The sequence below is a fragment of the Humulus lupulus genome, chromosome 8 (genome assembly GCF_963169125.1).
Source record: "Humulus lupulus chromosome 8, drHumLupu1.1, whole genome shotgun sequence".
NCBI lineage: Eukaryota > Viridiplantae > Streptophyta > Magnoliopsida > Rosales > Cannabaceae > Humulus > Humulus lupulus.
Window position 1 is genome coordinate 85,578,169 of NC_084800.1, and position 72,089 is coordinate 85,650,257.

The 72,089-nt window shown below is 37.3% G+C and overlaps 3 protein-coding genes, 1 long non-coding RNA gene and 1 pseudogene across 15 annotated transcripts; 2 read left to right on the forward strand and 3 right to left on the reverse strand.

Moving 5' to 3' along the window:
• Positions 1-10,307: 10,307 nt before the first annotated feature.
• On the forward strand, positions 10,308-11,265 carry LOC133795743 (L10-interacting MYB domain-containing protein-like). The gene is made up of 3 exons (XM_062233200.1): positions 10,308-10,652; positions 10,739-10,958; positions 11,075-11,265. Exons 1-3 carry the CDS (start codon positions 10,308-10,310, stop codon positions 11,263-11,265), a joined length of 756 nt encoding a protein of 251 aa, XP_062089184.1.
• Positions 11,266-13,563: 2,298 nt separating this feature from the next.
• LOC133795744 (phospholipid-transporting ATPase 2-like) lies at positions 13,564-19,260 on the reverse strand (annotated as a pseudogene).
• A 1,415-nt stretch (positions 19,261-20,675) lies between these two features.
• LOC133798008 (uncharacterized) lies at positions 20,676-26,561 on the reverse strand. 3 transcript variants are annotated; one of them, XR_009875757.1, is made up of 5 exons: positions 25,855-26,561; positions 25,375-25,416; positions 24,200-24,283; positions 21,727-21,810; positions 20,676-20,905 (listed from the first exon to the last, which is right to left on the reverse strand). It is a non-coding gene; the product is annotated as an uncharacterized LOC133798008 (long non-coding RNA). The 3 variants fall into 3 exon arrangements; XR_009875755.1 differs by lacking the exon at positions 20,676-20,905 and having other exon boundaries at positions 21,314-21,810; XR_009875756.1 differs by lacking the exon at positions 20,676-20,905 and having other exon boundaries at positions 21,314-21,814.
• A 161-nt stretch (positions 26,562-26,722) lies between these two features.
• On the reverse strand, positions 26,723-35,440 carry LOC133798009 (protein NPGR2-like). Of its 10 annotated transcripts, none has more exons than XR_009875764.1 (9): positions 34,594-35,429; positions 34,367-34,468; positions 34,140-34,287; positions 33,061-33,123; positions 32,258-32,433; positions 29,242-29,289; positions 27,523-27,767; positions 27,067-27,254; positions 26,723-26,972 (listed from the first exon to the last, which is right to left on the reverse strand). XR_009875764.1 is itself a non-coding variant. In XM_062236171.1 (8 exons), exons 2-6 carry the CDS (start codon positions 34,418-34,420, stop codon positions 27,530-27,532), a joined length of 681 nt encoding a protein of 226 aa, XP_062092155.1. In that variant the 5' UTR covers positions 34,421-34,468; positions 34,594-35,440; the 3' UTR covers positions 26,723-26,972; positions 27,067-27,215; positions 27,523-27,529. The 10 variants fall into 10 exon arrangements, 5 of the variants coding, with proteins under 5 accessions (XP_062092155.1, XP_062092154.1, XP_062092157.1 ...); XR_009875761.1 differs by having other exon boundaries at positions 34,140-34,295; positions 34,594-35,428; XR_009875762.1 differs by having other exon boundaries at positions 34,122-34,468; positions 34,594-35,432.
• A 940-nt stretch (positions 35,441-36,380) lies between these two features.
• LOC133798010 (nuclear poly(A) polymerase 1-like) lies at positions 36,381-42,805 on the forward strand. The gene is made up of 13 exons (XM_062236175.1): positions 36,381-36,660; positions 36,833-37,094; positions 37,185-37,262; positions 37,357-37,464; positions 38,009-38,071; positions 38,171-38,332; positions 39,874-39,987; positions 40,085-40,147; positions 40,226-40,558; positions 40,861-41,025; positions 41,130-41,873; positions 42,408-42,469; positions 42,572-42,805. The coding sequence occupies exons 2-13, from the start codon at positions 36,978-36,980 to the stop codon at positions 42,606-42,608; spliced, it is 2,046 nt and encodes a 681-aa protein (XP_062092159.1). The 5' UTR covers positions 36,381-36,660; positions 36,833-36,977; the 3' UTR covers positions 42,609-42,805.
• Positions 42,806-72,089: the final 29,284 nt, after the last annotated feature.

Here is a 72,089-nt window from a genome sequence, read left to right on the forward strand (position 1 = left end):
CTCCAAGAATCTGGAAAAGTACAAGAGGACGACACTCCGATGTTTCTACAACTTCTGGAAACATAATCGGGGTGCTGACTTTAGCTACCTTTCAAAGGAAGTCAGAACTGCGGAGTTGGCTCGATGTGCTGCCTAACTGGCCGAAGAGGAGGCAAGAGCTACAATCCCCGCCTCTCCAAGCGTCGCTGGTGAAGAAGAAGAAGCTGCCGAGGACGCGACCAACCAAGATACTGCTCAGGACCCTCCGGCCCCAAATGCCTCTTAAAATTTTCTCTTATATTTTTTCTTTCTTTTTGGATATACGACCCACGAGTCGTGATGTAAAGACAATAATTTCTTTTTTAAACTTTGCTGCACGGGCAGTAAATCTTTTTTCTTTTACTTGAATAGTTACATCCAAGCAGCGATGCTTGCGGCGTAAAAGCTTAAATCTTGATGCTATAATATTCTTACTTATTATAACATTTGTCCGAATGACCGAACTTAGCATAGTACTTTGGCATGATTTAACAAAACATAAATTTTGAAAAATACTCTAAGTACTGTAGCATGCTTTCACTCATTTTGTTCATGTGTTTACATACCTTGAGAGTATGTTTTGCTATCGATGTGCCTTATATGCCCCCCAAGTGATCGAGGAGCTTTAGGTCCTTGGTCACTTGCCTTGACCGTGGCTTGTTCGAACATTCCTGTTCGTGTAAAAAATGATACTTGTAATACAGCAAAACAACACACGTAATGAACAAATACTTGCAAATGTAAATTCACAATGGTTGGCAAGAATGACTGGCTGCGCACAGTCCCTTATAATCTCGTATTAAAAATGGACTAAACATGTCTTTACGAGTGATTCTATAATAGAACCTTACATATACGAGCAATTAGCCATATAACGCGGCTAATCCTCTTTGCAAAACTTGTAAAAAATTGAAAATCTTTACACAAGCCAGTCCTTTAAAAAGGATTGTTTATTGATAATACTTGCGCAGGTGTTCTCCATTCCAATAGCGTGGAACGAGATCTCCGTTTAAGCGTGCAAGTTTGTAGGTGCCTGGGTGAAGGACTTCTTCAATCTGGTAAGGTCCCTCCCAATTAGGTCCGAGTACTCCAGCAGTGGGGTCGCGGGTATTTAAGAAAACTCGTCGTAGCACTAAGTCACCGACGTTGAATTTTCTTTCTTTAACTTTGGAGCTAAAGTACCGGGCGACTTTTTGCTGGTAAGCAGCAACTCGGAGTTGAGATTTCTCTCGTATCTCGTCGATTGAGTCTAGGGAGTCCATCATTAGCTGGCTGTTCTGATCCTGGTCGTAAGTTAAGCGCCGATGTAAGGGGGGATCTAACTCGACAGGCAACATGGCCTCATATCCATAGGCTAAGGAAAATGGGGTATGGCCTGTTGCTGTTCGGTGGGACGTTCTATACGACCATAGGACTTCAGGCAGCTGCTCTGGCCACGCTCCTTTAGCTTCTTCAAGTCTTTTCTTCAGGATGTCTTTAAGAGTTTTGTTCACGGCTTCGACCTGCCCATTCGCTTGGGGGTGTGCGACTGAAGAAAAGCTTTTAATAACTCCATGCCTTTCGCAGAAATTGGTGAATAAGTCGCTGTCAAATTGGGTCCTGTTGTCTGAAACTATCTTCCTGGGCAGACCATACCGGCATACAATGTTCTTGATGACGAAGTCGAGAACTTTCTTGGTTGTGATGGTTGCGAGTGGTTCAGCTTCGGCCCATTTGGTGAAGTAATCCACTGCCACAACTGCGTACTTTCCTCCGCCTTTCCCTGTGGGCAGGGATCCAATCAAATCTATCCCCCATACTGCAAAAGGCCACAGGCTCTGCATCTGCTTTAGTTCATTTGGAGCTGCTCGTGGAATCTTGGAGAACCTTTGACATTTGTCGCCTCTTCGTACATACTCCACTGAATCCTCGTTCATTGTTGGCCAGAAGTAGCCTTGCCTTAGAATATTTTTTGCCAAACTTTGCCCCCCAGCGTGATCCCCGCAGAAGCCTTCATGCACCTCCTTCATGAGTTCCTTAGCTTTCTCTGGTGTAACGCACCTGAGTAGTGGCATTGAATATCCTCTTTGGTACATAACACCATCGACCAGTATGTACCTAGCGGCTCGCCTTTGCAGAGTTATGGCTTTGTTTCTATCTGCTGGCAGTGTACCATTCGTCAAATACTCCAAGTAAGGCGCCATCCATGTATCTTCTAGACGAATCTCCATATTGGCTTCGGCCGCTTCTATGCTCGGCTTATTCAGTCTTTCTACTGGAACTATGTTCAAGGTGTCTGCATCCTTTGCGCTCGCGAGTTTAGCCAAGGCGTCTGCATTCGAATTCTGGTCTCGCGGAATTTGCTGGAGGGTGTACTTTGTAAACTGGGCTAGCAAATCCTTCGTTTTATTCAGGTAGGCCATCATCTTTAAGCCTCGCGCTTGATATTCTCCCAGGACTTGATTCACGACTAGCTGTGAGTCACTGTAAATATCAAGCATCTTTATGCTCATATCTTTGGCCATTCTTAATCCAGTGAGGAGTGCTTCGTATTCTGCTTCATTGTTTGACGCGGTGAAGTCGAACCTGATTGCGCAGTGAAATCGATGCCCTTCCGGCGTTATCAATATCACTCTCGCTCCAGCGTGGGATTCGTTGGATGAACCATCCGTGAATAGCTTCCACGAAGGAGTTTTGTCTTGAGGCATGGGCGCTTCAGGCCGTTCACACTGCTCACTGTCTGGGAGTTCGGTGAACTCTGCAACAAGATCGACCAAGACTTGTCCCTTTATTACTGCTTGCGGTGAATAAGTTATATCGAACTGCCCTAGTTCGACCGCCCATTTTAACAATCGCCCAGCCGCCTCAGGTTTTTGGTAGATATATGTGTATAGTTGAATCAAATAAAAAGGGTAGATCATTTTCCCCTGTTAAGGATTCGGAATATAAGTTTGTTTTTTAATATTCACAGGGAAAGTAAAAATGAATCTCTTTGACACATGCCCCTTTTTTGAGAAATTATATATTTTGTGAATGTAGCAGATAACAAATAGAGAAGACACATTTTCTCTTGAAAAATGCTTATCAGAGAAAATATAGTAAAGAAATAGCAATGCTCTGTGTACAACTCGTACGTGAGAGTAAATTCTTGTTTGCTAAAAATGTTCATAAGTTGAATATATTTGCTCATTGTGCTTTTTTTCTTTTTCGAATCTTATTAGATACAAGAAAGTTGTAAAAACTATTGTTTGTGGCAGTATACTCATTGTATCTTGCTGTGTATTTCAGGAGTGGGCTCATAAGCAATACATTGCTAAGCATCAGCAGGGGCCATCTCAACAATGGGGAAATTTTTACTACTCTAGGATGCAAAATATAAGGTTTGTTGTTAATTTATCTTGCCCTTGTCTTCTCCCATTAGCTGCAGTGAACATTCTCTGCTATTGTTATGTATAAGGTTTATGGTTTTTCTTCCTAACAAGGACACTTTCTGTAATTGATTGTTCCATTTCATTAATTTGTTATGTTCATTCCCACAGGGACTTAAGCTTGAACAAGTTGACTGGCTCAATACCAAACTCATTCCAAGACTTCTCAATGTTAACTTACCTGTGAGTAGATTTTTTATATTACTTGTTTTTCTGGGCAATCTAATGCAATCTAATATGTTGCTGTTACAAAGTGCTCTGCTGAATGTGATGGCAAGTTATATTCATGTCTCTCTGTAATTCTAAACACTTAACACTTTTTCAGTATTTTTCATTCCTTTGGCTTGAAAACAGTATCTTTATGCAAAACAATATATATAGCTTATTATAAGATTGTTTTCTTTAATATGATTTTTTTTTACAATGATTTTCTTATTTTTTATTTTAAAATAATAAAGAGTGGTCACAAATTTTTTGTTTATCTTTTAGTTTAGAAAATAAAAATAAAAAAATAAATTTTTCAATATACTTGACACAGGGCTTGATCGTCATACCCTCTCTGTGCTCATTGCTCTCTATGATTTGGGTCTCAACTCTGAGGCTTTGGCTGTTGTCGGCAAGGAACTCCGAATAGGTACTATATTTGTTGTGAGAATTAGCTCATTAATGTGACATGGACAACTATCATTGGCCAATACTCTAAGTGGCTCGGTCAACATAAAAAGTCAGCTCCTAATCCAACCTTATAAATACCAACAGAAATAACAGAAACTTATCTTTGGCAAACCGAGAATAGAAGTCAAGAAGAACAAGAAGAAAGTGTAATTGAGTGAGGAGGGGTGTAAACAGAATCCATGTGTGTCTGATCATGGTATTCTCAGTGTGAGGTTTATGTAATTTTTCGACTTTGATTTGTGGAGAAGGAGCATGTAACTATATTCATTGTATAGTTACTTTGATCAATAAAGAGGCTGTCATTTTCATTATCAAGCTGAGTTCATTTTATTTTGTCATAATTCTGGTTTATGATTTTGATGATTATACTGTCTTGCTGTTGAATGTTAAGTGTTTTTGGTGATTGATTATACTTGAGGTCACTTCTTCAAGTGGTACCAGAGCACAGGTTCGGAGGAAGGCTTCTAGTTCCGCATTCAAGTCTTCAAGAAACCCCGATTGAATTTCAAGAAACAGGTTCAAGATGGCCACTACCAGATTTGAGGTGGACAAATTCAATGGTTCAAATGACTTCAGCCTATGGAGGATCAAGATGAAATCCTTTCTTGTTCATCAAGGTATATCAGAGGCTTTAGATGATGAAGAAATGAGTCTCATTGAAGACAAGAAGAAGAAGACTGAAATTGAGGCAAAGGCACACAGTGCCATTCTTCTCAGTCTTGGAGATGAAGTGTTAAGAGAGGTATCAGATGAAGAGAAAGCCCTTGGGCTCTGGAACAAGTTGGCCTCAATCTACATGAAGAAGTCTCTTACAAATAAGTTGTATTTGAAGAAGAAGCTGTACACACTTCGAATGGATGAATCCGGGGAACTGAGGAAGCATTTGGACGACTTCAACAAGATTATCTTGGATCTTAATAATCTTGGAGTCAAGATTGATGAAGAAGATCAAGCCATAATACTGTTAAGCTCACTGCCAAAGATCTATGAGCATTTTGTGGACACAATCTTGTATGGGAAGGATACACTCACGATGTCAGAAGTGAAGGCTGCATTGAACTCAAAAGAGATTCAGAAGAAAGGAGATGAAAAGGGGGACATCAATGGTGAGGGACTCCTCGTTGTTTCAAGGAAATTTCAGAAGAAAGAATATAAGGGAGGACAGAACAAATTGAGTGGATTCAAGACTACTCAATTCAAGTCAGATTCAAAGAATCAATACAGTGGTGCAGGTCTTAGAGGAAGCACTGGAAAACAATGTTTTTATTGCAAGAAAGAAGGTCACTTCAGGGATGAGTGCTTGGCACTAAAAGCAAAACTTAAGAGGGAAGGTCAGTTTAATAAGCATAAGAACTCAGGGGAGGCTGACATTGCAGATGGACAGGAGTATGTCGATGTTTTAGTAGCTGCAAGTTCAGATTCTGGAGATGAATGGATACTGGACTCAGGGTGTTCTTTTCACATGACACCTAACAAAGACTTGTTTGAGTCTTTTTCAGAAGAACATAGTGGCACAGTGATCTTGGGGAATAACAAAACGTGTGACATTAAGGGAATTGGTTCAGTTGTGATAAAGAATCATGAAAACAGTTTGAAGGCTCTGAAGGAAGTGAGATATGTGTCCGAGCTTAAGAGGAACCTACTGTCAATTGGCATGTTTGACAAGGCAGGATATTCAGTGAAGATAGATGATGGAGCAATGAGGATAAGTAGAGGAGCAGAAGTATTAATTAAAGGCCATCTCAACAATGGTCTTTACATACTAGATGGAGATTCAGTTACAGGTTGTGCAGCACCAGCAATAAATCATGAAAGTCAGAACAAGACAAAGTTATGGCATCTTAGGCTCGGACATATAAGCCAAAGAGGTCTGGAAGAACTAGATAAGCAGGGGTTGTTCAAGGACAAATTAAAGGACAAGCTGGAATTTTGTGATGAATGTGTTCTTGGGAAGGCTTGCAAGATAAAATTTGGTAAAGGTGAGCACAATACCACTGAAAAACTGGCCTATGTTCATTCAGATTTGTGGGGGCCATCAAGAGTTGCAACAATGGGAGGATCAACCTATTTCATGAGCATCATTGATGGTTTCAGCAGGAAGGTATGGGTTTATCTACTGAAAAGTAAAGATCAGGCTCTTGAAACTTTTTCAAACTGGAAGAGGTTGCTGGAAAATCAAACTGGGAACAAAGTTAAGGTACTGAGAACAGATAATGGTCTTGAGTATTGCTCAAATGAGTTCAACCAGTTTTGTGAGAAAGAAGGGATACTTAGGCATAAAACTGTGGTTAAAAATCCACAACAAAATGGGGTGGCCGAGAGGATTAATCGCACACTGATTGAGAAGGTGAGATGCCTATTACTTGGAGCTGGATTAGAGAGGCCATTTTGGGGAGAAGCACTTATGACAGCTTGTTACTTAGTTAATAGATGTCCTTCAGTAGCAAATGAGTTTAAAACTCCTCAAGAAAAGTGGTCAGGAAAGCAACCAAATCTTGATCACCTAAGAGTGTTTGGTTGCACAGCTTTTGTGCATATTAGACAAGATAAATTGCAAGCCAGGGCACTGAGATGTATGTTTTTGGGGTATCCAGATGGAGTGAAGGGATATAAAGTCTGGTGTCTTGAAGCTGGACACAAAAGGTGTATAATCAGTAGAGATGTTGTGTTCAAGGAGGAAGAAATGGCTATGAGACCAAAAGAAATCAATACTCAAGACAATCAGGAAGATAATGTAAATGTACAAATTGAGGTGGATCAGTCAGTTAACTCTCTTAACCATCCAGAAGCAGAAGAAACAACTCAAGAAGAAGAAGACAGGAGTGATCTGATGAATTATCAATTGGCCCGAGACAGACAAAGAAGGGAGACTAAGCCTCCAAGTCGATTTGGCTATGCAGAGTTCATTGCATATGCACTTATTGCAGCTGAAGAAGTAGAGAGTAGGGAACCAGCCAGTTATGAAGAAGCTGTCAATGGGAAGGAAGCTGTTGAGTGGTTAAAAGCAATAGAAGAGGAAAAACAGTCATTGATGAAGAATGACACTTGGTGTCTGGTTAGAAAACCTGCTGGCCAGAAGCTGATCACCTGCAAGTGGATATTTAAGAAGAAGGATGGTATCACAGGAGTTGAACTAGGAAAGTATAAGGCCAGGCTGGTGGCAAAAGGTTTCACTCAACAGGAAGGAGTTGATTTCAACGATATCCTCTCACCAGTAGTTAAGCAGACCTCAATAAGGATAATGATGACAAAGGCTGTAGAGCTTGGACTGATCATTGACCAAATGGATGTCAGAACAGCTTTCTTACATGGTGAATTGGAGGAGAAGGTTTATATGCATATACCTGAAGGCTTTGAGAATAAGGAACCTGACATTGTTTGTTTATTAAAGAAGTCACTGTATGGACTTAAGCAAGCTCCGAGACAATGGAACCTGAAATTTGACTCTTTCATGATGAGGATCGGGTTCAATAAGAGCAGGTATGATTCATGCATTTATTTTGATGACCATATCTATTTGTTGCTTTATGTAGATGACATCCTGATCTTTGGGAAGGAACGATAAAAAATAAATGAGGTAAAACAGAAGCTTAGTGGTGAATTTGAGATGAAGGATCTTGGAGAAGCAAAAAGGATCCTTGGTATTGATATAAAGAGACCAAAACTGAATGTAATCACTCTATCACAGAGAGATTACTTGGAGAAACTACTGTGTAAATTTGGTATGAATAATTGCAAAGGAGTATCAACTCCTCTTGCACAACACTTCAAATTATCAACATACCAATCTCCAACAACAGATGAAGAAAGAGCCATGATGAACAAGATACCCTATGATAATTGTGTAGGGAGTCTAATGTACTCTATGGTATGTACTCGACCGGATCTAGCTCATGCTATGAGTGTGGTTAGCAGATATGTTTCAGATCCTGGAAGTGAACATTGGGAGGCAGTCAAGTGGATAATGAGGTATTTAAAGGGAACTCTGAATACAGGACTAATATTCAGCAATGAAAGACAATACAAAGAAGAAGTTTCAGGATTTGTTGACTCATATTTTGCAGCAAATCTTGACACAAGAAGAAGTTGCACTGGTTATGTTTTTACTATTCTAGGAGGTTGCATCAGCTGGAAGTCAAACCTACAAAAAGTGGTAGCATTGTCCTCTACTGAAGCAGAGTATATGGCTGCAACTGAGGCCATGAAAGAAGCTTTGTGGTTAAAAGGTTAGACTAATGAACTCGGGTTTAATTCAGAAGATATTACTCTATATTGTGATAATCAAAGTGCCTGGCATCTCATGAAAAATCCAATGTTTCATGAGAGATCAAAGCACATTGATATAAAACTGCATTTTATCCGAGATATTGTACTCTCAAAGAAGGTGAAAGTTCAGAAAATCAGTACTCATGACAATCCTGCAGATATGTTTACAAAGAGTGTATGCAGAGACAAATTTTGCCACTGTCTGAATCTCCTAAACATTCAAGAATGCTAAGGACATCAGCATTAGTCACTTAATGAACTAATTCAGGTGGATATGTTGTGAGAATTAACTCATTAATGTGACATGTACAACTATCATTGGCCAATACTCTAAGTGGCTCGGTCAACATAAAAAGTCAGCTCCTAATCCAACCTTATAAATACCAACAGAAATAACAGAAACTTCTCTTTGGCAAACCGAGAATAGAAGTCAAGAAGAACAAGAAGAAATTGTAATTGAGTGAGGAGGGGTGTAAACAGAATCCATGTGTGTCTGATCATGGTATTCTCAGTGTGAGGTTTATGTAATTTTTCGACTTTGATTTGTGGAGAAGGAGCATGTAACTATATTCATTGTATAGTTACTTTGATCAATAAAGAGGCTGCCATTTTCATTATTAAGCTGAGTTCATTTTATTTTGTCATAATTCTGGTTTATGATTTTGATGATTATACTGTCTTGCTGTTGAATGTTAAGTGTTTTTGGTGATTGATTATACTCGGGATCACTTCTTCAATATTCAATATTTTTCTTAGAAAATCAGTCTCTCTCAAACCCCTAATGGTTGTACCCTTTAGTCTTACTATTTGATTCCCATGTCTGTATATGCTTATGAAAATGTGTATAATATGTCTTCAAAATATTTCTTTGTGGTTAGTTCATGGTCTTTGCTAGCATCTTTCTTTTTCACTATAATGCAAATTTTTAAATTGGGATTTTCATTTCTATTTATTCGTGACTAAGCTAGTGTTTGGTTTAACTTGCTTAATGGTGTAGATCAATGCAAGATGAGGATTTATACTCAGTATTACTCAACATTCATTATTGAAGTTTTAAAATTTTCTCTCTGCTTTGAAATCTTTTACTCTTCAATAAAATGTAGAATATGCTGCATAGTTTTTCTGAAAAAGACCAATTTAAACCAAACAATGTCTCTTCAATAAAATGTAGAATATGCTGCTTTGAATCTGCATATACTATTAGTTTTGTTCTATATTTATTATACACTTCATGAAGTTCTTAAAGGTGGATGTAGATTTGATTGTGGAACTTTGAACCCAACTTTGCATAAACCCTGTTACCTTGAATGACAATTTCTCCATATTTTTTTCATAATAGGGTAATGCTTCCTTAAGTTGTCCAGTATTCCTTTGAGTTTTGCATTATTGTTTATTTATATTTTAATGTGACGAGATTAGCTAATACTTAGATGTCTCTCTCTAAAGAGCTCTGACTAGCAGTGATTAGAGTCAATCTAGCTGTATTTTATGCAAGGAACCATTACAGCTCAGGCATGTCATTTCTAAGAAATTCTATTCATCTAACCAAACTATATATTATGTCTTTCAATCACTTGCCCACCACCCAACTAACCAGCAATACAACCAACAAAAAACAAACAAGTTTCACTGAATCAACTACACACTCCAATCACTCCACAACCTCCCATAATATGTTGACACATATAAAATAACCTTACATTTGTTATTTGATATGTTTAGGAATGTTTAGTCATTCAAATAATATACTTGGTGGTTTGGTAACTTAATATTATTGTAACAGATTCTGTTAGTGTTAATAAGGGATTAACTTAATATTATTCAGATTTTGATCTTAATAATGTTTAGTCATTCAAATAATGTTCTTGAAATGGTTGTTTCTTTAGGAATAGTCTTGTATTTGCATTTAGAATTCTTATTGAATCTTTAGGTCTTACCTAGATGGCAGGTGTTGATAATGAAGTTCTTATTATTGAGAATAATGATGAGGCTTCTATTTGGACTCAAAAGCATGAAGAAATTTTCATTGAACTTATGGAAGAAGAAGTCTTAAAGGGAAATAAGAATACCACAACCTTTACCAAGCAATCATGGAAATATATAAAGGAAGAGCTTTGTGCACGAGCAAAAAGAAAATATAGTGATATGCAACTAAGGAACAAATACAATCAATTAAAGCAAAAGCATAAGGATTTTAAGTCTTTACTGAAAGAGACTGGTATGGGATACAATGCAGTGACTGGAGAAGTTAGTGCGACAGATGAAGTTTGGGATAAACTTACTCGGGTAAAAATTATTTAAAATGGATTTTATGCTTGTTTTATTTTGATAGGTATTGGTATATTTTATCAATATAATTTCATTTCATGTAGGTTAACAAGTTTGCTAAAAGATTTAGAAAGAAAGGTTGCAAGTTTTATGAGAAATTATGCATTATCATTGGTGATACTACTGCAACTGGTTCTAATGCTCATCCTTCAACTCGAAGTCCTTCTAATGATGGAGATAACAATGATGATGATGCAACGTCGATAAGTCCTTCTACTAGGAATGAAGAAAGTGGTTTTGATGATGATGGTAGCAAAAGAAGAGGTCAATCAACAGTCACTTCGAACTCTCGATCATTAAAAGAGCAAAGTTCTCATCAGCTTTGGCAGATGCACTGGCAACATATAATGAAACTGCAAAGTGAAAGACAAAATTGATAGAGAGATCAATTGCAACATCTGCATCACATTACTTATTGGATGAGAGTGTTGAAGTTCTTAATCAAATTGATGGAATTAGTGGAGAAGTATACGCAAAAGCTATTGAGAAGTTTGAGAACGAGGTGTCCAAAGCATTGTTTCTAAAGATGCTAGAGCATAGAAGAATAGATTGGTTGCTGAATTTGAAGTGAAAAAGTTTAGACTTTGTTTAGCTATGAACAAGATGACTTTATTTAGCTATGAACTTTAGTTTTGTTAAGCTATTGACTAGATGACTTTGTTTAGCTATTGACTAGATGACTTTGTTTAGCTATTGACTGGATGACTTGTTAGCTATTAACTGTATGACTTTGTTTAGCTATTAACTGGATGACTTTGTTTAACTATTGACTGGATGACTTGTTTTTCCTATTTTGTTTTATGATTTGACTTTGACTTTGAGTGTTTATATATTTTTATATATTGAATGTAAAATTTAAAAGTTTTTTCTACTATCAGGATAAAATGTCTTTAAACGTTGCTCAGTTCAACAAGGATAATTTATGGAAGTGTTGCACGGGCATTGGAGTAGGTGTTATGATTTGTTCAGAATGAACAAAGACATCTTCAAACTATTTTGTGGTGTTCTAAAAGAAACTTTTTTATTGAAGAACTCATGATATTTTTCTGTTGAAGAACAAGTGGCTATGTTCTTATTTGAGATTGGCCATAATGAACGACATCGTGTGGTTACTGAACAATTTCAGCACTCCATCTCAACCACATCTCATTATTTTAGGAAGGTTTTGAAGGCAATACGTCGTCTATCCAAAGAACTAATTACTCCACTTTCATTTGATATAACTCCTCCACAAATTCGATTCGATCCAATATACTATCTATTTTTTAAGGTACAAAAATTTGAATTATTTTTTTTCCTTTCTTTCAATATTCAATAAAAAAAATATAATAATTTATTTTGTATTTTAGAATTGTGTTGGAGCTATAGATGGGACTCATATTTCTGCGCATGTTCCAATTGATGAACAAATACCATATCGAGGTCGAAAAGTGGATACAACTCAGAACGTTATGTGTGTATGTTCATTTGACATGAAGTTCACATACGTTGTCCCTGGATGGGAAGGATCAGCTACTGATGCACAGATTCTTCTAGAATGTGCCACAAACCATATTATGGATTTCTAATACCGCCCCAAGGTAAGTATTTATCAAACTTATTATGTTGATTGACATTATTTTATATTAAATATCTTTAAGTAAAAACTAACATTAATTTTCGTTGGATTATGAAAATATTATCTTGTTGATTCTAGCTATACAAACATGCTTGGTTTTCTTTCGCCATACCGAGGGAAAAGGTATTATTTGGGCCAGTACACAAATCTTAATCCCATAGGAGAAAAAGAGCTTTTCAATCACTACAAGAAAAAATGCTTTTAATAACACCGAAAATGTGTTATCAAAACATACGATAACACTTTCTGATGTGTTAAGACCGACTATGTTATCGTAGGTCACGGTACTTTACATAACACTTTATCAGTGTTATACAGATGTGTTATTGTACTGTCAACGATAACACAATTTCTGTGTTATTTTAATATATATACATAAGTTTTTAATTATGTTATTTATAATCGATTATATAACACATTTTTTGTGTTATACTACACTTTAGTATAACACATGTGTTATATTAGCTTAGAGAAACATAATCTTTTTTTACTTACACAAAACTAGGAAAACAAATATGAAAGTTGAAGCCAATTAAGGTAACATAAATAGATTTTTATTAATTACTCAAATGTAATTACAATATTTAGTCTACTAGTCTAGGCTTAAGAAATCATATTACAACATAATTTATGCCAAATTCAGATTCCTTTATCACTAAATACAAAACAAGAAATGTATACAAAAATTAGTGAAATACATTCTTCCATTCTAAAGGCCTCAACTACAAATGTTGTCAAGAATTGCTCCAAAGAAATCATCTCAATATACCTGCACATTGTAAAAAAAAAAGTCATTTTATTATTAAGAACAAAAGTTCTTGCCACCACAACAACAAACTTACAGTCTTTTCTTAAATGATACATTGAAAACTTCAAAAGAAGAAAATGGAAAACTAAGATAAATACTTATCTGTTTTAGTTCAATAAAATAAGAGAGCTATCAAGAAAGAGCTAGGGAATTTTCAGTTGAACAATAAAATAAGAGAGAATCAGTAGAGAATTTCTCTATGGTGATGAGTCTGATGACTCAAAACAGTCAGTTGGACTGTAGATACTATACTGCTATATATAAACTATCATATTTAATGATATTCTTTTATTCTTATATATAAATATATATAAATAACTATCATAACTAGTTTCTCTGCCAAAGCTAGCTAGCTCATGTTTAGAAATCATTTACATAAGAAACTATACATGACCCTGAAATTTTCATAGTATTAAAACAAAAGTGACCTTCCAATTTGAAATTCAAGCTATAAATGCTAACCCAAATGCTGAAAAACAAAATCATAGTTACAAATAAAATGAAGAGAAATAGATCAATGGTGCTGAGAGAAACATGTATTTTGGTGATTCAAGCTTATAGACAAAATAATGATGGCCACATACCAGTAGTATATACAGTAGAAGAAGCCAATACAACATGCCAACTCATATATACATATATTGCAAGGGAACAATACTGTGGAATCAGTAATAGAATAAATTGAAGAAACAACATGAAAGAAGAACTTCGAAAGATCATCAGAAAATCAACAAAAAAATGCAATACTTTATGTGCTATCATTTCAGTTTAAGCACAGGGGCACTATCACGGTTGATACTATCAGATGATTCATTTTGGTGTTATGTGTTGTCATTTCAGTATAATCAGTTAGTAATGCCACTGATTCAGAGACTGCAGTATAGTCTAAGGAAAAGTATAATACATCAATAACTTTTCAAATAAAGTAGTTGAAAATAATAAATAGCTTCTGTAACATATAACCCACCTATGGAGCCTTCCAAAGCAAGAGTATTAATACAGTGCCGGATAGAATCACATATGTTTGCCAAAGCCCAAGAAGCAGTTATTCGCACCTGAAACAACAAACGTACAGGAAAATATTACTCCCTTATGAACAAATTAGAGAGCAGGGTTATTATAAAAACTGAAAGTAAAAGAGAAATACAGATATTGAGGGGTCGGGGTATTAATCTCCACTGCGTGAATCAATTTGTTCAGGATCTCTGCACTATACCATTTAAGTTTCTAGTAATTCTTCTGTCTATATTTCGAGCTCAAAGAAACATGAAAGCATGAAAAAAATTTAGAATCACCTCTGGAAAACTTCAGGAAAACATGAAATGACACCAATGGCTCAACAAGAAGCTGATCTAACTGAAGGCACCTTGTCTTGTTTGGCTGCATTAATTTGCAAAGTCTCTTAGTTATAATGCATAAACTTGTCTGCAAATAATTAATTTCCAAGAGAAACAAGTCAAAAACACATAATCAATGCTTACCGCAGCAGAAAGAATGAAATCCTGTTTCTCCTTCGCAATAGAGAAGAATACAGAGGAAGTTATGCCCGCAAAACATGTTACTGATGCAGTTCTCACCTTGCAGAACACATAGAGGTGGTTCAGAAATAACTACAGACACTTAAAATTCCAAGCTAAATTAATAAACCGAAACTTCAGGGGCTTATAATCAATCTTTAAAAATCCTACCTAAATTAATAAACCTAAACTTCTGTCAATTCTTGATAATTAATATTACAAGGGTTGTTAAACAGATTAACACTTTGCAGAGAAAGAAAAAAGAATGATAATGAATTGTCTTTTCTTAGTTAATTTATACTTAATGATATCAGATCAATGTTAATCAACCATTGCAGAAGCATGTCGCAGAATCAATGGAAAATGCTTGAGCAGATACTACTCAGATCTTCTATTCACTTCTATTTTATCTTTCATAAACTGTATAACTAACTAACGAAAACACATACCCTAATACACACTCATGCCCTCACTTCACACGAGATAAATAACTACAATTCTAACAGGAAAATGTATTCAGAATTATATAATATCTATAGCAAAAAATAGCTAATTCCACCATTGAAAACCTGATACATCCACACAGGCATACAAATAGTAAATCCAAGATTCCAAATACAGAGTACTTCAAGCAATGCCTAGATTCTTGACAAGAGAATAATTTCTGACAACCATAAAGCATGGTATTTCCAAACTAACTAATAGGTTACTTGGAGAGCCTCTAAGCATACTGTGTGATTGTTTACTTTTTCCAAGTAATGAGACCTTATTAACAAAATAAAGACAAACAAAGCAATAACAAATTAAGACAAAGTTGTTACTAACAGACTTTTGGATTATCAACACTAATATAATCTAATCTAAAGGAAAATTTTGTTAATTTAAGAGATGAACTCTATCTCTAAACAGAGAGATACACCACAAAATGTAAGAAACCTATCATAACTTAAAAAAACTTTCAGAAAGATCACTCATGCAACTAAGAAGTTTATTGACAAGGAGAGGGCAGACGGAGAAGGAAACCGATTTGCAGATTATTGAGGGACACTCTAAGAGACAAATTTGTATTATATGTAAGGAAAATTGGACTGAAGAAAATTACATAGAAAAAATCAAACCACACTTCAAAACAAGATATTCACATCCATCTCAATTCGCTATGACCAGTTAATTCAGTCCAAGACACAAATTTTTCTGCTTAAATAATTAGGCTGCTTCAAACAATAAAACGAACAAAACACAAGTTAATAATCCAATTAGTTTGACTACCTGGTGAAACAAAATTGCAAGAAAGAGCAATCTATATTGCAGTATTCTGCTTGTCACCAGTAAGCATCCAGAAATTGATTCTTGCTTTTCTTAATGCCTCTATTGTTTCTGGTACCCCATCCTGACAATTACAGTTTAAAATATCACAACTATCATTATCTAGTACAATCCAAGCAATAGTATCCCTAATCTAACTATGTTTCCCCTTCTACTAAGCACTCTGCAATTAGTAGAAAATATACACACATATATATGTTAGAAAAAAGTAATAAGTGCATTATGTCACCTGTAAACGGTCTTCTATTGCGGTAATCCCAAGGATCACAAGATCATGTTCTAATCTTTGACAGACCTCAGCTAGTCTCCACTGCACAGAGTAGTGAAGTAAAGGGAGTGGATAGACAGAAAACTCATGACATGTGAATGAGTTTGTGTGCTTTAGGTGTTTACCTCTCTATCAACCATTGTACTACTGGCCTCTTTAAACATTGAAGACCATTCCTGATACTCATCTTCCTCCAAAATACGCCAAGCAAGACAAAGTGTACGAAGACCTAATTGAGCATATTGTTCCACAGCTTCAATAAATGTCCTTGTCTGCTGCCCTAAGGTACATTGGAAACCATCAAACACCAATACGACTAATATGCATTAACCATATATTTCTAGACATCTAGTAGCATATATAGCAGTAAATAATTGAGAACTAATATACATGAGCAGATAAAAAGAATCAAAACCTACTATGTGGGGGCTTATATTAAAATGAATTATAAGAAATCAATTAGTGCGAAGGTTTCAACAAGAAATATATCAATCCCCTGAGCCAAGAAACTCCAACATACTTCACCTTATAGGTGACTAAGAAAGGGAGGTCATTAAAAAGTACAATTAGATTTACCAGCACTTGCATACGGAAGAATTGCTTCATCTGCACCCTTTGATAAAAGAATAATATTCCCATTCTGGCAATCCTTCACCACAATTGACATTATTTTCCTATCCGAAGTAAACTCCAGAGTTTCCAAAACCTCATATCCAAGTGTAGAAGCATTGAACTTGATCTCTGTAATATATTGATCAATATCAAATAGCCAAACCTAAGATCAAAACAGAATATCCAAATAGCAAAGAACAAACCAGCGTACCAAGAATATTTCCACTTTTATTGAAGAAAACCATATGGAATTAAGCAGCAGCTTGGACAAGTGCATCCTCATCCTGGGACTACGCCTTGTACATGATTGCACCACTTTTGCTACAAAGAGCAAAAGAAATATGCAAAGATCAGAATCCATAAATAATTGCATTTATTTTTCTTTCATATCTCCTACATGCTATCACAATAAATGGTAGTCTTCTTAATCTATGGGAAAATCAAAATATTGTAAAACCATCAAAAACAGAAAAAAAAATACATATAGAAGCAAAATCACCTCTGTACTGGTATTATTGTATTACATATTGCCATTATTGTAAGGAACCGTATAACATCAGGAGAACCGCTTGCAATAGCATTGAGCAACCTTGCATCTTTTTATCATAAAACAAAACTAATTAGAAAATAAAGTTAAATTATAATCCAAAGCAGTCCTATAACTGTCAATGAAATCAAATCAATGACAGAAATAAATTAGCCAATCACCAAGCCCACTTAAGACAAATACTACATTTTCTTTATTATTTGTCTTTGAACCTACATATTAACACATGAGCAATTGAACTATGAACATAACCACATAGCCCAACATTCATAGGTCTTAAACAAATCATTCAGAGGGGCTGTTTGACATGGCTTTGAAACTTTTCCAGAGCCTAAATGTTACTTTTTTAAGTGTTTGGATGAATTTTGTTCCTTTTTTTTTTTTTTTTTTTTTGAGGAGTGCTTGGATGAATTTTCAAAAGTGTTTTATGAATTTTCAAACTCTACGAGGAAGTAAATGTCCATTAACTTCTTCATAAAGATCTTTTGAATAAAAAAGGGAAGCTGTTTTCAGTTTTAATTTTTGTTAAAAAAAAAACTTATATTACATATTTTATCCTTAGTCTAATTAATAAAATAAAATTAAATATAATAAAATATTTGAAAAAAAATAAAATAATATAGACTATCCAAAAACCGTAATTGAAAAAAAAAAAACTTAGGCCTTTTACTTCTCTTCTTCTACTATATAAAAGTAAAAGCAAAAGATATGTCAAATGAGCACACTATATACAATAATATATGATCTCCATTACTTTTGGTTCAGGCCAGATGCCAAATACAAGGGCATTCAGGCATGGGATGCCACAATAGATAATACCTTTCTAATTCACCAAGAATTGTTTCATCACTATTACTTTCTACAGTAACAATACTGAACATCAAGACCAAGAATCTTTGCAACAGAATAAACCGCTAGGGCATATACACAAGGGAATTATCCCCAAAATACATATTTGATGTAAGGTCAACTTAACACCAATTTACAACCCCAAATTAAGTTAATAACTACATAAGTTTAACAGAAATATTTGTTCAGAAAAACACCATACCTTTTAAGGCATCTCCTGTCTCATTTCCATAGAAAATTCCACTGATACAGCACCTTCTAAAGATCATCTTATTTTCTGTTAGAGTACCAGTTTTGTCAGTCAAAATGTACTCAACCTGGCCCAAGTCCTCGCTGATTGCTGTACTGCCACATATTATATAAACCTCATATGCATATATTCAAAAAAAAAAAAGGGGGGGGGGGGGGGGGGGGGGGGGGGAATCAATAAACTTTGCATACAAGCTCTTCACAAAGTCAAGGGACACCTGCCAAAGATATAACAGTTTACACTAGAGACTATCAACCGCTTTCAAACAGAGAAATTCTAACTTTTGTTAACAAAAGCATTGTTGTGTCTTTTATTCTTATAATGATTTATGTACCACAATTTCTCACACATTTTTATACAGAAGGATACCTTAATTGATATGGGGATCATGATTGAATAAAGTAGCTCAAAACGAAGTGGAATGACCAACATTTCATACCATGGACCTTCCTCGGGATACTCGGCATACAATTGTTGCAAATTACATTTATCTAATATTTAGCCTGTGTGCTTATAGTATATATACAGAGAGGAGGGGCGGACGGAGAAGGAAACCAATTTGCAGATTATTGAGGGACACTCTAAGAGAAAAAATTGTATTATATGTAAGGAAAATTGGACTGAAGAAAATTACATAGAAAAAATCAAACCACGCTTCAAAACAAGATATTCACATCCATCTCAATTCGCTATGACCAGTTAATTCAGTCCAAGACACAAAGAAAGAAGAGAGCTGATAGAACTTGTTGGAGGAGTCCCTTCCTGCGTCATTGCTAGTCAGAGAGAGCGAGCCGAGAGCCTGTTGGAGAAGTCGCCGTCGGTGGGTGCTCTGCTTCCTCCGCTGCTCGGCTTGTTGGATTGTCCGTTGCCGAGAAATATGGAGAGAGAGTGTGAGAGCAGAGGTCGGGGGAGGCCGGAGGTAGAGGGAAACAGAAAATCAAACAACCCATTAGATTTATTCCCAAATTAAGCTCGATTAGCATAAAAAACTAATGACCCAGATCAATAACACCTAAAACTATATATCCTTACCTGGCTTGCCAAGACCGAAGAGGAGTGAAACAACCCAACGAATGGAACCCTACTGAGAGAGAGATGGAGGAGATATGAGGGATGGAGGAGATGTGAGCTCAGATTTGAAGCAGGGATGATGAAACCGAAGATAGAGTTTGGACTTTGCTTAGCCGAAGAAGAAAATGGTGAGTCCGAAATTGGTGTGATTTTTTCAGAAAAAAAATGTATAAGTGGTGGGCTCCCAAAATATTACCGCCTTTTTATTTTGCTACATACATAACATTTCCCATAATACTTTTTCATTTCTATTATATTGATGTGTTATGGAAATGGGTATTTGGTGTAGTGAATTATCGACACTCTTCCTTGGGAAATGTCAGTGAGCGGTGTTTCGGCGTGTTGAAGGCTTGTTTTCCAATCCTAAAGCAAATGCCTTCATATGATCTAAGAATACAAAAGTACATTGTCATTGCTTGCTGTGGGATTCACAATTTTATAAGGACAAATGCAGAAGAAGATGTATATTTTGATGGAGGTGAAGGAAATTCTGAAGTACGGGCCACTACTTTACAAAGCACGAATGGAACTTTGACTGATAGTGTAGAGTTCAGTATTTCTAGAACTCATATACGTGAAATGGCTCATGTTCGTGATGAAATTTATGACCATATACTACTACAAAAAAGACTTTTTAGGACTAGCATTGCGAGTCCTAAAAAATTTTTTAGGACTCGCGGCCTGCGAGTCCTCTATTTGAGAGCCTTAAAAACTAAGGTTTTTTAAGTCTCACATTGCGAGTCCTAAAAGAATGTTTTTAGGACTCGCGTTGAGAGTCCTAAAAACTCTTGTTGAGTGCCTTTAAGTAAGTTTTTAGGACTCGTAACTCAAGTCCTAAAAGAATGATTTTAGGACTCTCAACGCGAGTCCTAAAAAATCGGGTTGAGTGCGAGTCCTAAAAGAATGTTTTTAGGACTCGCAATGCGAGTCCTAAAAGATCCCATTGAGTGTCTTTAAATTAAGATTTTAGGACTCACTTTGCATGCCCTTAGAAGTAAATTTTTTTTTTAAAAATAGAGCTACAATTTTCATTTTGATTTTAAAAAAAATATATATCCCTTTGAGAGTCCAAAATGTATTATATATGTTAGATTTCTAAAATTTTCAAAAGAAAATACAACAAAATAATTTTTTATTAATTACTCAAAAATATAATTTCAATATTTAGTCTACTCGGCTTACAAAATCATATTACATGATAGTTTATACAACAGTCAAATTTTATCATCACCAAATGTTAAACAAGAAATGTATACAAAGTTAGTGAAATATATGTTTTATTCTAAAAACTTCAACTACCAATGTTGTCTGGTATTGCGCCAAAGAAATGCATCTCAATATAGACCTGCACATTATAAAAAAATACTTTAATTATTAAGTTCATCAAACTTTTCAAAAATTTGCTTAGAATCAATCAATCCATTGCAAGCTGATAATTAATATTAGAATATTGTATTTATAAAAAAAATATACCTTTAGAAAATAAGCACGTCCAAAAAATCAAGGAATTTGGGATAAGAAATATGTTTCAAGAGAGCTAGCCACGCTTGTATTTGTTTACAAATTTCAACATTTTTTAATGATTAAATTTTAATCCTCGTGCAACTAGATATAAATTATTAAGAGAAATACAAATTCATTTGAATTAAGACTGAAAAATGATTGTTTTAAACTTAAGATATGATGTACTAATCAAAAGATCAATTACATATATCCAATATAAAAGAAATTTAAGTGCAAAACGTTAAAAATAGATGTCAATCTGCATAATGTCTAGATTTAGTATTGGAGTTTGGAGAGATATTTAGTTACTCACACATACTAATTAACCTATAGACAGTCCACATGCTATGAAGAAATAATTTCAAACCAACATTTAAATCCCAAAGAACTTTGAGTGTCACATCTCTAAAAAAAAAAATACTGCAATTTCATAAAAACTAGTGTTGAAAGTCCTTACCAAAGACAAATTCTAGCTTTTGCCACGATAGGCTATTTTCTATATCAAGCGACAAAACAAGACAGATTTCAGAGAAAGAATTCTAAACAAAAGTGGTTAGACAATTATACTAAACATTTATAGGAGAATAAAGATTATTATACAAGAGATAATCTATAAAAATGCAACACACACATTTACCAAGCTACATAGCAAAGCAAACATACATGTGCATTTGAAAGTTGTCATCTTACTCCAGATGGATATTGCTTTTCTTGCTCCAAAACAAAATGTTCCATTCTGTCAACTACCTAGCTTTATAAAGAAATAATTGTCATCAAAAAATTAATCAAAGAACAGTGGTAAGAACTTAAAGAATAATGATCACCAAAGCAAAAGAGAACAAAAAATTAAAAAATTAATAAAAAGTATCTCCACTGGAAATAAAAAATTCTTAATATGTTGACAACTAGAAATAAAAAAACAAGAGAGGTCCACACATACTTTTATTATATTAAGTTACCACATTTATTCGATGTACTCCCAAAAAATAAAATATCTCACAAGATAAAGACCAAACTTATACATGGCAAACGAAAAGAATTATAAAACTCAATATAATGCTCTCCCCTGGTTTTGTTCAAAACAAACTGAATTATAAGAGACAACAAAAACATTAGAGCAACCAAACTGAGAAGTAAGAAGTTTAAGTCATAATAAATATAAATTATATATCTTAAACTTGTTATCAACGTTACATAAAGACACTACTATATATTATATTACATTCAAAAGAATAAAATAAATATTTAACAACCAAACATATATGATAAAAAAAAAACCCCGCAAACACTTTCCTGAAGAAGCTTTTGCCTCCATTATAGATCCATAAGCAATCGATATATCTTTCAAAAAGCATACATTAAAGACTAAAAGAAATGTGCATGGTTCTTAATTAAATACATACAAAGCTAGTAGTTGTTATAATTGTTACTTGTAAATTGCATGATGCAACAATAACTTTTAAGTAATTTAGATGAAACATCTTAAACACAAGAGGAAGAAAAAGATAGGCAAGCGTGTTAGAATATCAATTTCTACAACATTGGACCGCACACAAATGATGGTGGTTACATAGTCTATTTTATATTCAAGTAATGTTTATATAAATGTCTGCCAAATAGAGAGGTGGCTTCTTTTTTTTTTTTTTTTTTTTTTTTGTGTGAATAAGATCATTGTATTGCTCAAAACCAACTCATGTAGAAACTCCAATTCATGTACAAACTACCATGTATGTTATAATTCTATATATCCCCATTCTACAATTCCCCATTATATCTTTTATACATAAGCAATCTTGTATGTACCAGTTAACTATTTTGACAAATTACATGAATCCAATCTCTATCTAAGGACTTTGTTTTGCTTGAAATTAGAGGGTATATCCTCAATCTAATATCCCTTTGTATTGCTTGGACTGTATGAGCTATAAACCAAACCTTTTGTGACCACAAAATGTCATTCCTCACTCTCCAAATGTGATAAATCAAGGAAGCAATAACAGCTATCAAGGTGCTTTTCCGAAATCTGCTCCATCTCCTAGTTTTCCCAATCCATTGCAGCAAGTTTTCATAGTCCTCTGTTTTGACTTTCCAACCCAGCCACTTTTTGGTAATAGACATTGTCTACTATATTTGCATTGAAAAAATAGGTGATGAATATCTTCATTATAGTCTCCAAAGAACAGGCAAGATGGATCAATGGATGAGTTATAATTGTGAATGAATATTCTGGTGCGTAGTCTCTGCAGCATAGCTAACCAGAGTACAAATCTGTGCTTTGGTACAGAAAATCTCTCCCAAACAAACTTTGCCCAATGCACTTTGAGAGGAGAATCGAACAACAAGTCATGACTTACTTTGATACTGAAGTTCAACACTGCAAAGGATGCCATATCAATTTTTTCTTTAAACATATCCTTAACAGCCACCATTTTCCTCCAATACCAGCTGCTAACCAAGGGAGCTTTGTAATCCCACCAATAGAGAGGTGGCCTTAATTATATGTAATATATAACCTTTCGATTGACTATATAAAACATGCTTAAAGGTGTCTTAAACCTTTAGATTTTGGAGCCTAATATTAAGATTATAGGATAAAATTTGGGACTTTCATCAAACATGTGCTATGCAAGAAAATTGTAGAACATGCATAAATTGCTATAATGATAGAATCACACAACATAATCTGACTTAGCAAAGCACAACATCAATTAACAGAAATATACTACATGAAAATTTAACAAAAAAATAGGTTACAAAAAAAAAACATACTACATGAAAATTAAAACATAGTATAATACACATCTTGTACTGAATAGAAGAAAAAGAGAAAAGTCAACATGTCACCATCTATAGAAAATCGGACAACATATTCCCTAATTTACTAGCCTAGCCATCTGTCACATTCAACACCAACATGTCAAACAAATCAAACAGCACACACTTTTTCATCCATATATCACCACATCACACAAAATTCTCAGAACCTACTTCACTAAGACATGCAAGTTCTCAATCTTTCGTTGTCACCGCAGCACACAGAATTCTCAGAACCTACTTCACTATAGATGAATATTTAAGATATTCAAACTCCTTTAACATACACATGTATAATATTAAAAAGAATAAAAAAATATACCTCTTCCAATCAATAGCAAGCTTTGAAAGATGAAGAATATTGGACCGTCTTCCACTTATGATGGAGTGCCATCTTAAAAAATGACTACAAAAACTTATTAGTGGCAATTAATTTTATATAAATTAGTTACATATACAAACATTAAATCAACTAGTTATAAATGTATCATATGTTCTTTGATATAATTTTGTTTAACCAAACCTCTCCATTCTACATCACTCTTTATGGAATTTAGCATTAGTTCTTATCGTTTACTAGTGTCTGTTTTAGCATCAATAATGTCTATGACAATTCTTGATTTTGAGGGTCTTCACAAGTTTCCCATCAATTAAAAAAAGCAACTCTTCATATTTTTCTAATAAAAGCAAGCAATCAAGTAGGTACAAAACAATTATTATAATAAAAATGATGTTCATATAAGATAAAAGCAATATGATGACTAGAAAAGAAACTAATAAAGGTCTAACGTCTACACCTAGCACGTAAAAGTAAATGCCTACAATAATCACATATTATGTTCATGTTATTTTATAGTTTTGGTTACTATTAGCATAATAATGGGTCAACTATATGAATAATATAATAAAAGCAATGCTCATATAATGTAAGCAAGCAAATGTATAAAAAAATATTATAATAAAAGCAATATTCTTATAAGATAAATGCAATATAATTTATGTATTGACTACAACATAAACAAATAATGAGCATTGACTAATAATACTAGGAATTGGGTTAAATTGTCAAATAGTTCTTGTCTTGTCATGTTTCACTTTTTCTACCACTAGCAATTAAATAGCTCTTGTCTTTTCATGTCTCCACTGCCAATTTTTCTTTTCACACTTTTATTCACAGACCACTAATTGTTCTACCCTTTCGAATATATTAATCCAACTTGCATAATCCCACTACACCTCTAACACACACACACCTACCTTGCATAACCTCACCACACCATCATATATTCCAACCAATCCACTATTCACACACACCTCCATATGGACTACCCCACTACACTTACATACATAATATACAGCCATCATACATATTTTAACTCTTTTTTCACTGAGATATCTTTAGTCATCTTGTTAATCTTTTAGTTTAAAGATGCAGTAGTTTATTTCATAACTCAACACCAAAGGAAAAGCTTCAAAGTCAATCAATTTTTCACTCACCTGTTTCTTGCTTCTTGCTCACCTATTGCTCTTCTTGGACATCTATACAAAACAAGCCAAATCAATTATGAAGGGCTTTAGCTTGGTACAATAATGAAACTCTAGGCTGGTAGCAGGTGGTGCCTAGAATTGTTGGAAAATTTCCAGAAGAAAATCAAGTGTTGAATATCTAGTAAGGAAATGACCCAACATACTCATCGCCAAAAATAATTCAAAACAAACTCTTCTCTATAGGTCTTGCTCTGTGCATTTTTCCAAGGAAAATTATTGCATATGTACATACACAAAAATCAAATACTCTACATTACCCAAAGTTTATGATATGCATATATATATATATATACTATTTCTTTACGTACTACAAATACATATATATATTTGATGATTGATTAATTTGTTGAGCCCAGAGTTATAAGAAAATCATAAACAAAGCATTCAAAGTGGCAAAAAGAAGTTATCAAAGCTTTTATTTTCACTTACCTAAAATCCATACAAACAAAAGACTTTATGTTGTCAGAAGAAAGAAACCAACACCTCTTCTTAGTTGTACTAGCAAAAGCATCTCTCTGTAGATTGGAAGTTAATCAAACTAAAAATGGAAATACAAGAGCCAACAAACACATAGCAATACAAGAGGCGGACGGCTTCGGACCGTTGGTCGACAGCCCTGGGCAGCGCGTGTGGTGGTGAGCTCGCGGGGTCGACATTTCGAGGGCCGACGGTTCGATTGGGCTGGCACATGTACTGCTCCGGCGATGGGATGATGGTCGTTCGGGCCTGGCAGAGGCAACACACTACAAGAAAAAATGATTTTAATAACACTGAAAATGTGTTATCAAAACATACGATAACACATTCTGATGTGTTAAGACCGACTATGTTATCGTAGGTCAGGGTACTTTACATAACACTTTATCAGTGTTATACAGATGTGTTATTGTACTGTCAACGATAACACACTTTCTGTGTTATTTTAATATATAGATAAGTGTTTAATTATGTTATTTATAGTCGATTATATAACACATTTCAATACTTATAAATTTGTGTTATACTACACTTTAGTATAACACTTTTTTTTTGTATTATTCTACACTTTAGTATAACACATTATTTGTGTTATATAATAAATTATGCATAACAAAATTCTTTACTTATAAAGTATTATTGTAATAGATATTATAATACATTTTTTGTATCATATTAATATTTAGATAAGTTTAAATTCTCATTATATATTTCTTTATATAACACTAATTTATTCGATTATATTTTTATTTTTTATTTATATAATTAAAATTAGCTTTTTAATATATACTAGCATCATCAAATAAACTTGATTTTCAAATAACAAAAAGTAAAAACATTCAATATTGTATTAACAATCCACAAATTAGTTTAAAATATTCAACACTGTCATCAACAACAAAATGTTCTTTTAAGTATTCAAGTATTCTTAAATATTCAACATATTGAAAAATTACTATAACAAGAAATTTAGAGAGTATTGTTTACTATAACATCCTCCAACTCTCACTCTTGCTTTGGCTCGTTCTCTCCATTTCCCATTCCAACTGTTAAATATAGTTTCACAGTTTCTGCATAGGAAATAAGCAGCCACAAAAGTCTTTTTAAAAAAATACTTCAAGAAACTATGCTACAAAAAAAAAAAGTTATGCAAAATAATACAACCTCACATATATTCCTGGTGAAAAACCCACAAATTATTCTGATGGCTGAACTCCAAAACTCTGGTAGTGATTCAATAGCCCTAGATAGAGTATCTTGTAATTTACAATCTGAAGTGAAGTTTTCAGGCAAGCCATCTGGCAGAGCAGATTCTACAGTGTCCAAAATAACTTTGCACGATTTAGCAACTTCTGTAAGAAGTACAGGAAGAAAGATTGGGAGTTTGTGTGGATCATAAAAGTTTGCTATTTTAGTAATCTTAAACCTTTTAGATATCTAAGAAATGAAAATCAACAAGTAATAATCCAATCATCTTTTCTATCATTTTACTAAATACAATAAAAATATCAGGAAAAGAAAAACTACTTTGACTAGTACTAGACAGCAGCAACAATAATGTGAAACAGAATTCCAAAGCTATGAACTAAGAATGAAATTACAGTTAGGTAAAGGAAATACCTTCATATCATCCAAGGCCTTGCAATGATTTTGCTTTGAGAAGAACAGCTTCAAGGAGCAGACTAACAGCATGCATGGACATAGGTGGGACAGAATCACTCTGTGAACGGCGTCTATTTTGTTCACATCTTCTAGAAATGGATCCTTTCATCCGAGGAGTCACTGCAGCAATGTCTATTCCTTCAAATACATGAAGTGCAGCTTCTATGTTACCCTTTTGATACTCAAGTCTTCCTAGTAGAGCTCTTGCGTAAACCATGAAACCAAAATAAATCATCATCCAAACTGATTTGCCAAAATAAATAAGTCTAAAAACAACTCCTTAGTAATTTGCCTCAACTTTATGACATTGTAAACTGTACCATCCCAAGACTAAAAAAACTCAAAAACAGTAATGCTATTTTTGTAACAGTATACCAATATTTTAATCAAACTGATTTCTTGACTCTTCCTTTCGATAAAAAATTATACACAGGAACAATGTTAGAACAAACAAGTAAAAATCCAAGGATTTCTCCCATTTTTATTTCTTAATAAAATATTTCTCATATAACTCCAAGTCAAGTGTGAAGTCAGATACCCCATGTCTAATTACACCCGAATTTATTACTACTCATTAACACACGTCTTTCACACACTAGAATGAAATGAGCATGCATTTTTAACATCATTTTTAACAAAACAAGTGTCATATATCTCACAATTCAGGACCAATTTAAGATAGATTTTCCTTTGATTGAAAACCTTATAGTAATTTTTGAGGAACCAAATACTAGAGAGAAATACTAAAATTCCTTATTATTAATTAATAGACAGTGCTGGTATAGACTAAAACCCTAAACATTACAAGGTTGAGTTAGATTGAGAGGCTCTCCTTTCCCAAAGATTGCCAAATTCTTCTCTAAGTAAATCTCACTCTCTATCTACAATATCTTCCCAAGAGAAATACTAAAATTCCTCATTATTAATTAATAGACAGTGCTGGTATAGACCAAAACCCTAAACATTACAAGGTTGTGTTAGATTAAGAGGCTCCCATTTCCCAAAGATTGCCAAATTCTTCTCTAAGTAAATCTCACTCTCTATCTACAATATCTTCCCAACCTAACAGCCCAGACAATTTCTAACACAAGTCTTTCTTATTGGAGGCTTATCTAAATGCTTATCTAGTTATCTTATTGGAGGCTTATCTAAATACAAGTCTTGACCACCATTTTTTGTTAATTCTGCTAGTTTATTTTCTATCCATTTAATAGTCTCTAGATCAAGAGATTCTAGTATTGTTTTTAATTTAAAAATCAGATTCTAAAATGGTAGCCACTAACTAATTGGATTTGGATCAAAGACAAGATTTTAGCTTGGATTATGACAATTTTGTTATGGCAATTATATCTAATCTACACATATGGAAATAATGAAAACAATATGACTAAATGAAAAATTTAATCTATACATATAATGAAAAATCTAATCTATACATAGAAAAGCTTACCTAACCATCTATCAATACCAAGTCAAAAAATTTAAACAACACACAATAAGTTTTCTTCCTTATATCACCGCAGCACACAAACAAATTTTCCAGAACCTACTTCTCTAATACACACAAGTTTTCAACCTTCCGTTATCACCATAGCACACAATTTTAATCTTAGAACCTACTTCTCTATGGATGAATATTTAAGATATTCATAAGAGTTAAAAGAACAAATTTCATACCTCTTGCAAATTAACTTTGCAATGCTCCTTGCCAATTCGATCCCCAACCTAAAGAATATAATCAATACATAAAAGATTAATACAAAATTAAAATTTGTCAATAGATATTAAAATAACCTTTGAAATCCAAAATTTATCTAATTCGATCTTAAAATTTGGGGATAAAATATATACACACATTTACTTTAAAGGCATTTTAAGTATGACTTAGTAAATTTTGACAAAATGGATAGGAGAGTGTACATATTTCACACAATACAACAGTAAGTTTTGATCGTTTTCTAAATATATGGGATTAAATGGTAATTTTCCATAATTGAATTGTTTCTTTCCGGGGATGATTGAGATGTTATTATCTAATAATTTTTTTTCTAGGGGATGCCATGAGTATATTCAGTATATACTCTGGCTAAAATTACAGAGAGAAATTGAAAGGGTAAAGGCTGAACTGAAATTTAGAAGTGATAACTAAAATCTAGGCAAAGTAAATGAGAAATGACCAGCAGGGAAAATGAGTTCATCAAGCGTAGCTAATGAGTGAAAATGAGAAATAACCAACAGAATATAAGCAGTAAAAAAAAGAACTTAGAAGTGATATTCTTTCAAGGCAAAGTAAATGAGACATAAATTCATCAAACGTAGCTAAAAATGGGAAATAATCAGCAGAATATAAGGAGTAAAAAAAAGAGCTTAGAAGTGATATTCTTTCTAGGCAAAGTACAGATATAAAGATTGTAAGAACCCAAACTATAAAAATTGGGAGCTGATATTCTTTCAAAACATCAATTAGGATCAAAATTTTATATGCATTGTTAACGTTCATTAATATGGATTCATATTTCCAATCAAACATGTATGTTTCAATCTAATCCATGCAACTTTCAAAAGAATAATTCCCTACAACTGTCATCACCACTCACTAACCATGTATAATACAGCACTATCGATGGTGAAATTCAGTTTTCTGTCATACTGAGGGCCAAAAGGACAGTGCTACAGATCCAATCATTGGTAAAATGACTTTGATAAAATAGTAGAGCATTAATTACTACTGATAGAGAAATTGAGTAGTAAAAAGTAATATCAATGACATGGTTTCAATTCTAGGTGGCACTAATGGGAAAATGTGGATTGACCAACTAATTACAAAGAGCAATAGGAATGAATATAATCTGTCTTATTAATCTGAACCATACAAAGACATATTTACAGGAGAGCTATTGAAAAACTGAAAAGGAAACTAATTTTAACAATTGGCAAAAGACATGCATGATAGTGTGATGATCTTTTAGCAACTACAGAAGTCTTGTGTTGTGATTGGCTCTTGTTATACATGTCATATGTTTTAACTAGTCCAAACTTGCTTAACCCTGACTAGCAATTACTTGTTTATCATTTATGATTGACAAGAGCCATACAACATTTAATAGCTAATTACTTAGCATTTTTTAAGATCTAAAATCTGACCTGATTTTTAGCTTAACTTGTATATGTTTTCATTCTTGGATGGTTGATGTTCTTTTATTCTCCATTCAGCTTTCTCTTCTTTTCAGTCAAATTATTTTTCAAAAAAAAAAAACTATCTTATTACAACCCCAAATGGTTTTTTTAAAAAGACATGCTTTTCTTCTGTAGTGGCACCATTCTAAAACATTGGCCCCCCATCTCACCCTAGCTTGTCACAATAGTTTTGGTAAGGAAAGAATGACATTTTAATGAAACTTGGCATTCCCAACATTTATACCAGTATATTTCAGAGCCAAAAATCAATCAAAGTATCTCGTCTCAAGAACAGTTCAAAATAGCAATCAAAATATGATCTTTAAACATAAACTGGTAAAGGCCCAAATAAAAACTCAAAATAAACTGGTAAAGTTGATAAATGAACTCAAGAACAGTTCATCAACACTTGTTTTTTTTACTGTAGCTTTTCTCATCAGGTTTGGGAGCTGACTAAAGACTGGTTAGGCACTGCCATTTGGCCCAAGAATTTTGTTCAATGGAAGCTGTGGTTAGAAGGGAAGCCCAAAAATTGACTGCTGTGGTTTATGGCATCTAGTGCAACAGAAATGCATGTTATTTTTCTCTTTGCTCCAGCACTCCTCTTTGTTTAGTTAAAATGATAAGTTTGAGTTTGAAAGCTAGATTTTTTGGCTGTTTGAGTCAACAGTGTTTGGCTAAGAATAAATCAATTGCTGAGTTGGTTAGGAGTTTATGATTTGGCTTGTATTTTAGTCTCTGTTTTGAGTTTGTTGTAAGTTTGGTAGTGTTTCAAATTTGGCAGTTGTAATTTCTTTATGTGTTTTTAATATACTCCTTTTTTCGATAAAAAAAAAATTGAAAAAACTAAAAAACTCAAAATAGATGGAAGTTGTAACAGTATAACTGAATACAACTGAAGCTAACAAAACTAACAAACCAGAAACAGAAAACAGAGAATCTTTAACATATGAATATGATAGAAACAGAGAATCTTCTCTCACACCCGCAAAACAAATCCAAAAGTAATTCGCTGAAGTTCACCATCAAAACCCAGCCAAGTGCTAAGTGGACTCCTAAACACAACTATATGATCAGTACCACTCTCATTTCATAATTTAACACAACTATATAAATGTTTTATGCTCTCTTGTAAACAAAATGATTGGCTGAACCTCAACTCTTTTTTAACTTTACATTAAGTTTTTCATATTAATTTTTCTATTTCAAGTAAATAGGCATGCTGAATCTAATAAATAAAATTTTCTACATAAGCCTTCCTTAGTACATAAAAAGTTAGCCTAATAAATAAAAGCTTCACCAGTAACTACTCAGATATTCTATTTGCTTATAATTTATCTAATAAAATATAAGACACATTTCAATTATGAAAAGTCAAAATAAAAACTCTAAATAAACTGGTAAAGTTGATAAAACATAAAACATAAAAAGTCTGAAAGATGAAAAACTCAAAATAAAAACTCGATAAAACATAAACATAAACTGGTATAACAGGTTGAGAGAGATAGATAAAAACCTTCTGATTCTGATCTTGGGACTTCAGTATAACAGGTTGAGAGAGGAAAACATTATCAATGCTTCGTACATATGGCAGAACCTCTTCCAGCCCTTCTTTCAAGCTTCTGGAGTTGTAATCCAACTCTACTTTGGCCTTCTCACAGGAATATGCCCACTGATGCCTTAAAACATGAACTGTCAGAAGAGAAAGAGAAAATTTCAACCTAAGTTGCCAATATTTGTGGGTACAAAATTCGGACAACTGCAAATGAAAAAGGCTTCAAGCCAAGTGACCACCAAAGAATAAATAATAAGACCAAACTTGACCAACCACCACCAGATGATGAATAGAGAAGTCCAAACTAATTGTCACTCATGGTACTAAATAGTCTGCCTGTAAGGCTGTAACTACATATATGTATAGTATACACCTAAACTACACTTGTTGCTCATGGTAGAACAAATGCTTAACCAACACTAAAGGAAGCTAGCTAGAGAACAAGAAATATGAGCTGTTCAGAAAACATTAATGGAAATAATAAACTGGTTTTAAAAAAAAAAGAGATATCATATTAGATAGAAACACGCTTGAAAAGCTCTTCACACAATCTCAGCCGGCCAAACATAAATCCCAATGCTTTCACCAAATACACAACAATCTCAACCTAAAGAATATAATCAATACCTAAAAGATTAATACAAAATATAGTAATTGCAACATATTTTACCACTGTCTTGACTAAGAATACTTCCATTTGACCAAATAAAAAATTTAAGCCAAAAAATTTTTACAATCCAAGAACTTTTAATAGGATGACATACTGCTCCATTCTGCAAGTGAAAGTTTGCTACAGAATCAAGGGCTTTTCCTCTTGTTAAAGGTACCTATGGTCATAGAATTCTTATCTGTTAGCAGTATATAAACACAGAAACATAAATGCAACGTTCAACCTTATGTAAAAACTACTTGTTGAGATTATTTCCAATTAATACGTAGTCACTCTTAGCTATTTTGCACTACAAGAGACCCATTAGTAGGGTATTCATAGAAACGAATATAGAAAAATCCAATTCAGTCATAAACTATTTCAAAAAGATAACATTTATATAATTAATAAAAAAACTTAACTAGATAGAAGAAATCGGTCATTTCAGAAGCTAGAATGATGGAGTAAGAAAGCAAGTCAAAATTATTAACACATAATAACAAATTGCCTAAAAATTATACAGGCCTAAATAAAAAGATGATGATTTCAAACTTGGTATTGAGAAATCTATAAACAGTTCAACTTTGAAATAACAATGGACTCCTTGGGCCTAGATAAAGTTATAAGAGGTAAGAAAATAAATTTAACTGTTTTCAGTACGAGACTAGTGAAGATGTACAAGTTACCTGTTGCATTTCCCATGTGTTTAGTGTCTCTAAATCCAATTGTTACAGCAATGCAAAGGATCATGAGTTTTACCATTTCGTGAGCCTTATTATTTCAAAGTACTTCAATTAATATATACTATACAATTAGCATCAACAAATAATTTTCAAAACTTCTTGAGTATTGAGAAGACAAGACATGACAAGAAAAAAAGGTAAAAAGATTTTTTAGTGTAACGATCTCAATACTGTATCTAAAGAATGTGAATAAAGAAAGAAGAGATTATTCCCACTGTATAAGTAGTAGAGAAACGACATATAAATTCCAAGTATCCAGCAAGTGAAACAGATTTTTCCAAATCAATGCACCAGCTCAATAAGAGGGTATTTCAAAACTAAAACAGTAAAGAGTGAAGAAAATTCATATTAGTACAGATTCAATTTGCTTCAAATCAAACAAGGCACGAGCATTCACAATATGAAAATAGGAAAACATCTAAGGCATAAGTACCCAATTGTGAAACCGTACATTCAAGATAACCGGACCTCAGGATTTGGGTCACTGTCACCGTCACCATTTCTTCTCGAGAACGACAGATTCTACTTCGACGAACGAAGGAGGAGAACTGAATTGATGAACGGAAAACCCTCGACTCATCGTGTTCTCAGGAGAATAACTGAATCGCTAGTAACACGCACTTAAAGAATTAAATCTAACATAAAACAATCGTATTATAAATGGTTTGGGGGTTTTACCGCGAGAAAGTTGAAGAGATCTACGAATGATGAAGGCATAGAAAGCAACAGCATAAGCAAGGAGAAAGCCCAACTCTGTCGACTTCATATCCTCAAGGCGACCTTTTGAGTTGATAATAATGATAACAAATTAAGTAAAAACTATTTATTGAATTAAGAAAGAAGGATGTTCATCTGAAAAACTAAACAAACACCCAAATAAAATTTCCAAAAACAAAAAGACGAACCAAATGTGTCGCTGAATCACCGATTTGAGTGCTGTAATTGTGGTTGGAGAGAGAAGAGAATGGCAGCACCAATTCACAAACTAAAATTGAACCCCAAATCCCTCGTCCATGCGGGATGAATGAAAGACTACTATACAAAAGGGATGTCAAGGATTTGATTTGGGAACTCTTCTCCCCAAGAAAATGAGAAAGAAAATGAAAAATCACAAGAAGAAGAAGAAGAAGAAGAAAAATGTGGTTTCATATTCATGTGCAATGGCTCAACCAAACCCCAATGCTATCTTTACCGTGTTTTCGAGCTACCCATGGCGCAACAAGAAAGGAAAATGGGGACGGGAAAATAGAGATAAGGTTGAGTCTTTACTTGTTTTCCAGGGACGGGAAAATGGGTATAGCAGGAAGAGAAAGGAAAATGGGACGGGAAAATGGGTATAGCACGAAGGAAAATGGGACGGGAAAATGGGTATAGCACGAAGGAAAATGAGAGAGAGAGAAAGAGATGAAAAGTGGAGTCACTTTACACTTTGCCGCTTTTTTTTTTTTTCACTTTGCCGCGTTACTGATTTACTTTATATATATATATGTACTATAATACTTTTTTAAATATATTATAATGATGTGTTATTGAAATGGGGATTTGTTGTAGTGACACAATAGTGAGAGAGAGAAAGAGGGCTTCGGAGAAGAGAGCTTTGGGGAAGATAGAGGGAAAAGAGGGGGAAAAAGGGAAGATAGAGCTCGGGGAAGATAGAGGGAAAAGAAGGAAGAAGGAAAGATAGAGGGAAAAGAAGGAAGAAGGAAGATAGAGGGAAAGAGGGAAGAGCTTCGGGGAAGATAGAGGGAAAAGAAGGAAGAGCTTCGGGGAAGATACAGGGAAAGAGGGCTTCAGATTTTTTTTTTTTTTTAAATTTTCTTATTTATTTAATTAAAAAATATATGATATCTAACATATAAATTCTTTTTAGTTAACACAATTTTTTTTTATTTAAATTTAAATAAATCTCAAATGTGTATTTTGACTCTATATTTTCGAAACAATGAGACAATTTTAAAGACTTGCTTTGAGAGTCCTGAATACTCTATTAGGACTCCTAAAGTGAGTCTTTAAAAGTCATCGTTCCTAATTTTTCAGTCCAAGTGTTTTTAGGACTCGGAGTATTAAGGACTCCCAAAGCAAGTTCTTAAAATTGTTAAGTAAAACACTCATTTTTTAGCTCTGATTTTTTTAGGACACTCATTGCGAGTCAAATTTTGTTTTTTCAGGACTCTCAATGAGTGTCTTAAAAACTCCTTAAATATTTTTAAGGACTTGCATTTATGTGTGTCATGTAAATGGTATAGTGAGATTGATTAAATACATTAGTTAATTGTTATGACTCATTTAATACTTTACTTTAAGTTTAGACAATTATCAGTTCATACGTTTTTATTTTAATATGTAGACTTTATATTATTTGGATATTATTAATATGAACTTTTTTTTTTCTATAATGTTTTTATTTTTAATTTTAAAATAATAAATAGTGTTCACAAAAAAATATTTATTTTTTAGTTTAGAAAATGAAAATAAAAAATAAGATTTCAAAAAAAATATTCACCAAATATGTTTTTTATTTTTTTTAAAAAAATAAAAATAAAAATTACCAAACATATTTTTATTTTTATTTTAAAAAAATTAAAAACAAAAATGGTTCATGAAAGCATTTTTATTTTATAAAAATCAAAAAACATAAAACAAAAATATATTTTTATTTTTGAATTTAAAAACAAAAATCTTGCCACAACAACCATAACTACTTCCATAAGACTAACTCCACTCAAGTTTGTTTTTATTCGGCCTATAAATTCACTGTGCTTGAAGCTCTTAAACCAATTCTGAGAAGTTCCCTCTCAGCCAAAGTAAATCTATTGCGTTTAGGGTTTGGTCTTCTTCAGGATTTCAGCGATTCAATCTCACTCTCACTCCACGATCAGGCGAATCTCATTCTCACTCCACGATCAGGCGAACCAGTTGCTATTCGTTTTTTGTTGATTGTTTGCTGCTGCTGCTTCTGAAATCGTTCTAGGGTTAGGGCTTTTGCTTTTGTGAATCACGAGATTGTGTTGTATTTTATTCGATTGTAGTTTTAGGGTTTGGAATATTACTACCATCTTTTTCGGATGTTATTGTATTTTCTTTATGTAGGTCTGGATTCCAGCCCATTCTGTTATAATTGACACTTATTTTTATTTGATTCAGATTTGATATTCCTTTTATAAAAGAGAGAAAAGATATTGTCTACAAAATTTGTTCCATAACAATATCATTCTTCTAAGAAGAAGAAGAAAATTTTTTAAACAAGAAAAGAGAACAAAATTGACTTTGTGACAATATATATTCATAAATGGCAAACCCGGGATTAAGTAACAGGGATAACCGGCAGCGTTTGGGCATTACAGAGCCCATCTCATTGGGTGGCCCAACAGAATACGATGTGATGAAAACGAAGGAGGTTGAAAAGGTGTTTGTTTTTCTTTTAATTTACAGCTTAAAATGTTTGTGGGTTTGTAATTTACAGCTTAAAATGTTTGTGGGTTTGTGGGTGTTTCAGTATTTGCAAGATGCTGGATTGTACGAGAGTCAGGAAGAGGCTGTTGGTAGGGAGGAGGTGCTTGGCAGACTAGACCAGGTGGAATTTAAGAAATAATCATATTATTTAATAAATAATGTTGGTTTTTGCTTCTTCCGATGATGTTATGTTTTTTTTTTTTTAAATGAAACAGATTGTGAAAGTATGGGTCAAAACGATTAGTCGGGCTAAGGGTTTGAATGAGCAACTGGTGCAAGAAGCGAATGCAAAGATTTTCACATCCGGTTCTTATCGATTAGGGGTAGGGCTTTTCTTGTATCTTTCTCAATCTTAATATATTATGCACACTCTGTTTGTCGAATATTCAATTGATTTCTTGATGATGATTTCTCGTAACTCTAATTTTAGAATTTAGGGTTAAAAATGTGTAATGGTTGAAGTTTGATAAATTTGCTTCCTAGTGATACCTATACTAAGGTCATTTGTTCCTAACTTTATGAGAAGGCTATTATTTGAGTATGACTTAGATTTTGTTGCAAAATAGCAACTGTTGATTAGGGAGTAAGGACTGAGAGTATGGGCTTTTTATTGCATTCCAGCGTTATCAAAATGCTCTAACCTTACATTTCTTCTACATAATTTGAAATGTCTTTGATCTCTAATATTAAAGTTCCATAGCCATTTCATTTAACAGTTGCATACGTATAGTAGTATGCAGTATCTTCTAAAAGATTACACTTAATTCTTTATTTTTAGAAATGCACTCTGGTAACTTTCTATTGTTGTGATTAACTTGTTTATGATATGTATCTAACATACTACATTTACTTGTCTATTTTTGACAGGTGCATGGCCCAGGTGCAGATATAGACACTCTCTGTGTTGGACCCAGATATGCAACAAGAGAAGTGCGATCAACTTGCCTCTTTTATAGCGCACCACAAGTAATTTTACTTCTTTTACTTTCTTAACTTGAGAATGAAATTGCTCCTATTAATTGGATGCAGGAGGATTTCTTTGGTGAACTACATAGAATGCTAGCAGAGATGCCTGAAGTTACAGAATTGCACCCGGTGCCTGATGCTCATGTTCCAGTGCTGAAGTTTAAGTTTGGTGGGGTTTCCATAGATTTACTCTATGCTAAACTGCCACTCTGGGTTATTCCTGAAGTAAGTATTGCTTTTATTCTTGAAGATGGTTCTGGTCAGCCTAATCTGTATCTGCTTTTTATTTATTTTTTTCTTTTTTCTTTTTTAATGGTCTCTGTATGGGTATGAAACGGAAAAACTTGCTTTAATGGTTTCTGTTTAATTTAACAATGTATATTAGCATATTCCGTCTGTAACCCCATCAAAGAAATAAATTTGACTTGAAAAAGTCTTACATATTTACGAAGAAAAACAGAGATCAAGTCTATACAGATACATCCATCTCTCAGCATTCACTTTCTAAAGAACAGTGAAAGTTCAAGCAGTACAAAGCCGAAGGGATTTTTGTGAATTCACCTGATTGGCTACATGGAGAGACTATTGGGCCTGGCCTGTCCTGTCCTTAAACACCTCTTCCATCCATGTTTTCCTATTATATTTTATTTTGTTTTGAGAAAAATTGTTATATCTTGTTATGTATATGTTAATTATTTGTGATTTGTTATAGGTTACCATAAGCATGTTAATTTCCCTTTAAAGTTTCTATATATCTTTGGAATAAAGAAATGGTTGAAATCACACATATTCTAATTCAAGGAGTGATCCAAAATATGTACATGTTCCATAGAACTCAACAATATGGATAAAAGCAAAATTTAATGGCTTGTATCTCAACTTTTTCTTTTTCCTAAATGTAATTACGTAAATTTATTCTGTCTTTGTCAAAAAAAAATTTAAGTAAATATATTCGAAGTAGTGGCACGTTCATCTTTGTTGGAAATTCCTGTGTTGTTTTTAACTAGATGCCACATGGGTCCCATTTCTTTTCGATGAGGCACAACTTTTGTCTTTCTTACCATTAAAATATAGGATTTTTTTTTTTTTTCTCAAAATAAGTATTTTAAATTGAACATTAACATTTTGAAAATATTAAGTATATTTACCGCAAAAAAAATATAAAAGTACAACATTTTAAAAACATTGAGTATTTTAACAGTCATTTACTCTAAAGAATACATAGAATTTTTGTTCTTTGAAATATTACTACTACTCAATTGTTCCTTCAAATAATTTTGTTGTTAAAAATTTCAAATTTGTCTTTGCTTTTCTCACAAGAGTTGAATTTTTTGTCCCAAATTTTTTTTACATCATTCTGTTCCACAAGAGTAAAGTTAGGCACACACTTATATTATACACTCAAAATACACATCATGATGTACCATATATTCTCAATCATTAAAATTTATTAAAGTGGGACTCTCCACTAAATTAACGTATGGTTAAAAATCTATCCAAATCATGTTCGTTATTTTGAGTGTATAAAATAGGAAAAATTACACATAGCATTATAAATTTAAAAAAAAATGAAATTTTATATTTAGTATATAAATATTGTTTACAAAATTGTAACATATAGTTACAAATTTGTAAACTTTAGTTTTAAATTTATAAATTTTGGTTACATTGTACATTGTACATTACGTGTTGCTGATTTTGTTTATACATTGTAGATTGGATATTCCCAATTATGTGTGTCTGATACTTTATTTTATTTGGAACAGGAATTAGATATATCAAACTATTCTATACTAGAAAATGTAGATGAACAGACCGTTCGCAGTCTGAATGGGTGTAGGGTCACTGACCTAATTCTGCAATTGGTTCCAAACATCCAGGTTTGTTTATAGACTTGTCAAGTTAGATGCTTATGGATGCGAATACATTCATGTTACAATACTTCATTTTTATCTTATTTCTGTTTTCTGTGTTCAGAATTTCCGCACTACTCTGAGGATCATCAGATTGTGGGCAAAAAATCGCGGTGTTTATTCTAATGTATGTGATTTTTCTATTGTGCTAAATTTTAAAATTTCGGAATCAGAGTTTTACTAATCAGAGTTTAATGACTGACAGGTTTCTGGATTTCTGGGTGGGATAAATTGGGCATTGCTTGTTGCTCGGATTTGCCAATTATATCCTAATGCATTGCCTAATATGTTAGTATCTCGGTTCTTTAGAGTGTATACTCAATGGCGGTGGCCCAACCCAATTATGTTGTGCAACATTGAAGAAGGAGGATCTCTTAGTCTTCAAGTTTGGAATCCTAGAAGAAATCGAAAAGATAGATATCATCTAATGCCAATAATTACTCCGGCTTATCCTTCTATGAATTCCAGCTACAACGTCTCGTCAAGTACTTTACGAATTATGTCAAAAGAATTTCAGAGGGGGAGTGAGATCTGTGAGGTATGATCATTAAATTTTTAGTGATTATGTGTTCCTTCCTTTGGTAAAATCACATGTGCTAGTTGATAACATTCAATGTTGATCTGTGTGGCTTTCTTCTCCAAGCTTTTGGTTTTTTTTTTTAATGATGAGTAATGGTTTTGTAGCTTAATTGTTTCTTGTTTGTGGTATCATGATTGTTAAAGTTTCTCATCTTTCTTTTGCTTGTTAGTATTTCCATTTGCTTAATTTAAATACAGGTCATAGTATTAGTTTTTACCTTCTCAAAACTAAATTTAGTGTTTTTATAATTCTACTTGAAGGCTATGGAATCGAACAAGGCAGACTGGGATACTCTTTTTGAGACATTTCCCTTTTTCGAAGCTTATAATAATTATCTACAAATTGACATCAGTGCAAAAAATGCTGATGATTCTAGAAATTGGAAAGGTTGGGTGGAATCTCGTCTACGTCAGCTAACATTGAAGGTGAGGAAGCTACCTCTCAAATATGCTATCTATATATGTTTAGTTTCTGCTCATTTCTAATGATCAGTGATCCATGACCATGTTATTCATATTTATGTATTCAGATTGAGAGGCACACTTACAACATGCTTCAGTGTCACCCCCACACTGGTGGTTTTTCAGACAAATCCAAACCTTTTCATTGTAGCTACTTTATGGGTTTGCAAAGAAAACAAGGAGTTTCTGCGAATGAAGGTGGAATCTTTGATATAAGGGCAACTGTTGACGAGTTTAAACAGGCAGTGAACGTGTATACTTTGTGGAAGCCCGGAATGGAGATCCGTGTATGCCATGTAAAAAAGAAAAACATACCTGATTTTGTGTTCCCTGCTGGAGTTTGTCCGCCCTGCCCATCCAAGTTAGCTAGAGCTTTGGAACTAAAGGCTTCGTCTGGACGCAAGAGAAAGCGACCTGATAATGATGTTGAAAACAAGACAAGTGTAAACTCTGTGGCCCCCTTTGGTGGGGATGTTCTTGACACAAGCTCCCCCACTAGTACCGCAAACATCCCATCTCAGAATGGCAACCACAACAGTGAAGTATCATCATCAAGCAGTTTGCCAACCAAAACTTCACTAGAAATTGTTGCTCATGCATCAAGTTCTATTGTAGCAGAGAAGATGGATATTGAAGAAGTCATGCTGGGCTCATATGCTCCTCATCAAGCTGTGTTAGAAGAGCTTGAAGATGTTTTGGAACATAGAAATAAAGTGACGTGCGAGTCTTCTATGAAAAATGAGCCAGGCGTTCTGGTAACCTCGCTATGTGGAACTGGTTCATACTCTAATGGTGGCTTAGAGGAGCTTGAGGTAAACTCTGTTACTTTTGTTTGCTTATTTCTTGCATCTGTTATACTAGTATGTTTACTCTCTTTGGAACTTGGATTTTATTAAATAAAAAACAAATTCATTTCATGAATTTCATCTTTGTTTCTGTTAGCATTGAAACAAAAAAAAATTATAAACTATTTTCAATTATATTTTATTAAACATTTTGTTACAATTTTTTTAGATTAAAATCATGATAATCTATTTTTTGGTTGTTGGTAGACCTAAGATCATAGACGTATATACATATGTAGTCCATATATAAAAATTGGATGTGTAGTGAAAAGTTGGTTTTCTTCATGGGAAATGAATTTAGAATTTAGCCAACTTGAAAAGTTTCACAACCCAATAGATAAAAATAAAGAACCAAACCTTATTCTCTAAGTAATTAACGTGATCTTTCTTCTTTGCCTTTACTTCTTAATTAGCCAAATTGCTATTTCATATGTAGCTGTTGTCTGCTTTCCGAGTGAAATAGTTCTGACTTGATCATTATTTTTGTCTTATCATTTGAAGCCTTCTGCACCAGTTTCAAAGGGATGTTATGCTTCTATCCCACAGCGAAAGCCTATCATAAGGTACGAAATGATTAGATATAAAATCTAATAAATAAAATTTTTCATTTAAATTCAAAAAGAGACATGTATAATTCATTTTCATTTCTCTTTTCATTTTTGCAGATTAAGATTCACTTCCTTGGCTAAAACTATTACTTGAAGCTAGTAAAGATTTGACATGTTCCTATCATTATTGTAAAAATTCTTTTATATAATTACTGTAATATAATATATGAGATTTGACATGTTAAAATTGTAAAAACTAAAGTGACGTTTGGTTACAAAATAAAAGTAGAATATAATTTTGCTTGTTAGAGATTTTGGAATAACTGAATAAGAATTATTATGTTTGGTATAGTATGAAATGTAATAGAATTAAATGAAATTTATATTATTTTGACCAAAATGCCTTTATTCTACTATCTTATGAAGATTCTTTTTAAATCAAATTATCATTTTTTATGTGAGTTTTTAATTATATACCAAATTATTTTTTTATTCTAAATTATAATTTTTTTATAAAATTACGCTTATATACAAATTAAACAAATAAATAATATATATTGTGCAGAACAAAGTACACTAAAATATCAATATTACTTCAAATTGTACTTAATTCAATAGAATTTGTTATTTTATTAAAAAAATTATAAAATATCATTTTATACTAAAGATATATATTTCAATTTTCATAATTTGTAATTGATATATATTTTGTATAATTTAAACTTTTAGTCAGAATTTTTACTTTTGTTAATTATGTTACATACACATATATAGTTTATGCATATAATACATATATATTTGTATAAGTTGATCTAAGTATATGTTATAATCATATTTATAAAAATAAATAATGATAATAATATACATAAAATATGACAATAAATTTGAAAGAAAAAATATTTAATAAAATATCAAAGTTATTATTTAACTAACATAGTAAGTGAATTTGTAAATAGAAAATAGCATTAATTATTTGACAAAAATTGTCAATAAAGATTGATGTAGAATCATAAATAAGCTAATTGTTTTTTTTTAAGAAAAAAAAAAGAAAGTGCAGCAAGAAAAACGAAAGAGAAATAGAAAGGATAAATATATGTGTATAGTTGAATTGAATGGCTATTCCACTAGATTTTAAATGGAATAACAATTCTAATACATGATTGAATAACATTTCCTATGGAATAACCTTTCCAATGTGTATTTATGAACCAAACAAAACAAAGCCCAAAAGATTCTTTCCTTTTCATTCTATTTTTACCCTTTCCATAATAATAATATTGTTTTTACGTGGAAAATTGGTTGAAATTCAAATTATTATGTTGAAATATATCATTGTTTCTTTGTATATAGCAAGGCGTATTCAGTTTTTTTTTTTTTTAGAAAAATTTACTATTTTTCTTTTTAATCATTTTATCACGTGGTTGACATATATTTTGTTTCTAAAAACAAGAATATTTTCTCTAAAACAAATATAGTTGTTTGGCAATATTTATATAGATAAGTGTAATGAGTTGTATTGTGTTGTTGTGGGGTTGTTATTTTTGTGTTGTTTAAATTTTATGTGTAGTTATTTTCATGTTGATTTTTAGTTGTTTAAGTTTATACATAGATGTTATGTTGTTGTGTTGATGTCAATTTGTTGTTTAGTTGTTTTCATATATATATATATATTTTCAAAAACCATGTTAGCATGCAGTAAGTTAATGTTTAGTTGTTGTATTATTGTAGTAAATATAAAACTTTAAAAAACGTATTTTTTGAAAACTTAAAGTAGTATTTTTTAAAAACAAAAATCAAGAGCCGTAAAAAAGTTAAAAAACACAAAAAAAAAAAAAGTATATTTTTTAAAAAACTTCTAAATTAAAAGGGAAAAAAAATGAGTTTTTTTCCTGTGTTTTTAACTTAATTTTTTTTGCCAATCTATTTTTTCACATCAATTTTTTATAACCTTATTTTTTTTATGTCATTATTTTTTCTTAGGATACTTTTTTTTTCAATACTTTATCTCTAATCATTTTTTCTTTCACAAGGCTTAATCTCTTCAAATTTGCTAACTTTACTTTCTCTCTCCTCCCTTGTTTTCCCCCATTATTTTCACTCCCTTTATATTTTTTTCATTATTATTATTATTATTATTTGTCTTATTGCTTTTCTCTCACAATACTTTTTTTCTCTCACAATACTTATTGCTTTTCTCTCACAATACTATGTTGCACATATATTCTAACTTTCTTTCTCATATTTTCATCACTTTATCTTCACATTACTTTCACTATTTATTACAATTTTTTTATCTTTTTAAATGTATTTATTAATTTTTCTAGTCAAGGTTTTCTTTAAGAAAAAAAATAGTTTTTAGATTACATCAGTCAAATATCTCTTGTTTGTAGAAAACAATAAAAATATATTTTTATTATCATTTCGAAAAACATAATTTTAAAAATAAAAAAATAAATAAAGAATAATGGCAAACAGGTCAGCTAATTCCAAGCACCAACTTGGTGGTGCTTTATGAAGGTCTATCATTAATGCCCTATTTAGTCTCCTTATAAACTAAATTCTCATTTTAATCTACTATCAATAATTCTAATTTATTCCTTATATTTTTGGGGGAAAAAGAGTTTGAAGAATTTTTTTTTTTAAATTCATGTCATATGTGATATAATGAATTTTATAAATGTACAAATATGTTACACCCAGAATGGTGTGACACTCGGATATATCCCTGAGCCATCTCTTGCCTTCCAGACTAGTTCGAGCTTGGAATGAGTGAGTTCGAATGTGGCGACATCGTCAATGTCTATTTGTTCCGAGCATAGGCAAAGTTAGGCGACGAGCTCGTGATCGACTGATAGTCTCAGAGATTTGATGAATCTCATATCTAAGTTAATCAGTTATATGTGAACATATTTATTGTTGTGCAATCCCAATGTTTAAGGGATATTATTTAATCTATTATCCGATCCCACATTTAATGGGACGTTTCCGTGTACGTAGGGAATAATGTATTAAATAACATTATGTTAATTGATTCCCAGAATATCTTCCCGAAGTATGTGGGAATGAATTTTGTAACCTTCTCTATAAATAGAGAAGGAAACTCCATTTGGAAGGGATGGATTTTCTAATTACTTGAGATAAAACTCTGGGCAACTATTCTCTGAAAAGTTTCTAGAAAACTCCCAAGTTCTAATAACATAGACTCGTGGACTAGGCAGATTTAACTTTCGAACCACGTAAAAAACCTAGTGCTGGTTCTGAAAGCTAATGGAACATGGCGAACTTGCATCGACTACTCTGATCTTAACAAGGCATGCCCTAAGGATTGATTTCCCCTACCTCGGATCGATCAGCTCGTAGATGCCACAGCTGGGCACAGTCTTATGTCATTCATGGATGCCTACTCTGGATATAACCAGATCGCCATGCATGCACCAGACCAAGATCATACGAGTTTTGTAACAGATAAAGGATTGTACTGTTACAATGTCATGCCTTTTGAGCTAAAAAATGATGGAGCCACGTACCAAAGGCTTGTAAACAGGATGTTCTCTGAGCATATAGGTAATAACATGGAAGTGTATGTTGATGATATATTGGTCAAATCTAAACATAAAAATAACCATGTTGACGACCTCGAAGAATGCTTCGCCGTGTTACGAAAGTACAACATGAAACTGAACCGCCAAATTTGCTCCTTTGGAGTATCATCGGGGAAGTTTTTGGGCTTCATAGTAAACGCGCGAGGAATAGAGGTTAATCCCGACAAGATCCAGGCATTATTCAACATGCCCTCACCTCGAAAGCATAAAGATGTACAGAGCTTAACTGGACGGATGACAACATTAAGTAGATTAATCTCTAAATCTACAAACCGACGTCTGCCATTTTTCAACCTTTTAAGAGGGGCAAAATATTCGAGTGGATAGAGGAATGCGAGCTGGAATTTCAGGAGCTAAAGAAGCACCTCGCGGAACTTCCCATCTTGTCGAAACCTATCACAGGAGAAATCTTGTACCTATATCTCGCTACAACCGAGCACGCCATCAGCGCCGTGCTCGTCCGAGAAGATCAAAAGGTACAAAAACTAGTATACTATGTTAGCAAAAGGCTACTGGGGGCAGAATCGAGATACCCAATAATGGAAAAACTGGCTCTCAGCCTGATCCACTCATCTCGAAAACTCCAACCTTACTTCCAAGCACACCCCATCCATGTGTTGACTGACCAACCACTACGGCAAGTCTTATCTAAACTAGAGGCCTCAGGTAGATTATTAAAATGGGCTATTGAGCTCGGACAGTTTGAGATCACTTATCATCCGAGAACGACCATAAAAGGGCAGGCCGTGGCAGACTTCATTGTGGAATGTACAGGAGTGTCTGATGACGAAGTTATAACCCCAGCCCGCAAGCTGTGGAAACTTTATGTCGATGGTTCTTCTAACGAAAATGGATCGGGGGCAGGAATCATATTGATCACTCCAACTGGAATTCGATTTCACTCCACCTTGAGGTTCAGCTTTGAAGCATCTAACAATGAGGCTGAATACGAGGCTCTATTGGCAGGACTTCAAATAGCCAAGGAGCTTAAGGCTAAAGCAATTCATTGCTACAATGACTCGCTGTTGGTGGTCAACCAAATCCTAGGGGGGTACCAGGCTCGTGGAACAAAGATGGCCGCATATTTAGAAAAAGCAAAAACAACACTCGGACATTTCAAGTTCTATACGATAGAGCAGGTTCCTCGAGAGAAAAATTCAAATACAGATGCCCTAGTCAGGCTCGCCACATCCAATGAGGTCGATGCACTGAATGTGGTCCCAATTGAGTACCTCTCAACACCCAGTATTAGCGAGCCCGAACAAGAAGATGTATGCATGATAGACTCCGAACCAACCTGGATGACCTCGATAGTTGATTACCTCGAAACTGGCATTCTCCCAGCAGAGCGGAACAAGGCTCAGAAACTGATGTATCAGATTCCCAGATACACTATTGTGGAAGGAAGGTTATATCGGAGAGGATACTCTATGCCATTACTCCAATGTGTAACTCCCCCTGAGGCCAAGAAAATTCTAGAAGAAATTCATGAAGGATTTTGTGGAGACCACGCTGGGGGGGCATAGCCTATCTAAGAAAATTATAAGACAATGATACTTCTGGCCCATTATCAAGGCAGACGCATTTGAGTATGTCAAGAAATGCGATAAATGCCAGCGATTTGCTACAATTCCTCGAGCTCCTCCATCCGAGCTAACTATGGTGACCTCCCCATGGCCATTTGTGGTGTGGGGAATTGATCTCATAGGCTCATTGCCAACTGGCAAAGGTGGAGTTAAGTATGCAGTGGTCGCAGTCAATTATTTTACAAAGTGGACCGAGGCTGAACCTCTGGCAACTATTACCTCGAAGAAAGTCTTGGACTTTGTGGTAAAAAAACATCATCTTCCGATATGGAAAGCCAAGAAAAATAGTATCAGATAACGATACTCAATTCGACAATGAATTGTTCACCAATTTTTGTGGGAAAAATGGGATAATGAAGAGCTTCTCCTCTATTGTCCATCCCTAAGCAAATGGCCAAATTGAAGCTGTGAATAAGACTCTCAAGAGTTCTATGAAAAAGAAATTGAAAAGAGCCAAGGGAAAATGGCCTGAGGAGTTGCCCCAATTCTTGTGGGCTTATCGAACTACGGCTCGTACTTCAACAGGACATACTCCTTTTTCCTTGGCATATGGATGCGAGGCCATGCTACCAAATGAGTTCGAACTACCCACTATTCGTAGCCATGCTTATGATCAAGCCACGAACCAATCCCTGCTCGAAGTAAGTCTAGACCTGATTGAAGAAAGGCGAGATGAAGCTCAACTGAAAAATGCAGCATATCAACAACGAGCTACGAGATATTTCAATAAAAAGGTTCAGGACAGGAAATTCGGATTGGGAGACTTAGTGTTAAGGCGTGTGTTCCTAACTACAAGGGACCCAGTGGCTGGCGTACTCGGGCCCAATTAGGAAGGACCTTACCAAATTGAATCAGTTATTCGACCTGGCGTCTACAAATTGGCGAGATTAAACGAAGAATCGGTACCACGAGCATGGAATGGCGAACATCTATGACCTTACTATCAATAGTGTAGGAATGATGTCTCTTGTAACCATGCTTGCTTATCATTACAAAGTTTCTAATAAAGATCATTTTCATTTCAATATGTTGTATTTTTTGTAAACTCTCTTAATTTAATAACCTATGGTCACACTCATATGATATTAAGGAGGCATCAGTGGTATATATACCATAAGTTTGAAAAAATGAATAACTCAAAAACAAACAAATGTCTGGACCGTTAACCCGACAAAAAGGTTAAAAGTGTATTCTAAAAATAAAGTGTTTGAATATAACCAAATGCGCGAACTAAGATAATTTGGACATAACCAAATTATTAAAAATAAAGTGTTTGGATATAACCAAATGCGCAAGCTAAGGTAGTTTGGTTATAACCAGATGTGCGAAATAAAGTGTATGGATTACAAACAAGATACGAGCTAAAAAAGTTTGGAACAAACCAGCTAAAATTAATCGACAGAAAGATGGAATATAAATAAACCCACTTCAAATTAAGTCGAGATCGAGGCTGGAATATCTTGCAAAAAGATAGTTTCAACCTCATAACTTTGGGGAGCTACCCGAGGACGAGGAAAAGTACTAGAAAAGCAGGATATAACTAAACTACCTATCTTACACACCATATAAGTACTTTTGAGTGCATGGTAAAGTACGTTCCGACCTTGACAAATAATGAGATCAGATACGGATATATCGAGCAAACTATGCGAGAATGCATGTGTTATCCCCATTTCCTGCAGGGGCTCGGGGCCTTCGTCCAGGCCCATTATCAGGTGCCATGTAGGCACGCGAGCCCGGCCCAAGGCCTCTTGGTATGGAGAGTGTCCAAGGGGAAGGGTATGGACCGGGGATTCATGTCTGGGCCCGTTGGAGGGGTCCGGAATGTCCCTCCGGGTCCGTCCTCCGCGATGATAGTCCGAGCGGTGTATAGAGCGTTCGGACCACCACGGCCTACGCGTCCCGATCCCGGACCCTGATACGGTCCGGGCCTGTGGTAAACGAAGCGGGACGAAGGTAAACGGACCCGGATCACCTCACCCCCGGTTGAAGGGGCCAAGCGTCCAGGACCCTGAAGCCGCCTCACTCCACGTGGGCGTTGTCCCCACTTTTCACCTGCAGAAAAGGCCACCTCGGGATTGCACGCCAATGTGTCAGGTCTACGCAGCCAAGTACTCTGACTGGTCTTGTCTCCTGAATCGGCCTCGTGACTTGAAGTGATTAGACCTAAAGCGTCGTTTTGTCGGGCGAGACGTAGCTCTAAGGTCAACCTGTTGGACCTTAGCTAGCTTGGAATTCATGTATTTTGTACCTTTTGTATTGGGCCTCCACTAGAAAGGCCACATATATCAACTTCTCCGATGGGCCTGGGTCGGACCCGACCCAGACCCGGTGTTCCGATAAGCCTATAAATATAAGCTACAGAACACTGTAAAAGGGGTCTCCTTTTCACCAAAAAGACAGGAACTCTGTCAAAATATAGAGGGAAAACTCCATTGTAAAAGGTTCTTCAAGCTCTAATAATATAGACTTGTGGACTAAGGCTAGTTAACGCCCCAACCACGTAAAAACCTCGTGTTAATCTTCTGCTTTCATTATACTTACTAGTAGATATTAGTTATTAATAGAGTTGTCGAAAATCTCGGTTAACAGTTTGGTGCTTTCATTGAGAGCTGAAGGAAGCTAGTGCTAACGTCAGGCCTTTACTACGATGGTGAACACACGACACACCACCTTCGACCCTACCAATCCAGAGCAGGGCAACGGAGACCCGCTGCCTTCGCAACATATTCCTCAAGACCTGCCCGAGGACGTGCCTCCTCAAACATCTCACCAAGACGAGTCACAGGACTACGAGGGTGGGACAGAATACGAAGTGGAAAACGAGGAGGAGTATTATGAAGAGGAAAATGAGGGGGAATACCACAACGAAGCTGCGGATCCCAAGACCCCCTGCGGCGATCAGCAAGACTTAGAGGTGACCAGACTAAGGCAGCAAGTCCTGGATCAGGAAGCTAGGATCGCTGAGCAGGCGGAGGCGCATCGACGGATGCAAGAGTCTCTCCAAGCCCTGCAGGCGCTCATGGCCGCGCGGGGTCTGGCAGCCCAACCCCACAACTGGCCCACTTCCAGAAACGTAGTAACGTGCTCCCCGAGAGTAAGCCGGGGTCCCCAGAGATGCCAGCCCGGTCCATCCCCCGGGGCCTTTTTCCGAACCGGCTCCAGGAGGCCCGGACGGGGAGCGACGGAAGACCCGGGAGATGACCACCCCCGTCGAGAAAGCCGGGGAAAGTTCACGGCCGCTACCTAGGAAAGAGAAGGTGCGCCTCGTCCCAGGACGAGGCCACCCGATCGATCCGCAGGGGACGCGGCCACGGAATGCACAGCCCCGGCACGCCCCAGGGCCAAACGGGCGGGAAAGGTCTTTGCACCCAAATGCCTCGGTTAATAAGAACCGTCGGGAACGGCCTTGCCGCGAGGAACGTCATGCCCTCAGTTCAGGGGACGGCACTTCCCGAATAGATTTACGCGATGGACTGAACGCTCGGAAAGAGCGGGCCCGCAAGGAAAAAATCCTCCCTCGAGACGGCAACCTCAAGAACAACATCAACGGCAGGAGGAACGAGAGAATCCCCTTGGAGGATGGCACGGCCAAGTTGCTCATGGAGCAGATGGCCGCATTAAAAAAGATCACTGATCGCCTGGTCCACAAGCAAGAAGGCACGGACACTGACTCCGACGAAGAGGATAAAGAGCCATGCGCGAGGCACATCCTGGACGCCGTACTCCCCAAGGGGTTCAAGATGCCGAGCCTCATTGCCTATACTGGAAATACCGACCCTAGGGACCATCTGTCCCAGTACAACCGACTCATGACAGTGGCCCATGTCAGCGACGACGACAAATGCCTCTGCTTCTCGATCACTTTGGGCGGTCCCGCCGAAGAGTGGTGGAAGAGGCTTAAACTGGGGTCCATTCAATCCTGGTCCGGGCTGTAGTCAGCGTTTCGAAAGCAGTTCATGGCCGCCATGAGGATGGATATCCAAATCTGCGCTCTCGCCAATATTAAGCAACTCCCCGCGGAGACATTGAGAGCCTACATCCAGCGTTTTACTGAAGAAGCCTCCAAGACGAAAGTCGACGACGGACAGCGCCTGGTGGCACTACAATCCGGGATCTGGGCCGGGTCCCCCCTTTTGGATGACATGCAGTGCAGCAAGGCCACCACCTTGGAAGAATTCATCAGGAGGGCCCAAGGATTCATCAACTGGGAGGAAGCCCAGATCCAAGCCTTCGGGTGGCCCCCGGCTCCTTATCCCGTCTCTTAGACGATTCCGGGATATACGGGACAGTTCCCGGCGCAGTCCTACGCCACGCCCCCCATTGCCCCGTGACCGCCCGTCACGCCCGAAATCAGTTACACCCCTACGGTATACAACCCTGCCACCTCAGGGTACGCCCCGACCCAGTCAACCCACTTCTCCGGTTATGGCGTCGCGCCGGCAGGACACAACATGGCCCCCGTCGTGGCCCAGCAATCACAAACGGGAGTGACTGAGGCAAGCATGAATCCCTCCCGGGGGAAGCGATCAGGCAAAGGCCAGAACCGGTCCGAGCCAGGAAAAAAGGGGAAAAGGGGCTACGAGCCCCAATATTCAGAATACACCAACTTGGTGGACACTAGGGAAAACATCTATCTGGCGACAAAGAGGGCGGTCCACTACCGGAAGCCTAGCCCCATGTTTAAGGGGGGAAGGAATCCGAGAGACACCAGCAAAAGGTGCGCCTATCACAAGGACGTGGGCCACACCACCGATGAGTATCGGCAGCTCAAAGATGAGATTGAAAATCTCATCAAGCTGGGGCACCTCCACCAGTGGGTAAGGATGCTCGTGGGAGTCCCTGGCGTGTCAGCAAGCCCCGGGCAACCCACGACCTCGGGAACGACTCGGGCATACCCCCCCCAGGGAGGGTATGAACAGGGACCTCTAGCGCAGGCCCCTCAGGGGGCCCTCGCCGCGCAAGTTCCCGACCCCGGAATGCCTTATACCTCCGGGGCAGCACCCCCTCGAGTTGACGGACATGTGGCAACCATCTCGGGCGGACCTCACCTGGGAGGGCCTTCAAGGAATGAACAAAAGCACTATCTGAGCGAGCTGGACCACGACCAGGAAGTTTGCGCTCTTGTCCAGGCTCCGGCTTAGTGCCCTAAATTGATAAACCTCCCCATCACCTTCACGGAGGATGACGCCCGCAACGTCCACTTTCCGCACCATGACCCGCTGGTCATAGACGCTCAAATTGCCAACAAATTGGTGTCCCGCGTGCTGGTGGATGACGGAAGTTCCGTCAACTTGTTGTTCAAACCCGCCTTCACCGCCATTGGCCTGACGGAAGCGGATCTGGTGTCCTCCCCGACCCAAATTTACGGCTTCAACGAAGATGCACTTCTCCCCATGGGAAAGATCCAGCTGCCGGTTACGCTAGGGGGTGAATTGCAGCACTCGTTCAAGTTCTGCACCTTTGTCGTGGTGGACTGCCCCACCGCTTACAACGTCATCTTTGGTTGGCCCGCACTGGTCAAGTTCGGGCCCATCACCTCCATCCGCCATCTTTGCATGAAGTTCCCATGCGACAACGGAGGGGTAGGGACCGTCCGGGGAGACCAAAAGAGCGCCCGGAATTGCTACCATGTCTCCGCCCGGCCCATATACATGGTCCGGGAGGAGCCCGTCGAACTAGTTCCCCTCCCTCCTGCTGAAAGGGTGGTCCAGGAAGAGGATGATCTGGACCCACGGATAGGGGACGATCGCGTCCTGGAGCCAATGGACGAAATAGAAGAGGTGTGCATCAGCGAAATCGATCCGACCAGGATCATCCAAGTAGGAAAAAGCCTGCCGGCAAACATTCGGGCCACCGTCATCGCCCAAGTCAAGGGAAACCAGGACCTTCTAGCCTGGTCCCACTCCGACATGACCGGGATCGACCGCAATATCATTTTCCACGCGTTAAGTATTGACCCAAATGCGACCCCGGTCCGCCAGAAGCGCAGGCCTTTGGGGACGGAGAGGGCCGAGGCCCTTAAGCTGGAGGTTGAGAAGTTGTCTTCCATCAACTTTATATGCGAGGCTGTGTACCCCGTGTGGCTGCCCAATCCCGTCTTGGTGCCGAAACTGAACGGGACCTGGAGAACATGCATTGACTTCACGGACCTCAACAAAGCATGTCCGAAGGACTGTTTCCCGCTCCCCCGAATCGACCAAATGGTAGATGCCACATCTGGATACGAGATCTTGAGCTTCATGGATGCTTACTCCGACTACAATCAGATCTCTATGCACGTGGCGGATCAGGAGCATACCAGTTTCCAAACCGACAAGGGCATCTATTGCTACATAGTCATGCCTTTCTAACTCAAGAATGTCGGAGCAACTTACCAAAGGCTCGTCAATCGGATGTTTCGGGCCCAGCTAGGGAAAAACATGGAGGTATACATCAATGATATGCTGGTCAAGTCTAAGACGTCCCGGAACCATTCGGACGACTTGGCGGAGGCTTTCGCAGTTATCCGGAGGTACGGGATGAAGCTAAACCCTAAGAAGTGCACTTTCGGCATGGCTTCCGGGAAGTTCCTGGGCTTCATAGTGAGTTTCCGGGGAATAGAAGCCAATCTGGATAAGATCAAGGCACTGATCGCATGGTCTCTCCCCGGAAGCATAAGGACGTGCAAAGCCTGACAGGGCGAGTGGCCGCCCTGAGCCGTTTCGTTTCTAAAGCCACAGACAATTGCATCCTTTTCTTCAACGTCCTTCGGGGAAGCCAGCGTTTCGAGTGGTCGCTCGAGTGCGAAGAGGCCTTTCGGAAGCTGAAAGAACACCTGGCCAAAGCCCCAATCCTGGCGAAACTGGTAAAAGGAGAGCCACTGTATCTATACCTGGCCGTGACCGAGCATGCGATCAGCGCCGCGTTGGTGCGAGAGGAAGAAAGGACACAACTCCTGGTGTACTATGTGAGCAAGCGGTTACTAGACGCTGAATCTCGATACCCATTGATCGAAAAGCTAACTTTCTGCCTGCTGATGGCGTCCCGAAAGCTTCGACCTTACTTCCAGGCTCACGCCATAAAGGTCTTAACCAACCATCCCCTGCGACAGGTGTTGCAGAAGCCCGAGTCGTCGGGAAGACTCCTGAAGTGGGCAATGGAGCTGAGCCAGTTCGATATATCTTACGTGACCCGGGTGTCCGTCAAGGGACAGGCCCTGGCCGATTTCATCGTCGAATGTTCTGGGATTTCTCCGGAAGAAAATATTCCCGAAGCCCCCGCAGCGCCCGTGTGGAAAATCTTCGTGGACGGAGCCTCGAACGAGAATGGGGCTGGGGTCGGGATCATCTTGGTGTCACCGCAGGGGCACCAGCTACAAAATTCCCTCTGTTTCCAGTTCAAAGCATCGAACAATGAGGCGGAGCATGAAGCTGTCATAGCCGGTCTGCGCATGGCCCGGGAAGTAGGGGCAGCGAACCTGGAAATTTACAGCGATTCCCAGCTAGTCGTTAGACAAATCTCGGGGGAGTATCAGACCAAGGGAGAGAGAATGGCGGCATACGTGACTTAAACGAGGGAAATGCTCCAGATATTTGCAGCGCATTCCATCCGCCAGATCCCTCGGGAGCAAAATGTCTTCGCGGATACACTAGTGAAGCTGGCCACCGACGCAAAGGCTGAGCTGGCCGGACTAGTTCCCGTCAACCATCTCCCCGTCCCGAGCATCAGGGCCCCCGCCGTCCACACCGTCGACCACTCCGCTTCCTGGATGGGACCGCTGATCCGCTGCCTGTCCACCAGGGAAGTTCCAAACGACCGGGCCGCAGCCAGGAAACTCCTGTACCAAGCCCACTGGTACGCCATGATGGACGGAAAACTCTACCGACGAGGGCTATCCATGCCTTACCTCAGGTGCGTGTCCGGGACTGAGTTGAGCGTCATCATGCATGAGGTGCATGAGGGTTTTTGTAAAGATCACACTGCCGGGCCCAGTCTATCCAAGAAGATCCTACGCCAAGGATACTTCTGGACAACCATGAAGAAAGACTGTATAGACTACGTCCGCAAGTGCGAACAGTGCCAGAGGTACGCGAAGGTCCCACGAGCCCCCCCGACAGAGATAACCTTGATGAATAGCCCTTGGCCCTTCGCAGTGTGGGGGATCAATCTTGTTGGATCTCTCCCGACCGGGAAAGGAGGGGTAAAGTATGCCATTGTGGCTGTGGACTATTACACAAAATGGGTTGAGGCAGAGCCCATGAACACAATCACTTCCAAAAAGGCCTTAAATTTCGTCATCAACAACATAGTGTGTCGGTATGGCCTCCCCTACAAAATCGTGTCCGACAACGGGAAGCAGTTCGACAGCGCCCACTTCACGGATTTTTGCGAAAAGCACAGTACAGTGAAGAGCTTCTCCGCGGTTGCCAGACCTCAGGCAAACGGGCAGGCAGAAGCCGTGAACAAAATCCTAAAGGGGACACTAAAGAAAAAGCTCCAGGCATGTAAGAGCAAATGGCCCGAGGAACTCCCCCGCGTACTATGGGCCTACCGAACGACCGAGAGGACGTCAACCAGACACACCCCCTACTCTATGGTCTATGGATGCGAAGTCGTCATCCCAATCGAAACGACCGTCCCGTCCCACCGACGCGACACATATGATCCCACCCATAACCATGCCTTACTCCAGGAATCGTTGGATCTCATCGAAGAGATCCGGGAAGAGTCGCAAGTGCAGCTGAAGATGTACCAGGGCAAGATCACGCGACATTTTAACTCCAGAGTCAAGAGCCGTAAGTTTGGAACCGGCGACCTAGTCCTGCGAAGAGTCTTCCCTGCTACTCAAGATCCAGGAGTGGGGGTTCTGGGCCCTAATTGGGAGGGGCCATATGAGATCCAACACGAGGTATGCCCCGGAACGTATCGCTTGAAGCGGCTCGATGGCTCGGAAGTCCCGCGAGCCTGGAACGCGGAGCATCTCCACAAATACTATCAATAGTCCAGGAGCTTTTCCCAGTTTAATGTTTTTGTTGTAAACAATGTATGCCTCAGGGCGAATTTCTTTCAAACAATGGAAATGACGTGTGCAAAACGTCATAAAGAGCTATTGTCACAACCATGCTAATCTTTCTCAAGTGACCCCAGACCCGTCTCCGCTCACTTGCGAGGGGTATCATCCCAGGTATAAACAAAATACCTGGTGGGGCGCAAGCTTAGGCTAGTCCCGGCTCGGACCACAGTCCGGGAGAACACAAACCCCACAGTCCCACCCCGGACGAACGATGTCCGGGGATATAAAAGAGGACCGAGCCCAAGGCTGGTCCCACCCCAGACGAACGATGTCCGGGGATATAAAAGAGGACCATGCCTGAGGTCGGTCCCACCCCAGACGAACGACGTCCGGGGGTATAAAAAAGAGGACCATGCCCGAGTCTGGTCCCGCCCCGGACAAACGACGTCCGGGGGTATAAAAAAAGAGGACCATGCCCAAGGCTGGTCCCGCCCCGGACGAACGACGCCCGGGGGTATAAAAAAGACGACCATGCCCGAGTCTAGTCCCACCCTGGATGAACGACGTCCAGGGGTATAAAAAAGAGGACCATGCCCAAGGCCGGTCCCACCCCGGACGAACGATGTCCAGGGATATAAAAGAGGACCGAGCCCAAGGCCGGTCCCACCCTGGACGAACGATGTCCGGGGATATAAAAGAGGACCATGCCCAAGGCCAGTCCCACCCCGGACGAACGATGTCCGGGGATATAAAAGAGGACCATGCCCAAGGCCAGTCCCACCCCGGACGAACGATGTCCGGGGATATAAAAGAGGACCATGCCCGAGGCCGGTCCCACCCCGGACGAACGACGTCCGGGGGTATAAAAAAGAGGACCATGCCCGAGTCTGGTCCCGCCCCGGACAAACGACGTCCGGAGGTATAAAAAAAGAGGACCATGCCCAAGGCTGGTTCCGCCCCGGACGAATGACGCCCGAGGGTATAAAAAATAGGACCATGCCCAAGGTCGGTCCCACCCCGGACGAACGACGTCCGGGGATATAAAAGAGGACCAGGCCCAAGGCCGGTCCCACCCCGGACGAACGACGTTCGGGGATAAAAAAGAGAGGACCATGCCCGAGTCTGGTCCCGCCCCAGACGAACGACGTCCGGGGGTATAAAAAAAGAGGATTGAGCCTAAGGCCGGTCCCACCCCGGACGAACGATGTCCCGGGGTATAGAACAAAGGACCGGGCCCAAAAAGTCGATCCCGCCCCTGACGAACGACGTCCGGGGGTACATCATAAAGAAGAACTGGGACCAAGGCCGGCCCCGTCCTAGAAAAGTGATGTCCGGGGAAGTGAAATAAAGAGGACGGAGCTCAGGGCTCGTCTGATTCGGATAATTGACCTCCGGGATATAAAAGCATCCGGTTTGCCCCAGGGCAAAGCCAGGGCCTAAAAATGATAAAAGGAGAACAAAACTCCAAGTTAAACCAAGCCCCGAGGGCCCTAGACTGGGTGCCAAGATTAGAGACTTGGAAAATTAAGTCGTTGGGTCTAGTCCAGGCCGTTGGAACCAGGACTAAACCCTTGCAATCAGTTAATCGCGACAACAAAATGAAATTTCTACTTGGAACAACGGAAGGAAGCCTTCGTAAAAACCAAAGAAGGTAGCAGTGTTTTAAATTTAATTACAAGCCAAAAACACTAATAAAAGTATAAGGCCGGGTTCGGGCCTACAGTGCATCCGTCCGGAGGTCCGTATCCTCCCTCTCCTTGGCCTCGTACTCGGCCCACTTTGACTCAGGATCAGGGAAGACGAGGAGATTCATACTCTTATCCTTGCACCAGGCCATGTAGATGGCCTCGTCAAAGGTGACATCCAGTAGGCCCTCGGCCTCCTCCTTTTCGTGATGGGTCGTTTCATGCGCCGCCTTCTCCTGAAGCAGAGAATCGTCCAGTTTGCAGACTCGGGCTTTCAAGGCCAGGATCTCCTCCTTATCCAGGGCGGACTGCGCCGCTGTCGTCTCCAAGAGTGTCGCCCGTTCATCGGCATCCTTTGTCTTCCGGGACAACTCCTCTTCCAACCCGGCCTTGGCACAGCTGAGCTCCTCGCGCTCTGCCGTCACACGGGCCACCTCTGCCTGGAGGCAGGCCATCTCCCGGCCAAGAGCCTCCTTGGTGGCCTCCCTCTGATTCACGGCCGCCTCCAACTCCAGCTTGGCTGTCTCCATTTTTATGGCAAGCTCGGCCACCAGATCGGCACTCCGTTGGGACAACAGATTAACCTGGAGCAAAGAAAAGTTAGAAAACAAAACCATCATCAACAAGTGAGGGAAGGAGTATAAGAGAAGTAAAAGTTACCACGGTGGCCTGATGGCGGAGAGCCTGAGAGATGAACAGCACGTCCGGGTTGGCTATCGTGGCGTACCTCTTCAGCTGAAGGTTGGACATGGTGCTCCCAACCTGGTCCAGCAGGACGATCCGAGAATTCGACCTGGCGACGGATCGTTAGGGCCTTGTAAGTGTCATCCCTCCAGCACCGACCGTTTTCCCAGGTCCGGTTGATCAGCCGGGCCTGCTCATCCCGCAGGGCTGACTCCCCCTCCTCGAGAAGAGTTGGGCGTAGGGGAAGAACTGGCGGTGCGGGGATTTCCTTCGCGGTCAGCCGACTCTCCCCGTGTGACTCTTCAGTCGAGCCGGCCCGTGTCGTCCGGGGCCTCTTCCCGATGTTGCCTTCTCCGGCGTCAGCATCCGGGCCCCTCTTCCCAGAGCTCCGGCTGACAGCCACGCCCGCCTCCAAATCAATCACGGGGGGCTGGTCAGAGGCGAAGTTTGCAGCAGGCTCCACGGCCTGGAAGGGGACCACGGCCAGAGCTTCTTCATCTGGACGGAGCTCCGTCCCGGATGGTTCCCTGGTAAGGTGGGGCTCCGGGCCCGTCACCTCGTTTCTCTTCCTGGCCGCCTTCTTGGCCGCCCTGTCCTTGATGAGTCGCCTTATTTCACTGGCCGGGTTTGACATGTCGGAGTCCTCTACAAAAGTACAGAAAAAGGAGTTAGGATGGTAAAACAAACAGATGAAAACACACAAAGCAAAGTTAAAAGTGACCTGGGACGAACCCTCATCTAGGCCCCGGGCGAGACTCAATTCCCTTAAAGTAAATGAATGGACCCGATCCCCTATGTCGTCTGGGTTCAAGAAGCCCTTGTATTGGAGGAACTCGGATAAGAACATGAGGACCTCTGAGCCTACAGGGACGGGAACCGAAGGCCTCATCTCCCCATCAGCCCCAAACGCGGGGCCCGGGGGTATTAGCCTATCCCTAGCTAAGTCCCCGACTCGGGGAGCATAAGTTAAGATTAAAGGGGAGTTACCTCGCCCCGATACGCTAGCCCCGGGAGTCCCGATGTTTGGTAGGGCATCTTCGAAGAGCTCCTCCAGCTCTTCTGAGGTGGCCACTTCCGCCGGGGGCTGTTTCTTCTTACGCTGGGCCGCGTCAGTCCGCGCCGCTCTTACCACAATGGCAATGTGGTTCAGGGCCAACTGCTCTCGGACGTCGACGTTCTTCTCGCAGGGGATGCCTGAAGGTTCGGGATAACAATGGTCTGGGTGGCCGCGAGCATCCCAACCAGTCGGAGATTGTCGTCTGTGACGTAGCCCCCTACGTCCAGATCCTTCGCGGTCAACTTAGCATAAAATCTCCTCCTTTCCAGGATGAACTTGTCTGGATACAGACCAACCCGGACCAGGCGGCCTTCCTAACAACTTCTAAGCATAGATCCTAAACGCACGCATCAAAAGAACATCATAAGTTCACAAGGTTGTCAAGAGAGTTAAAAATACTTACTGTGTGGTGTCGACCGTAGAAGATGATGGTTGTCCAACTGTAAGGACAGCAGAACCTCGTTCTTGAAGTGGTGCAGCCGGTGTAGTAGTTCGTCGGCAGGACAAACCCGAGATACGTCTTCAGGTAGAAGAGCGGAAATTGGGGTTCTGGGGAACAGACGGTGACGCAGAGTTAGCAGGTGGCGATGTATGTCGTCGACGATGTCGGACATGCAAGGCTCGAGTAGTGTTTATCGGTTCTTAAGCTGGTTCGAAGAGGTAAAAGTGCCAAATGTGGTTTTCGTGGGGTATTTATAATTGCCCCAAGTTCTGGCCCACGATCCAATGGACGGGTGTCTCTTCATCAGACGGTCAGGAGTCGCGCAGGGACATTTATGAGTCCTTTCAGGTTGGATCATCGCCGTCTCAGATCTGACGGCCCAGATTTTTGCATTTAAATTCAAAAAGAGACATGTATAATTCATTTTCATTTCTCTTTTCATTTTTGCAGATTAAGATTCACTTCCTTGGCTAAAACTATTACTTGAAGCTAGTAAAGATTTGACATGTTCCTATATACAATCATTATTGTAAAAATTCTTTTATATAATTACTGTAATATAATATATGAGATTTGACATGTTAAAATTGTAAAAACTAAGGTGACGTTTGGTTACAAAATAAAAATGGAATATAATTTTGTTTGGTAGAGATTTTGGAATCAATACTTGAATAAGAATTATTATGTTTGGTATAGTATGAAATGTAATGGAATGAAATGAAATTTATATTATTTTGACCAAAAAATGCCTTTATTCTACTCTCTTATAAAGATTCTTTTTAAATCAAATTATCATTTTTTATGTTAGTTTTTAATTATATACCAAATTATTTTTTTTATTCTAAATTATAATTTTTTTATAAAATTACGCTTATATACAAATTAAACAAATAAATAATATATATTGCTATATATATTGTGTAGAACAAAGTACAATAAAATATCAATATTACTTCAAAATTGTACTTAATTCAATAGAATTTTTTATTTTATTAAAAAAATTATAAAATATAATTTTATACTAAAGATATATATTTCAATTTTCATAATTTGTAATTGATATATATTTTGTATAATTTAAACTTTTAGTCTGAATTTTTACTTTTGTTAATTATGTTACATACACATATATTTTATGCATATAATACATATATATTTGTATAAGTTGATCTATCAGTAGGTGCGGCCTCGCGCGTTCTGAGCTCTATCAGTAGGTGCGGCATGGCCTCGGCTAACAACACCCCTTCCTCTTTGAGCTCTGGTCCTTGCCAATTGTTTGATTTCAATCAAAAGCTCTTAAGCGCATAAGGACGAGAAGTTAATATTGACACAGATAGTTAATCAACCTAATTAAGCACACCAAACATATCAAGCACAACAAGCAATCAACACTTTTTAACAAAAGTTAGCAACTTTATTTCATAACATATACCATATACAACAACGTTTGAAGTTTGGGTCGGCTAGTTTAAGGGATTTACAAAATTAGCCCTAAAAAAACGGACTTATATCGTACATATTTCAAAAGTAGATGGGTTTCTAACACCTATGCAGCTCCTAACACCTAGTCGGTGTCCCTGTCAACAGCCATATCAGGACCTCCATCTGGATCCTCCTCGGGATCTTCCTCAGTCTGGTCCATCGGCTCCTCATAAGAAATTTTCCCCGCCGCTGAGTTCGTCAGCATCCACTTCCTCCACTGGCAGGTTCTCAGCTACAACTACACCAAAGTTCTACAACCTAGCAGGTTTGCAAGGTCTTTACAAAAAGTATCAACAAGACCCTCACAGCATAACCTAATCTAAGTTGTCCATCGACATATCTAGCTCTATTTCGGTATCCTCGTGAGACTACTTGGGATCCTCATCTGGCTCTACTGAAGACTTCCATCATGTACTGCGTACATTGCCAAATGGCACACCAATGTCGTCATTCGTACTCGAAGTGGCAAGGAATTCTCATCGTTAAAGAGTCTATAGAAAATTGATTCTAGGCGAAGGGATCATGGGTAGTTTTCCTATCACAGGATCACCTATCTTAGGTATATCGACCATAACCTACAATTTATAGAATTGAGGTGAATAAAAAGAAAACAACACACTAAAGGAAGAGATAGTACTTGCAGTGAGTGTCGGTCTATCTTTGCGAAATGTACATGTGGGTTGTCTACAGAACCGGCTCAACTCGAGCTGTGATACCAACTGTAACGACCCGGATTTTCAAGACTCGATAATGCGGAAATATAAATGTTTTCATTTAACAAAATATCTCAAAAACCCATAGAAAAAAAACTTTTTAAAAAGTCGTATGGCCATACTTAACATTTAGTTACAAACATATTTTATAAAGAGTAGAGTGAGCCTAGTTTAGGAAAATTACACAATATTTCCAAAAATAAAACGGCTTCCCAAAAGGTCGGTCCACATGTACATTTGCAAGGAAGACTCCAGCGCTCACTGCTCTGCCTTTCCCTTGCACTTACCTACAACATGAAACAATTAGGTAAGCGGAAACGCTTAGTAAGATCAACTTTCAAACAAAGCATATAGAGAATTAGGGTTCCGAACCCATCCGGACCCTACACAATCAATTTCAAGAACGCTAAAGCATCCTGGCAAACTTATGGTCATGCCTGATAACCATTGATAAATTAATTCATAACTAGATAAAATCCTGCACTCAGAAAAATCCCAGAAAAAGCAGATATATTATATCATAACTATATGTTATCAACAATTATATCCCTGCACTCAAAAAATCTCAGAGCAAGCAGATATATTATATCACAATATAATTCGAGACCAACGCTCTACAATTTCCATCAATTCAGGTGTAACGCGCCCTCCAACATAATTGCTAATCTGTAAAAGAGAATCGAGTCTCCACACTAAGATCTAGCCAATAAATATCCTCATCATTGGTAACTATCATGTTACCTAGGGCATCGCTACTTATTCAAGAGTGTAATCCAATTTACACGGTTTTACGAAGACTTCTATGTTAATCAGTGGTGCTGGTGAGCAGTTGCCCCTAGGGTGTTCAGCCTCACTCAATCTTGGCAACCCCTAGTATCTCTAGGCACTCTCACTGAATGGCCAATATTCACGGCTGCTATCCGGGAATAACTTATCAGAGTACTTGCTCGGATTCTAACCGTCCAATGATTAAGTAAGCATGAGGGCCCCTAGGTCCCATTTATTTTGGCGCCCCTAGGTTTAACCAGCTTATCCTCATCTCATGGCCACTCGTCGCGGTAATGAACCGGATATTAATAAAATCAAGCAGTGTGACGGGGATCAACCATCTAGGATATGACGGACATCTACCGTTCATATTTTCTAAATCAGCACTCACTAGACTAACGTCTCTAAGCAACTTTCTATGACAGTCTATATATGTGCATGTATCCCTATACTAACATACAAGACAATAATCATTTCATGTTGCAGCCATACAATATAAGTTGACTTACTTGGAGTCCTTAGCGCTCAGCAGGTTTTCACCCTCCAACGTTCAGTCCAGTTATGCTTAGCCAATACTGTAGTTATCCATACAGTATACTCGAATTAATTATGACACTCATAATTCATTATTATTATTTTGGGCAGTTTGGTCATTTTAATAAAAGTTATTTGTAAGGATTTATAATCCTTATTTGGTTTTAAACCTATTAAGGAAAGTCATACAAAATATTCAAGACTAAACCCTAAGTCTTGGGGAGACCTATCCTAAGGTCTCGATACCTAGGCTCGGGTATCACAATGGTATTTCCCCACAATCCGCTAAAAATCTTATTCTTTCAAGGTATCGCTATTAACCCGCACTTTCGACTAGTCGGTTAAAATATGTAAGATTTTAGCCGGTATTATATCCAGAAAATACAAATAAATTCCTAAATTATTTTAAAAGAAAATAAACTCTTAATTTTTCCCTTTTATTTTTCTTAAGGTTTTAATCTCTAAAAACCGTTCTAAGAAAATTGCCTAATGTGTCTTAATTAGGAAAACCGTTAAAAATTTCCCATCTTGACTAATTAATTTTCCAAAATCAATTAATCAATTTTACTTACTAGAAAAATAATTCATTTAATTATTTTATCAAAATATAGGGTTTTAAACCCTCTTTTAATTTATTAACTATTAATAAATTAAATCTCTTATTTTTAGAAAGAATAAAAACTCTTTAATAAAAATAATTCATTTAAACTCAAAGGGGTAATTTTAGTGAAAATATGTTTTCAAGACTTACCAATTTATATCTTGAAATAAGCAAAATTTTACTTTTTATCTTATGTTCCAAAATCTCATTTTTACACTAAGTGTGAAAAGCCTATTTTTTACATTTTTAACTACATACTTCGTTAGTTCATAACTTGAAATTTACTTCCCCAATTGTTACCAAAATTTCCCAATTCCATTTTTGTTATGCCATTTAGATCTTTGTAAAATGTTATGTCAAAATGAGCATTTTTGATTGGTGAAATCATTTTCCAACAATGAGGTAAAAATGACATTATTTTCAAGTCCTTATTTTTTCCAAACTTTGACAGTTAATAACTTTCAAACTGTTCAATATTTTCTTACCAAATTTTACAGTGGAATAATAGGTTATGCCAGAAATATGTCCACAAAATTTTAGAAAAAACTGGGTTCATTTTCCCTATACAGTGGCTGTCCAAACTTGGTTCCAAAAATAAGAATACGAAAAAACAGTTTTTTACCTAAACTTTGAAATAGCATAACTTACTCATTTCTAAACATTTTTTAGTGTTTCAAAAGCTCAATTTTATGTACTCAATCTCAACAACATCACAGTACAATTTAATTTTACAAAATCAATATACAGTGGCTGTTTGACCCCTTGGAAGTCACAGCTCAAAACACGTTTTGTTTTAGGTATCCTACAAAAACCCTTGGGGGTTTTGGTTCCCATTTTCAAAAATCAATACACAAGCATCATAAAAATTATTAAACAACTACCATAGCCTTATTACATCACCAACAAGAAACTTTAAGCATTAAATATACACAATAATGCTTAAAACTAAAAACCCTACAACAAAATCATCTAAAGTAAACTTTTTACCTTTTTGGTGTTCTTGCTTAAGGTTTGGACCTTCCTATTAGTTTTGACTCCTTCCAAAACCTTTCAAAAACCCTAACCAACTTCCCCCAACAACATAGTTAATTAGCTATTTGAAACTCTATGCTTAAAACTCTACAAAAGTCTAGATTAATGAAACTTTACCTTAGGGAAAACCCTACTTAGACCAAGACTTAGCTTCCAAGTTTCCTTGGTGTTCTTGGGGTTGAAAATGGAGAGAACACTTTGAGAGGTCTTCAAAAATCAGATGAGTGAATGAGAGAGAGTGGTGTGGTCGGTTGGGAAGGGTTGGAAGAGTTTATCACACTCTAAAATTCCAAAAAAAACACTCAAGTGTTTTACTCCCACTTGCCCACTTGACATTATACCAAACCTTTAAATAAATGAGATTTAAACCCAATTAGTTAATAAATGGGATTTCCAAACATCACATGGCCGGCCACCCATTGTTATATATGTGATCATTTCATTTTTTTTTTAATAAAGGTTAATAATTATTTCCTAAGAAGAAAAGTCCAATTTGACTTTCTATACATTTTTCACTCTTTTTAAGTTTTAAAAACAAAACTTAACACTAAGTAATTAAATTAAATGTCTCATACATTTAATTTAATTAATCACACAATAAAATTTAACCTAAGGTCTATTCATTGAATAAAATTCCCCATTTCGGTAAAATTAGGCATTTAACACAAAATGCCCTAAAATTTCCATTTTCTTTTAGGTTTATTATTTTTGACCAAACTTTAACTTTTATGAATGTATTTTATGCCCAAAATATATTTGCCATAATTTTTCATTTTATTTTCCGAGATTTTTACCCGATCAGGGTTTTTGTGTCGGTCTATGATCGAAAGTCTTATATTGACTTTTAAAATCACAAAATTCATATTTTGGCTAGCAATAACTCATGGAATACTTCCAAACAAAATATAATATTATTTAAAATAATATTCTTAACCCGGGGGAAAAATCCCGACCCGAGTCGTTTAAAGGTACCCCAAAACACAGGACGTTACACCCCATCCTGTGAGAAGCCAAGTGTCTCGATCTCAGTCTATCGAGACAAGGAGGCCAGCGGGAAACCCATCTCGAAATAACCATGCAACGAGCCATGTCAGCGAAAGCTCGGGTGACACTAGATCTGTGAGTATATATAACCCGGAACCTAGGAACACTGGAAATCGAGGAGATCACCCAGATTTACGGGAACATCTAAACCATAATCGGGGGCGTGGTGATCCCCCGAATCCAGATATGAGAGATCATCTCAACAGGCGCAAGCACCCCGCGTCGAGGCATGGAACTGGAGTTGTAATCAACGATAACCAGTTCCCACTGATTCAAGTCAGACCCCCCCATAGATCCAGTCCAAGAAATGATTGAGCAATTGGAAAGAGCATTCAGGCTCTTGCAAAATGAACGAAGCCGGGAATGGGACGAAGAGTTTGACGAGGAACTCGAGCCCTTTGCCCCGCATATCTCTAGTACCCCGTTTCCTCAAGGATTCAAAATTCCTCATGTCCCGCCATTCGATGGAAATTCGGATCCATACAGTCATTTAAGTATGTTCAACACAATCATGCGAGCCAGTAATGTGGGCTACGAGCTCAGATGCATGCTGTTCCTAGCCTTTCTCACGGGACTAGCAAAAAACTGGTTTGAAAAATATAAAAGACATTCGATTGCTTCTTGGGATCAATTATCAAGAGATTTCAAGAAACAATTCAAGGCCATGGTCGGAATTAGGCCCGAGGCATCTGCCTTGACCAATGTTCGACATCAACCAAATGAGTCACTGAAAGGTTATCTCACAAGGTTTAACTTGGAAGTCGCTCGAGCTCGTGACGTTGACGACAGTGGCCATTTAATGGCTGTTCGAGCTGGAGTGATGCCTAGAAGCCCTCTCTGGGAAGATTTACAAAGGAAGCCTGTAAGGTCCTTAACCAAGTTCAATCGATGAGCTCAGAGGTTTTTTATTGTAGAAGAGGCAAGGTCAACATTGAATATGACCTCTCAGCCCATAACTACAACAACAAACACAAACTCTGCCTCGACCTCGGTGGATCCTAGACATCAAAACCCCCTAGGGACAACCCTTCTAAAAGAAAGAAGAATGAAGGGAATAATCCCGAGGCGGATGGGGAAAGAAGAAGAAAAGGGAACGATACTTCTCCGTATACAAGGTGTATATCAAGCTCAATGAGTCTTATTTTTTGGTGGTTGGTAGACCTAAGATCATAGATGTATATACATATGTAGTGCATATATAAAAATGGGGTGTGTAGTGGAAAGTTGGTTTTCTTCATGGGAAATGGATTTAGAATTTAGCCAACTTGAAAAGTTTCACAACCCAACAGATAAAAAAAAGAACCAAATCTTATTCGTTATTTTTGTCTTATTTTTTGAAGCCTGCTGAACTTGTGGCACCAACAGCTTCAAATGAATGCTCTGCTTCCATCCCACAGCCAAAGCCAATCATAAGGTATGAAATGATTTGACATAATGCTTGGGTAAAATGATCTAAATCTAATTATTACTGAAAATGGGAATAAAAATGTTCATTTAAATTAAAAAAAAAATTGTTATAGGTTTGACTTGGTATAATTCAGTGTTTTATGTTCTCTTTTCACTTTTGCCGATTCTGCTTCACTTCCTTGGTTCAAACTACATGCAAAAGCTCGTGAAGAATGACATGTTGACTTCAATATACACAATAATCTTTATGAACACTTGTACCATGTTTTTTATTATTATTATTTACATTTCTAATAATAACTAGTGGAAGATACACGTTCATGTAGATATGTAATTAAATCTAAGCAATGAGTATAATTAGTCATCATCCTTATCTCTTTTCAATTGATCATGGAACATTATATATGCGCATCATCATCACTTTACTTTCATTTTTATCCTTTCACTTTACAAGAACATAGTAATGTCAATAAAGATAAAAATTATACAGTGGAGAACCCCTAGCAGTCCACATCTTTCCAAAGGTGCATGTAAAAAGAAAAACAAAAAGGGAAGAAAAAAAATTCTTAATTATAATATTCTCTTCTTACCAGGAGTTTTTTTTTTTTTTTTTTTTTGAGATAGTATAGATCTAAACTTGATTTCTTTGTGATCAAAAGAGCAAGAAAAACTTGTGTATTTTTATTTTAATAGCAAGTACACACCTACTTTCCAAGTAACAACTTGCCAAATCATTTGTACAAATACAACATCACCTTCCTTTGATGGATATTGAAAGGAGAAACTTTTAACATTTTCCATTTTATTGCATTCATTCTGTGAATGCCAAAAATTGACTAGAGCCATAGTCAATAGTTATCCTTGTAAATGTATGAATTCTTCCCTTGTGAATTCCACTCAAGAGAACCTCTACATTACGAGGCACCCTAGAAACTATGAGGCGCATGTCAGTGGGACGAAGGGGGCGAGAGCCTCACTGGGCTGCTTACCACATGCACAAAGAGACAAGGGCGTCATGTGGCATAAGAGGAGTTGGGCTAAGGGAGTCACCCTCACCATGCGAGGGTCCCCAACCGCTGACCAACACGGACACCACCCTCGCTATGCGAGGGTTGTGAGGGTTCAGCCTTGTTGCCTCACGCGTGCCCCATGCCTTGCGAGCCTCGTCTACACCCAGGGGAAGAGGGCCAGCCTCGCTATGCGAGGGTGTGGCCTCGTCGTGCTGCCCATGTCTTGAGCCTCGTCTACACCCTGGGGAAGAGGGCCAGCCTCGCCATGCGAGACACCCTCGCTATGCGAGGGTGTGGCCTCGTTGCGCTGCCCATGTCTCGAGCCTCGCCTCCATGTGACCTGCGTAGGTTAGCCTTGACCCCTAGCACCTTGGCTTCTCATGATACACATAGGTTGAAGCCTCCTTGGCCTAGGCACGAGGAAAACTTGGGGACACCTAAGGGGGGCGTCAAACGAACATTAGGCATCGACAGGGATTGATAAGGACGGCCGGGTACAGGTCACGTGTACTGACACGAGATGTACGGTTGTGAAGGGAACAGAGGCGTGGCCCTGTCATCTACGTTCGAGGAGTAGTGGTAGTACAGACTTGTACGAAGAGTAGTGGCGCCACTTGAACACCCCCGACCATACACCATAGCCGACAGTACTATGTCCTGAGCCACGACTCTGGCATTGTCAGGGTAGACACCACTACGCCCTGAGCCCCTGCACTATCAGTGTACTCGCATACGATCCTGTCTCCTGGGACTTATTTGTATCAAGGGCCAATAAAGCTCACCTATAAATAGGCCTCAACCCCACAGGCTAAGGGGTTGGAAAACTGAGTGTATGAGGAGACTTTTAAGAAATACATGATCTTTGTTCCATTGTTGCTCTGGTTTTTTCTATTGATTGAAGTCCTTTCCTCTTGATTCTAAGCTACCCTTAGTATAAAAATCTTAGTTTTCTAACCTTTAATCGTTGACGAGATTTCACCGTCAACACATTCGTATCCATTACTCCATCCCTATACTCTTAACAAGGTTATTGAAAATTGGAGCTCTAGGAAAACCTCATTGGGGAGTTCAATATCTCATCAATGATGATAATAGGGTCGTAGAGGCAGACAATGATATTGAAGAGATGATTTGATGAGTTGGTGTGGTTAAGATAAAATTTGAGGACTATATTCCCAGTGTCACCTTGTGAATTCCATCTTTTTGAACACTCTCAAATGTAAATTGGGCATGTTTTTCATCTTTTAGAAGGTGAAATAACTCTTGCCTAATGAAACCACCTTGAGATATAAATCAAGAGTATAAAGCAAAAGTAAATGTAAGAAAAGAACAAGGTACCTATAGCAAATTAGGCCTGGTGCCCATTTTTAGATGGCCTATTTGATCACTTGTTAAAACTCTTTTATTTATACTCAATTTCTTACTCACTAGTCCCATAACACCCTTAATTAAAAAATTATTTTTTGAAAACAAACTTCTTCCGTTTTCGTGGAGTAGTTTAGATTTTCTACATGAATAATGGTGCTTGTGTCACTTGTTTATAGGGACGTATTTACCAACAAGTAGAGGGGGCTTCAATTTTTATATTACAAAATTACTTACTACTTTTTGTAATTTTTTTTAAATTCTTTAAATTTAGACATTGGCCCCCTTAATGTTTTTGCTTGTTTACATTACTGTCATAAATGCTATGCAAATAAATGAAATATACAATGAAAACATAAATAGTATGTACATACTGTTAAAAAAAAATTAAATGATATACAATCTAAAATCATATACTTTTTTTTTAATACTACTTATTTTTAGCAATTTTTATTTATTTATTAAGCCATTTGTATATAAAGAAAATATGATGACATATACCGAACTCAAAGAACTTAAAAACAATTATAATCTAATAAATAAAACCAATAATAGTTTTGAAAAGGTTCTAAATGATCAACAAAATGATGTTAATTTTTTATTCTTATAATAAAACTTTCAACAAATAGTGATTACATCTATAATAAATAAATTTGGTAAAATTATGCTAGAAATGAAAGTTGTATAATACTACCCTTTTATTTCACGTGTGAAAAAACGAGAAAAAGAAATTTTTAAAATCATTATTTCTGTAAAATTTAAAATAAAAAATTGAACATATACAAAAAAAAACTTTAATTGTTTGAAAACATGTTTAAACAAAAAAATTTACTCATTTGGTACTCTATGTTTTTGCAAAGTATCATTTTGGTATCATCTATTTTCAATAATACTCATATGGTACCCTGTATTTTAAAATTAAACATATTTGATACCCTAGACTCAGATTTGATAGATAAAATTTTGTCAATATGATCAAATTGTCATCAGTTATATGCAATTAAGTAATTAAATATAAATTTAGAACTTACATAATTGACAACAATTTGATTAAATTGGTAAAATTTTATTAATTAACTTTGAGTTTAGGGTACCAAATATGTAGGATTTTAAAATACAAAGTATCATATGAGCATTATTGAAAACAGAGGGTACCAAAATGATACTTTGAAAAAACACAGGGTACCAAATGGTTACCTACCCTTTAAACAATAATAATTTTAAGTTAAAATAATAAAATTACAATTACAAAACTACCATTATATAATAACACAACTTAATTATACAAAAAATGATACCTTATTTTTCAAATTATACATTTATATGGGAAATAAAAAAATATAACATAGAAACATTAAAAAAAAAGTAAAATTCTCATAATAATATTTAAGTAGAAAAAAAAAGTCATATGTGAGGTTTATTTCTACTTTAATTAATAGAGTAGAGAAAGTAGTGATAATGCTTTCACAGAATAAGCAATACTAAACGTACACTTAAATTATATGTGTTATCAATCTTAATCAACAATTTAAATTTGTTCAAATTAAAAAAAAAATCTTAACCATTTAAATATTTTAATGTTGAACTAATTATTTTAAATTATGAGTCTAATTATTACTCTTTAAAGA

Bases quoted from the DNA above. Each gene is read 5' to 3' on its own strand.
- LOC133795743 (XM_062233200.1), top strand. From the start codon at position 10,308: ATGGCAGGTGTTGATAATGAAGTTCTTATTATTGAGAATAATGATGAG. The intron at 10,653-10,738 runs GTAAAAATTATT...CATTTCATGTAG, and splicing joins TTTGGGATAAACTTACTCGG to GTTAACAAGTTTGCTAAAAG. The intron at 10,959-11,074 runs GTCAATCAACAG...CAAAATTGATAG, and splicing joins TGATGGTAGCAAAAGAAGAG to AGAGATCAATTGCAACATCT.
- LOC133798009 (XM_062236171.1), bottom strand. From the start codon at position 34,420: ATGCTGTTGCTTTCTATGCCTTCATCATTCGTAGATCTCTTCAACTTT. The intron at 29,290-32,257 runs GTTTTTATCTAT...TATATTCTTTAG, and splicing joins CCCAAGATCAGAATCAGAAG to GTTGGGGATCGAATTGGCAA. The intron at 27,775-29,240 runs TATGAAATTTGT...GTTTCATGGTTT, and splicing joins CAAAGTTAATTTGCAAGAGG to ACGCAAGAGCTCTACTAGGA.
- LOC133798010 (XM_062236175.1), top strand. From the start codon at position 36,978: ATGGCAAACCCGGGATTAAGTAACAGGGATAACCGGCAGCGTTTGGGC. The intron at 37,095-37,184 runs GTGTTTGTTTTT...TGGGTGTTTCAG, and splicing joins AAACGAAGGAGGTTGAAAAG to TATTTGCAAGATGCTGGATT. The intron at 37,465-38,008 runs GTAGGGCTTTTC...TATTTTTGACAG, and splicing joins CCGGTTCTTATCGATTAGGG to GTGCATGGCCCAGGTGCAGA.